General features: G+C 46.4%; 10 protein-coding genes across 10 annotated transcripts; 7 read left to right on the forward strand and 3 right to left on the reverse strand.

Annotated features, from left to right (window-relative positions):
- Positions 1-19,822: 19,822 nt before the first annotated feature.
- Positions 19,823-20,574, forward strand: SPBR_07789 (uncharacterized protein; the record flags this gene model as incomplete). The annotated part of the gene is made up of 2 exons (XM_040766043.1): positions 19,823-20,390; positions 20,489-20,574. The coding sequence occupies 2 exons, from the start codon at positions 19,823-19,825 to the stop codon at positions 20,572-20,574; spliced, it is 654 nt and encodes a 217-aa protein (XP_040617134.1).
- A 1,410-nt stretch (positions 20,575-21,984) lies between these two features.
- On the reverse strand, positions 21,985-23,385 carry SPBR_07250 (uncharacterized protein; the record flags this gene model as incomplete). Its single annotated transcript, XM_040765504.1, has 1 exon — positions 21,985-23,385. The coding sequence occupies one exon, from the start codon at positions 23,383-23,385 to the stop codon at positions 21,985-21,987; it is 1,401 nt and encodes a 466-aa protein (XP_040617135.1).
- Positions 23,386-26,141: 2,756 nt separating this feature from the next.
- On the reverse strand, positions 26,142-26,592 carry SPBR_07967 (uncharacterized protein; the record flags this gene model as incomplete). Its single annotated transcript, XM_040766219.1, has 2 exons — positions 26,142-26,308; positions 26,337-26,592. 2 exons carry the CDS (start codon positions 26,590-26,592, stop codon positions 26,142-26,144), a joined length of 423 nt encoding a protein of 140 aa, XP_040617136.1.
- Positions 26,593-28,196: 1,604 nt separating this feature from the next.
- Positions 28,197-32,753, forward strand: SPBR_06361 (uncharacterized protein; the record flags this gene model as incomplete). The annotated part of the gene is made up of 1 exon (XM_040764618.1): positions 28,197-32,753. The coding sequence occupies one exon, from the start codon at positions 28,197-28,199 to the stop codon at positions 32,751-32,753; it is 4,557 nt and encodes a 1,518-aa protein (XP_040617137.1).
- Positions 32,754-34,722: 1,969 nt separating this feature from the next.
- SPBR_07427 (uncharacterized protein) lies at positions 34,723-35,904 on the forward strand (the record flags this gene model as incomplete). The annotated part of the gene is made up of 1 exon (XM_040765681.1): positions 34,723-35,904. The coding sequence occupies one exon, from the start codon at positions 34,723-34,725 to the stop codon at positions 35,902-35,904; it is 1,182 nt and encodes a 393-aa protein (XP_040617138.1).
- A 202-nt stretch (positions 35,905-36,106) lies between these two features.
- Positions 36,107-36,928, forward strand: SPBR_07746 (uncharacterized protein; the record flags this gene model as incomplete). Its single annotated transcript, XM_040766000.1, has 1 exon — positions 36,107-36,928. One exon carries the CDS (start codon positions 36,107-36,109, stop codon positions 36,926-36,928), a length of 822 nt encoding a protein of 273 aa, XP_040617139.1.
- A 1,073-nt stretch (positions 36,929-38,001) lies between these two features.
- Positions 38,002-39,939, forward strand: SPBR_06911 (uncharacterized protein; the record flags this gene model as incomplete). The annotated part of the gene is made up of 3 exons (XM_040765167.1): positions 38,002-38,058; positions 38,112-39,786; positions 39,830-39,939. 3 exons carry the CDS (start codon positions 38,002-38,004, stop codon positions 39,937-39,939), a joined length of 1,842 nt encoding a protein of 613 aa, XP_040617140.1.
- A 12,265-nt stretch (positions 39,940-52,204) lies between these two features.
- On the forward strand, positions 52,205-53,416 carry SPBR_07399 (2-oxoisovalerate dehydrogenase E1 component, alpha subunit; the record flags this gene model as incomplete). The annotated part of the gene is made up of 2 exons (XM_040765653.1): positions 52,205-52,585; positions 52,643-53,416. 2 exons carry the CDS (start codon positions 52,205-52,207, stop codon positions 53,414-53,416), a joined length of 1,155 nt encoding a protein of 384 aa, XP_040617141.1.
- Positions 53,417-54,588: 1,172 nt separating this feature from the next.
- Positions 54,589-57,089, forward strand: SPBR_06661 (uncharacterized protein; the record flags this gene model as incomplete). The annotated part of the gene is made up of 4 exons (XM_040764917.1): positions 54,589-55,279; positions 55,847-55,953; positions 56,159-56,254; positions 56,601-57,089. The coding sequence occupies 4 exons, from the start codon at positions 54,589-54,591 to the stop codon at positions 57,087-57,089; spliced, it is 1,383 nt and encodes a 460-aa protein (XP_040617142.1).
- A 1,171-nt stretch (positions 57,090-58,260) lies between these two features.
- SPBR_08986 (uncharacterized protein) lies at positions 58,261-59,526 on the reverse strand (the record flags this gene model as incomplete). Its single annotated transcript, XM_040767112.1, has 8 exons — positions 58,261-58,367; positions 58,448-58,514; positions 58,620-58,664; positions 58,747-58,893; positions 59,026-59,121; positions 59,178-59,234; positions 59,297-59,350; positions 59,497-59,526. The coding sequence occupies 8 exons, from the start codon at positions 59,524-59,526 to the stop codon at positions 58,261-58,263; spliced, it is 603 nt and encodes a 200-aa protein (XP_040617143.1).
- Between the last annotated feature and the right edge of the window lie 2,349 nt (positions 59,527-61,875).

Raw genomic sequence — 61,875 nt, forward strand, 5'->3', positions numbered from 1 at the left:
CTGATTTTTTTACACCGGATTTACGAAAACGACCTCGGGTAAATACGTTAATTAATAACGTATTTAACGAAGAAGAGGTAAATAATAAAATATTAGCTTTTTTAATCGAAAATAATCTTTCGTTTAATATTTTAAATTCGAATTTATTTAAAGATTTATTATTATATTATAATAAGTAAGTTTTTAATTATTATTTTAATTATATTTTATAAGTAAACGTTAATTAACCTTAATAATAGGTCTGCTCTTATTATTAATAGGAGTAAAATTAAAACCGTATTAAATAATACGTATAATAACTAGTTAAAGGTTATTAATTCGAATATTAAGAAAAACGTTAAGGTTTATGGTCGTTTTTCTTTAACTTTCGATATTTGGACCGTAAATAACCAAATTTCGTATATAAGGTTAATTATTTCGTATATTAACCCTTATTTCGAATTAATTTACGAATTAATCGGTACGTTTTTTTTTTACTTTAAAATAATTATATATATTAAAGTATTAATAATTATATATAGGCTTTAAAGAATTAAATGTAATTTATACGGGGTAAAATATTTACGACGAAGTAATAAATTTAACTAGACAAAACGATTTATTACGTTTAAATGATATTTTTAGGTATTTATTTTTACTTTTTAATTGTTTTTATTCAAAATTAACATTTAGTAACTTTAATTTAGTATTATTAAAGATAATACGTCGAATAATAACACGTTTATATCGTTATTTACTTCCGAATTCGAGTTATTTACGGATTTAGAATTTAATAATAATATTAAATACGTTGCCCACGTTATTAATTTAGTTATTAAGGATATTTTATCAGACTATATTTTAAATTCGTTTAACGAGTCCTTTTTAACCGAATTAACTACGGATAATACGGTTTTTAATACGTTAAATCTTAGTACATTATATATATATATATATTTCCGTTTATAAGGTGTAATAATTTTTTTTCTTATTTTATTAACTTTATTATTTTAATAGTTTTAATTAGTCGTATTCGTCGAATTATTACGTTAATAAAATACGTACACGAAATTAAAAGTCATTTAAAACAAGGTATTAATATATATAAAACGAATGGTATTTTACCTTTAAGTTTTAATATTAATATTATACTTTACGGTATGTTTATATTTTTATTTTATTTATTTATTTTATTTATACCTTTTTTAAAATTTAAATAATTTTAAAAAATAATATTATTAATTTATTTAATAAATAACGTTACCCGATAGAATTCGACATTTTATATACTTAATACTCTATATAAATTAAAAGAGCCTTTAATTTACGTTAATAATAATACTATTAACGTAGAATTTAAAGGATTTTTTTAAAAGATAAAGAGTGGAGGGTTATAAAACATTTAATATAAATATTCGAAGTTTTTTTAAAACCCTTTATTAAATTACAAGGCGAGGTTTACACTACTTTACTTAAAGCCTTATTATATATTTATACGATTTATAATAAGTTACGTGAATTAATATTATACTTCGAAAATTTACAAGATGAAGAACCTGAATTAGTAAGTTTTATTATTATTATTATTTATTTATTACTATTTAATTATTAATTATTAATTATATAAAAATAAGAAGAGTACTTTTTAAGTTTTATTTCTACTATTAAAAGTGGTTTAAATAAACTTAATAAGTATTATCCTGAAAAATTAACGAATAATAATTTAAATGATTTTAAACCGTTTATTATTAGTATCCTTTTAGACCCACGGTTAAAAGGACGGCACTTTAAAAACGGTGGATTATTATTTTTTTATCCGTCTATTTTTACACACGTTTTAAATTTATTAAAAGACGAATATTTAAAGTAAGTTATTATTATAATTATTATTAATATTATTATTAACGTTTTAATTTAATAGACTTGAAGACGAATTAAATATACGCTTAAATAATTCGAATATTAACGAATCATTCGATGAATTAACCGAAAATAACGATAATTCACAAACATCGATTTTAACCGTCGAAAGTGACGATGAAAACGATAGTAATGACGAATTATATATTACCTAAACGGTTAAAAAAACCGAATATATTCAATATTTTAACGAAGAGTGTGAAATTAAAGACGTACGTTTATTTTATTATTTATTAATTATTATATATTATTATATTAATACGTTTATTAATTTTAGGTAAATCCGTTAACTTATTGGAAAATTAACTATGAAAAATATCCTCTTTTAAGTATTTTAACTAGACGTTATTTAACTATACCGGCTACTTCGGTTGTTATCGAGAGGGTATTTTCCGTTAGTAATAATATTAGTACGAAGAATCGTAATAGATTATTACCCGAGACGGTAAAAAAAATCATTTTATTAAAATATTGGAAGGTTATAAGTATTAACGATAATCGGTTAATTAATAAGGACTTAAACGAGAGTGAAGAGGATTAATTAGTTTAATTTTACTTTAAAATATAATTATATATATAGTTTATAAAATATTATTATTTTAAAAATTAAATTTTTAATTTAGTACGTATTAATTTAAATATATTAAAATTAATTTTTATTTTTTATACTAATTTTAATATATTAAAATTAGTATTACCCCGTATTAAAATTAATTTTAGTATACTAAAATTAGTACGAGCCTTTTACTAAAATTAATTTTAGTTATACTAAATTAAGTACCACGATTTTCGTTACTATTTTAGTTATACTAAAATTAATTTTAGTATATAAAAATCGAAATTAATTTTAGTATACTAAAATTAGTACGTACTAATACTAAAAACTACATACTAAAATTACAACCCTAATCGTACTCGATAAACCGAAGAGCCCGGATATTAACCTTATTTTATTAAGTATTATAAACTTAAAAGTGTTAAATATTAATATTTTAATAAAAACTTTATAACGTTTTACGTATAAAACCTTAAAAATCTATATTAAAACTTTAAAGAAATTCACGAAGATTATACGAAACGAGACAGTAATATATACGGTTGTAACACTCCCGATAGTCTTAAAGAAACACTTTTATAAAAACTATCCTTTTAATACGGAAGAGTATAAAAGTCGTAAAAAAGTCGTATTATCCGTCGAGTTAAAAGACTTTACGGATATCTTTAATATATTTAAAACGATAATTATTTACCGTTTAAATAAACTAATTATATTATAAATCTTTTATTAAATACGTAACCTTTATATAAAACGATTTACTCGTTATTTAAACGGGAATTATAAGAGTTACGACTTTATATCGAAGATAACTTATAAAACGAACGTATCCGTCCTTTTAAGTCGTTAACTAACGTACTTATATTATTTATATTAAAAAAGGACGGTATATTACAACTTTACGTCGATTATTATAAGTTAAATAAAGTTACCGTAAAAAACCGGTATACTCTTTTATTAATTTCTAAGATTTTAAATCGGATAAATAAGGTCTAGTTCTTCTTTAAACTTAATATTAAGGATATTTACTACCGTATCCGGATTAAAAAAGATAATAAGTAAAAGACCGTGTTTTATATATAATATAACCACTTTAAATATATAGTTCTTTTTTTCGACTTAATTAACACTTTTACTACTTTTTAATATTATATTTATATAATCTTATAAAGGTTAATTAATATTACTTATATAACGTATATAAATAACGTTTTAATATTCTTTTAATTCCGGGAGTAATACGTACGATATTTATATAAAGTGAAGACTTAAACGAGTCTAGTTATATATTAATTTATATAAGTGTAAATTTTTTATAAATAAGGTAGAATTCTTAAGATTTATCTTTATACGTTATAAAGTTAAAATAAACCCGGAGTAAATAGTTATTATTATAAAGTAGTTAAAACCGAAGTTTTATTATAATATATAAGTATTCTTAAGATTTTACAACTTTTATAAACGATTTATTCTCGTATATTTATAAATTATAACTCTATTTAATAACCTTTTAAAAGGTATATAAAATAAGAAAAAGTCGGAAATGGTTACGTTTTCGACTCGTAAATAAAAAACTTTTAACGAGTTTAAAATATATTTAAAAAAAACGTTATTATTAAAACACTTTAATTTTAAGTTATAAACCCGACTTAAAACGAACGTGTTAAAAAAGGGTGGTTCCGGGGTACTATTTTAACTAAACGAACAAGGTTGATATTATTTAATCGTTTTTTAATTAAGGAAATAAAAAGGATTAAAGTTAAACTATAATACTTTTAATTAAAAAATAATAGTAATCGTAAAAAGTTTTAAATATTAACGGTAATACTTAAATAAAAGTCGTTAAAAAGTCGAAGTTTTATTAAACTACGTTAATTTAAAGACGTTTATAAGTTAATAAAAGTTAAATAACCGATAAACTAAATAGTATATATTTTTAATACTATTTAATTTCGAGATTAAATATTAAACCGGGAAAAGAAACCCCGTCGATACGTCGTTACGTCGTTCGGACTATAAGTTTAATAACGAAGATTATAATTATAAGGACCTTTTACTTATATTATAGTAAAGGTTAACGGTAACGTAATAAGTATTAATCTTATAATAAAAGTACTAATAAGTTTATAGTTAAAACTAAAGAGAAAAGGTCGTGTCTTTATAGTAAGAGTTAAACGAGAAGTCTTTATAAGTTTAATAAATTTAAACTCGTCTTTAAAAAAACTAGACTCGAACGGGGAGTTCGAGAACCTCGTTATTAACTTACGATTTTTAACCGAAACCACTTATAATATAGTATATTTTAAAGACTTTAATATAGTTTATAATTATATAAATACGAAAAGGTTACGTTAATAAATCTTTTTACTTTATTATAAGACTTATTATTAACTTTATAAATTAACGATTCGGTTTATATAATAAAGTAAAACGTTACGTAAACGGGTAAGTTATAAGACACTCGATAAAGACTAAACTAAGACGGATTATTAAAGTACCGTTATTATATTTATATCCCGGTAAAAAGTTCGGTACGTTAAGAAATACTTAACCGATACTATAATAAACCTTTAACGGGTTACTTTAAAAGAGTTAAAATAAAAGAAATAATAAAAAGAAAATTCTATTAATTAAGTATAATTAAAGATATATATAAATTTATCGATTCGTATCCGATTTATTAACGAATCGTTACGAAAAGGTATAAATTATATAAAGAATTATAACCTTTACTAATCCCGTAAAGATTATAATAAAAGATTTTTATAAACTTTATTATAAGATTACCGGTTATTTATTATAAAAAAGAGTTAATAAATAGTATTTTAATAATAATCGACCGATATATAAAAATATATCGTTTCCTTCCCGTTTTAATCACTATTACGTCCGAAAGACTAGTACGAATAATATACGTTAAGATTAAAAACCGGTACGGAACACTTAAAAGAATCGTCTTTAATAAAAAATATATATTTATAAGTTAATTTTAATTAAAAATATATATAACGTTATTAATTCGTCGAAGACTTTTAATAATATACTATCTTTAAACCGATAAATAAATTAAACGTATAAACTAAACCTTAAAATATTATTTAAGGGTATTCTTTAACGACGAATAGTCGAATTAACCGTTACTTTTATAAAACGTAACGTTTACGGTTAATAATACTATTAACGTAACTATTAAGGTTACACCTTTTAATTATATTATACGATATAATTTAAATATATATATTAACGTTAAAGTCGACGTTTACGAAAAGGGGATATTAATTATTACGGATAAAATCGAGAAAATTTATACCTTTAAAAAAAAGATAAAGAATTATTAAAGAAAAACTTAAGAAACGTATAAAAAATACTATAATAAAAAACACTAACTAAAAGTTTTTAAAGTAAAAGATCTCGTCGTATTATTAACGTAAAATTTTAAATTATAAATAATTAAAAAGAAAATAACACCGAAATTTATTAAACCTTTTAAGGTTATTAAAGAAATTAACTTATAAGTATATAAACTAACGTTACTATAAATATATAACCGTATTTATAATATATTATCGGTCTTTTTATTAAAACCTTAAAAGTCCCGAAAAAGGAAGTCGGTAAAAAAAATACCGTTACTCGTACTTAAAAAGGATTAAAAGGAATAAAAGGTAAAAGTAGTTAAAAATAAAATAAAACGTAATAAAAAGGTTTATTACTTAGTAAAATAAGTAAGATAACTCGTAAAATATAACTAGTAAGTATTTAAAAAGGATATAAAATATATTAAAGAGACTATTTAAAATTACGAGAAAAAATACAGAAAAATTACTTTACGAAAAAGAAAGTAGATTTATAAAATTATTATTTAAATTCGGTTAACGACTTTACGGTAAAACGTAAGTACGGTGTGTGTTAAAAACGTTTACTTAATAAAAAAAGATTTAAATAACGACTTTATAACGATATATAAACGTTATACGTTAAAAACGTTTACTTAATTAAAAGAATATAAAAAACGACTCGGTACGTAAACGACTTAACTATGTACTCGTAACGTTCGACCCGGAAAAAAGAAATTACTAACACTTAATACGACTTAATAAGAATAAACGGACGATATATTATTATAATCGATTCGTAACCGAAGGTTACGAATTAAGTGACTAGGTTTATATAATAAGACGTGGTGTAGTTAGTCTTTAACCACACATTAACGCCACGTTAATAAAAAGCCTTTCTTTTTAAATAAGAGGACTCCCTTCTTCTTACCGGGAAGAAGGGGTAAGAATTAGTCTTTATTATAATATACACCTACCTTCGTCCTCGAAACTAATACTTTTTATTAACTAATCTATTATAAAGACCTATCTTATAATTACTTATAATATATAACGAAAACGTTTTAAAAAAAAAGGGTTAAAACGACGTTTACGACGTTTTACGTAAACGAAAAAAAGGCCCTTTTTAATTACGTTTTAACTAATTAAGTTAAAAAAGATACGACGATTCTTTAACCACTTTTAATATAAAAGATCCCCGGACCCGAGTCGTAAATAAAACCGTTCGGGATTCGACTTATTATTATTAGTAATAAAAAAGATACGGTCGTAAATAACCTACGACTTTATTACGATTCCTTTATAAACGGTCCGATTTACGACCTTATTAAAACTAGTAATTAACCGGTAAATCTTTTTATAATCTTATACGAGTATTATTAACCGGTATATAAATTCGTTTACGATATATAATAAAATTAAAAACGTTTCCTCGTCCGACTTTAACGAAAAGTCGATTACTTTAATAATAATACGAAGAGTAGTATAAACGTTTTTTATAAATAACGTAAAAACCTTTTTATAAGAATAATAACGAGTCTCGTATTATTAATATCTCGTCGTTACTTTACGTATATAACGTAAAGTTTAACAAGAATTTATACTTTAAAAGTTATTAATAACGATAAAAAGGTAAATAATATATACGTAAACTTAAAAGTTAATAACGAAATCCGACTCGAAGTCGTCGTTATTTTAATAAATCCTTAACGACTCGTCGTCGAATTTATTATTTATTACGTTACTATCCTCGTTTAAATATATATCGTTAAAGGTATTACGGTTCGACGTTTTACGAGTAAAACGTTAAAAAACCGTAAACGAGGTTTATATTATAAAAAACGTAAGAGTAATATCGTTAATAATACGTAAACGAGTTATAAAAGTAATAAAAGTCGTAACGGGTCGAAAACGAGTCGGGTTAAAAGGGTTCGTAACTACGTCGTAAAACGTAAGGTTATTAAACGATTAAAAACGATTAAAGTTTAAAAAAGTAACGACTTAAAAACGAGGTATAAAAAAAATAGTCTTAAAAGACGGAATAAACGAGACGGTAAATAAATTAAACGATAAACTCGAAAAAAACGAGTACGGTTAAAATTCTTTTACGAATAATAAACTTATTTATTAAATAAACCGTAATATATTAAACCAAGGTTAAAAAAGTTTAACGATTATTGAACGATTTATAAACGAATTAACACCGATACGTCGAACGACGATATAAATACGGACACGTTTTTTAACCTTCGATATTACGAGTTAACTAGTATAAAAAAAAGTAAACGAACGACGAAACGAGTTTACGGTACGTCGAATAAACGTACGGTTTAATACGGTCGATAAACGTTAAATAGTCGAGTCCGAATTATTTATATTATTATATAAGAACGAAGAGATAAAAAGGAAAGACTACGAAATTTTTATTATAATATCGTTTAAAGACTTATCCTCGTCGTATTTATAACGTTTAAGTATTTCGAAAGGTATAATAAAAAATAATTTAATTAAAAGTAACTTTTAAACGAATAAACTACGAAATATAAACGAGAAAAAACGACGTTATTAAAAACTCCGTTAACGATTTATAAATAAAAAGTAATCGACTTACTTAAAAAACGTTAAAAGAAAAAGGAAAAGAAAACGAGTTACGATTCTTTTATAAATAAAAAATAATTTACTTAAAAAACGTTTATTAAGTTAAAGACGAGTAAAAAGTAAAAAAGGTAAAAACGAGTTATAATAAAGGTTTAACCGAGTAATTAATTTTATACTTATATACGAAAAAAGAACGATAAAAGTAAATAACGTTTATAAAAAGATTAATATTTACGAATAAACGTTTTAAGTAAAAATAACCCGTAAATACTCGTCGTTATTTATTTATTATATAACTATTAATATACTTTATAAAAACGACGACGTTAAACGGTATTTAACTAAAAACGAAAATATTTATTTAAATATTAACGTTTAACGATAAATAATTTAAATATGTTTAATACTTTTAAATCTTATATTACGTTAATAATTAACGGACCGGACTATTATATAATATAAAAGATTATAAAGTAACTTATATACGAATTAACGGACTATCGTATTTAACTAAAGAATTAACTATAACTTCCGACACTTTTTACTTAAGTAAAAGTAAAAAGATTAAAAAAAGTTATAAAACGAATTAAAGTCTAGTTTATCGAAAAGGGAGGATAATTATTATAATCGATTCGTAATTAAAGGTTACGGATTAAGTGACTAAACTTACTTAATAAAACACGGTATAATTAATCTTTAACTATATATTAATACTACGTTAACGAAAAGCCTTTCTTTTTAAATAAAAGGACTCCCTTTTTCCTTTTAAGGAAGAAGGGGTAAGAATTAGTCTTTATTATAATATATATCTACCTTCGTCTTTAAAACTAATACTTTTTATTAACTAATTTATCGTAAAGACTTATTTTATAATTACTTATAATAAAAAATAAATATCGACGATATTTAAACCGTATCTTTATTTATCCTTTTCGTTTATTTCCTTTATTTTTTCTTTTAATTTTCTTTAACGGACTTATTATAAAATACCGTCCTTTTATACGTTATTACCGTTTATTTCTTATAAAGTTTTTTTATTTATTAGTAATATATTACGGTATTTACCGATAAAAAACGAAAATATTATTTTTTAATAAATATCACACGTAAACTCCTTTTATAAGAGTTTAATATTACACTAAGTCACGTACCGTTTAACTAAACTATATAACGGTTATATTAAACCTTTTCTCCGACCTTAAATTTATATAAATAGTTTACAGAATCAACAATCATTCATCATATATATTATCACATCACTTATTCAGGACCTACACCATAGTACGGCATCTTGAATCGTGATACTTGTAAGACCTTATTTTATGTTCCATTACCTGGTATCTCGAAGTTAGTGACGTCTACGTATTGTGCGTAACAGATTACGTCTACGATTGAGTGGGACTGACCTCTTTAAACCAGCGTCTACTGAAATAACATATCGCCGACGTGGGGAAGTTGGGGTGGTGTATGATTACCGCCCAATTACAGTTTCGGGTATGACTAAAACTGACAGTCTAAGTTTGGATTTACGTGGTGGAGAGGGGGGGGGGGGCGCAATTAAACAAGTCAGATGGTAAACTGGGCGGTTATGTGGGGTGTTAAAACAGTGCCACATGACACGAAGTAAACTTACACCGACAGAACCGAGTAAAACATTAATAACGAACATGAGGAAACCAATACTACCCGTGGGGGTTCCATACATTTGCCTCACGAGTTTCCAGAAAGCATTTTCAAAGATTGGATAAGAACTAGCATATGCTGGTCAGTGATGTTCTCCCAGTGTATACGTCCTAGATATAAATGATGTATGGATGCCGTGGGCAAGATTCAAACAACCTTGTCTGCGAGCGTTTTTAAGATCTGTTGTTACTCGCCTACACTCCCAGCATTGTGCAGCTTTGAAGTCTCTTGAAAATAATTCCACAGTCCAAGTCAATCCGACATATATCTTTGACTGAATCAGAACAAACCCCAGTTGCACAAAACCACAAAAAGTACCAATAGAGAGAGGACAATGGCACCTACTCAAACAACGGAGTGCACCACAGCCCGGTCATCTGACCGCGGAGCCGGCATACTTTCGAATTGCGAAGTCTGGGAGTACATTCGTGCGACAAGTCCCATTTTCCACGTCCTTCGCCCTGCCGTTGGACCGGTCCCGCCTGAGATCCGGTCTGAATACGACAAAACCACGGATGAGTCTACCCAAGGGTTTTGCCTTTGGCCAAATTCCATCGTCGACATAGAGCGCCGCATTGCATTCAATACGCATGTATATAAAGCGTGGATTCAGAACGGTGCTCATATATACGAAGGTGCAACGTTGGCTGGCATCTCGTTCGTCGAGGCCACAGGGTATTTTAAAATCGAAGGCCCCGCATCCGGGCCGTCCAGAAGCAACTATATTATCAGCAAAGACGACCTCCAGTGCATTTTGAGATCTCTGATCAGCGTAGCTCTGAGCGAGGCTGTCAAGCATCACCTGGTGGAAGGAGGGGATGAACGCCTGCATCTCCAACTAGCAGCGGACCAGAGCCACCACGAGAGTGGTATTAATAAATACCACTGTCCACCACACCCTGTACCGCGAGATACTATCGTGCGTGGTTCATGCACTTGCTCGCCACCTTCGGTCCTTGGCTTCGAGTCCGCACGTGTGTGCCTTCGTGCATTGTGGAGCGGTGATATGTCTGTAGAGGACGCATTTGGTGACATTCGGCTCCGTGTTTCAAAGATTCTTGGAATCAAGACCGCTCACCATGTCATCCTCCACCCATCTGGAACAGATGCTGAGCTTACTGCGTTGCTGGCTGGGGTCAATCAGGCACGTCAGCTCGGGTGTTCTGGGGTAGTAAACATAGTGGTTGGCGCCAAAGAGGTTGGCTCGAACACGGCTACGGCGGCCGGCGGCAAGCATTTCAGCAAACATTTTCCTGTCAGCTCCACCAACAACCCTGAGGACGAGGCAGCGCAAGGTGGTGATATGTTCTCGCCTGTGGCAGTCAGTGCAAATGACATCGAGAATGGAATCCGAGTGGTTGAAATTGCTGCCAGGTTGGAGGATGGGTCCATGGTACCGAACTTCGACGCCCTCGTGCTTCAAACAATGGAAAACGCCACTTCGTCTTGCAAGTCAAGCGGGGAATCAGGGCCCTTTTTTGTCCTCCATGTTGTGGATGGCTCAAAGCTTGGTTCTCACATCACAAGTCGGTCTTTACTTAAGAGGATCACTTGCCAATACGGGGACCGCGTACTGTTCGTGCTCGATGCGTGCCAGGCAAGAACGAGCACGGGGGAATTGGATTGGTACTTAGCGCGGAATGCGGTAGTGTTAATGACCGCAAGCAAGTTCTATGGAGCACCCGGATTCTGCGCCGCAGCGTTGGTACCGCATAAGATCGCCATGGCGGGCCTTTTCATCGACACAGAACCCAGGGAACCGGGGCGACCCGCAGTGGTGTCGCACAGCTTGGGCAAGTATATCACCAAGCTGGAGGTTCCGCGCGATCTCGAGGCCCTGCGAGCGTCTCTCCCCGCCGGACCAGAAAATGTCGGGCTATTGCTCCGGTGGTCCTGTGGTGTGTTCGAAATGGACCGGTTTGCAAAAGCTGGACAAAAAGGCCAACAAGTAATTGCTTGGTGGGTTGACGGTGTGAGAGCTGTAGTTCGTAGCAAGAGGCCACACGTGCTGCTGTTGCGGGATACCGGATGCGAGAAGGACGAAACCGTACCGTTTGCGGCTGCGGATACGTTTGTGGGTTGTGTTAACTCTATCGTCAGCTTCTGCGTCATTACTGGGGCGAGCAAAGGAGATGGAACTCCCGTGAAAGCGCCATTCACAATGAGTGTTGTAGATCTGCGACGGTTTCACAGGTGGCTGACAATTGACATGGAGGGCGTGTTGCCAGAGGCGGCAACCGATGACGAGCGCCGGACGGCAAGGCTGAGATGCTTCATTGGCCAGCCGGTGGACCTTGGCAAACTCGCTGTGCTTCGACTCGCTATCAGCGCATCGCTAGCGAGCGACCTAGCGGACGGTAGCCGGAGGCTTGATGAGGTGCTGGCAGATGATGGCAGAGTGCTGGATAAAATTTTGCTACTTAAAAAGTACTATGGAGAGTTTTGTGCTTGGGATGCAGGAGAACTTTAACGGAGGTAGGCACTCGTTGAGCCACAAAGTTTACATTATGGCTTGAATTGACGACTTCAAGTTAATCAGTTCGCCTTTGAGTTACCTTTTGAGCCTGGCCTACTCTGCCGTGCATGGTGACAACAAGCTGCGGGCCGTGGAGAACTGTTGTAGTCCAGAGAGCTCGCCTCAATTAAGAACCACAAACGGCTGGACGACCTGAGTGGTACGCTGAAAGGTCCAGTTCAATAGAGACACCGAGGCTGGCTAGCTTGGATAGAAAACAAAAATTATTTTGGAGATGTGTCCGGACGAGCAAGGCCGTTATCGCTCACATTGCCCGTTCTAGGCACAGATAGAAGCGCACGCTGGCGAGAATGCAGCCTTGAAGTTGGGTATACTTAATGTTGTGGAAGTAAGCATTATAAAGACACCAGCCACAATTCAAAGAGGAAGATGCTGGGCCTGACATTCTGATTCTGAGGAAGGCATTCCCCGCAGGTAGTTTGAATTAGCTGTCAGGCATACTTGGTGTATGTAGGCACACGTAGTAAATAGAAAAGAAAACCAGATACTTGATTGATCGGCTAAATAATCGAGTGAGACCCTATGGTCTTTGTTTGCTAAGCGATTTATATGCCACAGGGAAGATAATATAGCGTGAGTTACTCACGAGGTGGCGAGTGCGCTTTTCAAATTACTTTCATTTATGTAATTCGTACGGCCCTGGGCCCCTTGATTTATGTAGGACCCACGAGCCTAGCAGATCACGTGTTGAGTCCTAGGTGGTCCTGCCCCTGAGAGGTCTCGCCTGCCATTCCTGTAGAATGCCATGCACTAATTCCTACAATTTATCGTCCATTCACGCATCTTGATTTTGCTCGTCGTTTGCTTATCTCTTTAAGCGCCATCCAAGAATAATATACCGCTGGGTACCTGGTCTGGTCCAAACGTATAGTTTAGATCTAGGGTTGGGGTTTCCCATTAAGGGAGGTGTGTGACTAAATTCGTCTCTTAAATATGATAAGATATGTACGGGGTAAGTTTTCTTCCAGCCTGAGACAGAATGGATAGAGCTCTAAGCGTCGTTTTGTTTTGAAAGCGCTGTTGAATTTGCTAGTAGGCAAAGGAGCATGTTGAATATTTGTTAGTTGAAATGGACCACTGATTGGTGGCGACTATTGATTATGGCCTGCCTGCCACGCTGCGCACGGCGAAGTTACTTCTCACCTCCCCCCTTCCATTATTCAGTAGCCTGTGGGGCTCTTCATCCTGGCGCCGTCAACGAAGTAAGTACGGCACCGGCAAGACGCACCTACTGGACACTCGCACGCGCACGCGCAAAACGCTCCTTGACTCTCACCACAAAAACAACGACAAGCACGAGAAGAAGGACCCAGAAGTAACAAACTCAAAGGGTATCCTAGCCCTTCAGCTTGCTCATGTTGGCCCTCCGCGCCTCCCAGACCGCACCCAACCTTGATGCAAAAATTCATGCTTTGTTGCCCGCTTGCTTTCATTCCGTAACTGCATTGGCTTTTCTTGCGCCACCATCTCCTAAGTTCTGCATCCGACCCATACTTGTTGCTATCAATCGCACACCTGTTTCCTAGCGACCGCCGACCCCGACTGATCCGACATAACCATTTTCCTCCGCCCAACAAAGTGCTACTCTTGGGCTCCCGCTCACCACGACTGACAGCCCGTCTTCGAACCATCCACCGTCTACAATCCACAGCGTGTTCTTCGACGGTCCTTTTGTCCTGCATCCCAAAGAGGCCGTAACTTCACCTTATGATATCCTTGATTACACCCCCCCTGGTGACTGTTTCTGAAAGTGCACTCTTTGGCCTCGAGAGACCGTCGGCCAAGGCCCCGTTTCTGGCCTACGTACCACGTCTCTCGATGATGGTATGTTTTTGACACTATGCATCGAGTTTGCTACAGTGTGCTTGTGACATGATAGTCACTCTTCGTCGAGTCCCGCGCTGCGCTGTGGTTGTGTTCAACGTGCCACACTCATGCTAACTAAGCCTATTAGAGCTCATCTCGCCTTCACGACACCGGCGATAGCTTTCCAAATCGGCGTGGCCATGGTAGCCAGCTGTCGATTTCAGACCCGAGCCACCACGTCACTGAGGCTATTGGAACACTGTATGGCGATAACGACGATGATGGCCATGATACCCGGCGGGATAGCCGCCCTCTTAGCTTTGTGGCGTCCCCACACGGCGGGGAACAATTGCACAAGCCTCTCTTGTATGAAATACCACACCGGCTCCCGACGTTGGAAGGAACCAACGTCACAGTCGAACATCGAATGACGTCTCGCGTTACTGCCGATACGAAGCCCACCATAGACATTCCCACATCAAATGGACATAATGGCGGGCCCGAAAAGTCACAAACACTCCCCACTGGCAAATATAGCGAGACGAGCAGTTCACCTTTGGAGCCTTTACTCCTTACAATGCAACCGTCATCGCCGCTCTCCCCCACACACTCTCTCCGAGATGTACAGAACGATGCTCAAAATGGCTCGCGATTTCCCCTCACCAATATCGATAACCCCAACGACATTGCACAGGAGCTCAGTAACTTGCAGGCTTTGCGCCGCATGTCCATGGATGTCGGAAACTCGGCAGACCCCGACCTTGTTCCTTTCCAGGGGCTGTCTTTGATGGCCATGCCATCTATAGCACCATCCGGAGAAGACGATGAGGGGGACATATCGAGGCTGTTATGGGTTCCAGCAAAAGTCCATCCGGAATTGGCTCCAGACCAGTTCAAAAGTTTCTTGGAGAAACGCGTTCAGTCTATCAAAAGACGATCAGGAGACTCACAACTTGCTACTGACGGCCAGCAGCCAAGAGCGGATGGTGGTGGGCTAGGACGAAATAAGTCTATGCTTTCTCGACAAGTTGAGAGCAAAAGCACCGAGACGAACTGGGGCGGAGCTGGCAATGACCAAAACGGTGCCGGAGACTGGCGTCCGAGGAGAAAGACCTCTGAAACTAGCGCCATTCAAAGTGGCCCCGAACTCAACCTCAATGACCTATTGAATGACTCTACTAAGATCGTTCAGAGATTGGCATTGGATTCTCAAAGGCAGACAGGTAGTTTGGATATGTCTAGTCTTGACGATAAACCAATACTGCCTGTTGCATCAATGGGCTTACGACGGTCTACTCGAACGACGTATCGCAAAGGCGGTAGCTTACGTTCCGGTGACCGGGTCCCGCTCTCCAGGCGATCTGCCGGAGCTCGCCAACCTCGAAGAAATACTGATAGTGACGAAGGAAGGTCTGCCAGCCATGCACCGGTTTCGGAACCAGTCCCCCCCGCCGGCCTTGATCTGCAACACGCCAGCTCTGAACCTTCGGCACCCGAAAACTTTTCACATCCCGTTCGGCCTGTTATGCGACAGCATCAGCTTGTCTCCCAAGATGGCGATGGATCCGTGGAAGGTATCTCGGATCAGCCACCAGCCACAAGAAACACTCCTAGAAAAACGTCGACTACTACGTTACCGGAATTTGATACTACACCTCCAATGTTAGCTACGGAGTTTGTTGCTGAAGGAGGACCAATTGAGTCTCATGAGTCCCAGCCAGCACCGCAAGTGCTCCCCACCGCATATGATGCTAAGGTCTTCCCATACCGATCGTCGTCTCAAAGCAGTTTGAATCACGGGCCAGCACAGCCAAGTATAATGTTTGATGCACCGCAATCGCAGTCTGATATCGGTTTACAGCAAGAACAAAACCGACCACAGCAGTCTCGGCAGCACCCTCCGCCAAAGTCCATTAAGAGCCCGTCTTTCGGTAGACCTTCCTATCAGAGTTCCGACACCTCTTCATCTTCCGGACCCAATACCACGGCAGGCCAGGCATTGAATGGCATGGTTAACCTTCCATTCGCCGTTCCCGGACATAGCTCCTCGCGGACTGACGGTCTATCAGTTATCCCAACTCTTCCGGTTGACGACAGAAAGGCAGATAAAAAACTGCGAGACAAGGAGGAGACTGAGGGCGGGAAGTCGACAGGTTGGAAGTGGTTCAAGAGCGACGAGAGAGAGAGGAAAAAGAAGGGGAAAGACAAAGAACGAGATCGAGAGAAAGAAGATCAGGCCAAAAAAATGCGCTCAAAAGCTGACCGGCCTCAGTCGGAGAAAACGCATGATGGCGCTCGATTGGACGTGCTCCAGAGCTCCATTGACAGCTCCGGCACTAAAGAGCGAGAAAGTTTACTTCTGGACCGAGACGGTCTCGGCGGAAAGTCACACGAAGACAAGGTTGATTCTGGTATTCGAAAAACTACCGAGACCAAGAAGGAAAAAGACGGGTTTTTTGGGTCCATTTTCGGGGGATCCCGGCGAAAAGAAAGCAAAGACGGCGGCAGCAACAAGGGGAAGCAAAGGGTCACATCGCCAGACCCCGTCCTGCGACTTCTCCGCCCGGATATTGACTATCCGTACACAAGATTTCCAATCGTCGAGGAACGTGCCATATACCGGATGGCGCATATTAAGTTGGCCAATCCGCGCCGCGATCTGCGGAGCCAGGTATTATTGTCAAACTTCATGTATGCGTACCTCGCGAAAGTGCAAGCGATGCACCCCCAACTCAATGTCCCTACTTCCCCCCACCAGAAACGGCAAGAAGAACGAAAACGCCAGGGACAAGAGTTACAACAGCAACAATACATGGAGCAGCATATATCGATGCAGCAAGGCCACCATTCGCAAGATAGTGGTGACCAGTATGTTTTCGAGTATAGCACGGTAAATTGCATCGCCCCCTGCCAAAAGTCGCTTTTCATGAATATTTTATAACATGGGATACTAACACGCTGTGTAGTCAAGTAGTCAGTATGGTGACACTGGACAGCGTATCGGTGACGACAGATCTATGAACTACGTCGACGACGCCCAGATATTCGAATACGACCATGACGGCTCCCAGAGTGACAATTCTATTGCGGGCATCCCACCTCAGGAACATTTACAGCAGCAACCACACCGACGTCACCAAGATGGTGGTGGCCAGGATTACGAACGCCATTCTGTAAACAGGAAGGTGCGTGGTTATTACGATTATGGCCACGCAGATGATGGTCACCATAGCGAAAGCGATATGTGGGGATGAGCAAGGAGCGACTCTGGGTTGCGTCTCTGCGGTCGTTTCGAGGTGTTTGTAGAGGTTTATTATTATGAGATTATGAGAGAATCAAATTAATTATCACTCACGATATAACAGCTCTGAACCAATATATCGTCTGCTTTTGTCGTGTTGGGCTGCCCGAGAATTTCGATTTCATGAAACAGAAAGGTGTATGTATGCTACTGAGTTGGCATGCCTCGTCGGTTCCAGAACGATGCCGTAGGCACCTCATGTCATATCGCCCATAATATGGTTCGTTTTAGTTTGACAACTGTCACAAGATTCTGTACTATTTCAAAGCATTTGCTCTCTGCCGAAGTGTGTTCTCCTCTACAACACCAAGTTTCACATTCTTATGCAAAATAGGTTTGATAGCTAGCACTACGAGAAGTGTGGTCAATGGCGACTCTGCACCCGCTAAGGCAACTCATATGTGACGTCGAAACAGATACATAACGAATGTTTTGTTGTATTCATATTTCATGGTACCTTAAGATGTCGAAGTTTCATCTACTCATACTGTGTGATATCTGGCTCTTAGTAAACAAGCTAGTCCTAATCTAGAAAGGCACTACTTTTATCCTGGCACGTTTCCCCTAATTGGCCTCTGGACTGGTAACACCCTGCACAGCAAAATGAAATTGCGGTAGAAATACTCCGTACCAGACGGCTTACCGACGAAGAGAGCTTTCTTTTAACTTTCCGTCCATTCATACTGCACGCATCTCCCCGCAAAGGACAATCGGAATCGACAATTGACATCGAACATCTACTATCGCTTGCTACGACGTTGATATATCAGCTGCATTCTCGTTCTGCCATTACTTTGTTTGCTATTTTGCCCGTTTTCGCCACCTCTCGAGCAAGTTTCAAAGCTACCAGGTAGAATATCAAACAAGAAAACAGAAGAAGGGTGCCATACAACGAAGGCCACATCCCCGCGGCCCTTCGTCGTCGATTGTTTTCTTTGGTTGTTTTGTTTCGCCGTAAGAAGGCTGGGAAAGAACTGCAACTGCAGCTTTTTGCGTCCCGTCCTCATCTGGCTTACGCATTTATCCGACATCACCACTACACCTCCAACTACACGGGACTTGCCATGGCTTCCGTAAGTTTGTTTTTGCCTGAGCTCATGTTTACTGCTTACACCAATCTCCAGGGCTGTTATCGTTTTACATGTTTTCTCTGGGGGCCACCATGGTGCTTGCTCTGTGGCGAGTAAAACTTGTCGCCTCTTCAAGACTTGTATCGACACGGGTGCTAATATTTACTTCATTGATTTAGCAAGCCCGCTCTTCTTTGCTAGGCCAAGGAGGCGCCAGCGCCGGTTCCGCGTATTTGCCAAACGGCGCTGTGTCCTCCACCTCCCTGGGTACTGAAGCGCGACCGCTGCTGCCCAACCAAGGGCGCGTTGTACAGACTGGTCCCATCCGAGTTCTCTGTATTGCAGACGTTCGAGGTATGTTTACTGAATGCACGATATTCACTCAATAGTCTGAATATGCTAGAAAGTGCTAACCTGGGCTTTACATTAGGAAACTTGAGATCGTTGAACGATCTTGCCAAGCAAGCACGTGCTGATTATATCATACATACCGGTGATTTCGGATTTTATGATGACACGTCGCTGGAGAGAATTGCCGAAAAGTAAGTAGCTTAGACTCTGAATCGCTGTTTCTCTAAGTCGCTGGTTCGATCTTGGTTGCCTGTCATCTAGTTGTTTGTTGCAGTGCTGACATCAAACCTGTCTAGAACCCTCAAACACGTTGCCCAATATTCGCCGCTCATTTCCGAGCCTATCAAAAAAGCTATTGCACAGCCTGGCACTGGCTCGTCCGTGAAATCTCGATTCCCACCCCGCGAGCTTCCATTGTCCGAACTGTCCCTCCTGCTAAATGGCGATTTGAAACTGGACGTACCAGTGTACACTGTTTGGGGAGCTTGTGAGGATGTCCGAGTTCTCGAAAAATTTCGCTCCCGTGAATACAAGGTTAATAACCTTCATATCATTGACGAAGCTCAATCGATGCTTCTCGAGATCGGGGGCGTGAAGCTCCGCCTCTTGGGCCTTGGTGGTGCTGTTGTCATGCATAAGCTTTTCGACAACGGCGAAGGCCGTACGACAATTGCTGGTGGCCAAGGCACAATGTGGACGACACTGCTTCAGATGGGTGAGCTCGTGGACACCGCCAATCGTGTTTACGATCCGACTGAGACTCGTATTTTCGTTACGCACGCATCGCCCGCACGCGAAGGCATTTTGAATCAGTTGTCGGTGACTTTAAAGGCTGATTTTTCTATTTCGGCCGGCCTCCATTTCCGCTATGGTAGTTCATACAACGAATTCAGCGTTAATCCGACTCTCGATCATTACCGCGGCAAGCTTGCAGCGAGCAAAGCCTCATTCAACGATGTCTGGGAAACGGTCAAAAACGAGGTAGAGCCGGCTATCCAGCAAAACGAAGCACAGCAAAACCTGCTGAAGAATGCCCTTGGTATCGTGGAAAAGATGCCGACAACGGCAGCCGGCGGCAATCCGTTCGGCGGATCTGCTGCAGGCCCACCTGCCCTTGGACAGGTTGACGAAAGCGCATTCAAAAACATGTGGAATTTTAACCTCGCGGATGCTGCGTTTGGCTACCTTGCCCTGGAAATACAAGACGGGCGCATTGGTACGGAGATGCGCGCCCAAGGCTTCAACTTCTCCCATCGCGGTATGAAGCAGCAGGCGAACTCTTCCCAGCAGGCTCAGGCACCCGCAACATCCACTGCCTCACCTCAGCCTTCGAGTGTGCTCCCACCCCCTCCCCAGGATCAGCAATCGTCTATTTCGATGTCGCAAAAGCTACCGGCTTCGCAAACGCAACAGCAGGTCCCAGTGTCTATATCCCACTCTAGCAAAACTGCAACCACCTCCGTTTTAGGCTCTACGAAGCCCCCGGTGCCCCAGCTTTCTACACCTGCTCTTAAGGACAACGAAAAGCATACATCTTCTGGGGCATCAAACGGTAATGTGTTAGGCTCAGAACCGACGCAATCGCCCGTACCAAGAGCTCCGTCTACAGACGTGATTGGGCTTTTTATTATGAATGCGCAGTCTGACGACCAGACCAGGGAGCTTTTTGCGAGTGAGGATCTGCAAAAGATAGTGAAGATTGAAAAATATGGGCAGACGAACAAAGTCGTCCATTTTAAGACCATGGGGGATCGAGATGATGCGATGGACCGATTGCCAGAGGAAGCAAAACATCGCACCACCGAGGATCGTTCGAAGCCTCTGGTCAAGATCTTTATCCCAAGGGAGTCAAATAAATCTTTCGGTCGTGACCGTGGTAGTGCTGGCACCTGGGGAAGCAGCAACAGAGGCGGTTCCCACACTGGCGGTTCTGGGCAGAGTGGCTACCGCAGTGCTGGCGGAGGCACAGGTACGGCGAGTGATAGTGAAGGAGCCGGCCGCCGTGGTGGAAGCGGCCGAGGTGGGCGGGGAGCTGGGCGCAGTGGAGAAGGCCGTGGTCCGCGAGGCCGCGGAGGCCCAAGGGCTGCGGTGAAGGGTGACGGAGGCAATGGGTCTTCAACTGCCACCCCGCCGGCACCTTCTGATGCCTAACACAGATGTTGTGCGTTGTTTTTTGCTCTGTTTATTCGTTTATTTGCCAGTCGTCATGTGTGTATTTGCGTGTTGCCTTGTAGCTAGTTGCTTTGCTTAAATAGCAACACCGCCTCGTTTACTAGTGGGCAGCTTCGCCATATGTCGGTTATATTATACGTTCGTCTTGTAGGTCGAAAAACACTCTGGTGGACTCTTATAAAGGTACCAACTTGGTAATTGAATTCAAACATGTGTGAGTATATTATTACTCGTGGGATAGGGATAAAACATAGAGAAGCAACTGATATGTACAAGGTTGTCCATAATACCAGCTAATGTAAAATATCATATACATGGCTATGTGAAGCTGCTCTCTACACAAACACAGCTGAGCAGACACTCCCTCGGCAATAAAACAGAGCTCTCCGTCGAAAGAGTCAACCATGTTAAACGTGTAAAACTGACACTAATATCACAACTTTCACATTACGAATTAGCATCAACTCTTGTATGCCTCGGTCGAACATGTACATAGTAAAAATGACCGAGCTAGCAAAAGAACCCGAATAGAAGACGAACCGTACAAAAATAAGTTAAATAAAAGCAGAAAGAAATGAATATGGTCGCAAAAGACCGACACAAGACCTAAATCACACTCAATTAAGTCCATAGGCCACCATCACTATGCGTCGAATCGCCCGACGAGTTCGTCGACTTCCTTAAGCGCCAATGCATACATAATACCCCAAGTCAATGTTGGTGCACGCCGAGTTCACACTCGGGTTCCAATTGGCCCATTGCGCCGCCGTGATGCCTGCCGCCGCCTCAATGGAGGCGCACGTGTCACCCGAGGCGACTAGGTGGTATTTGGTGCACGTCGATATGGTCCCTGGCTGAAGCGGAGAAGGCGTCGAAGACACAGCACCACCGCCTCCTGCAATGCACAGGTAGTAGCCAACTTGAATGTTGGTGCAATCGGCGTTAACGCCCGAGTTCCAGGCGGCGAACTGTGACGACGAAATTCCAGCAGCAGTCTCAATGGCCGAGCAGCTGTCACCGGCTACCACGAAGTGGTAGGCCGTGCAGTTATCGAAGGTGCCGGGTTGGAGGGGGGATGGGATAGCCGAGACAACGCCGCCGCCACCGCCAACACACAAGTAGTAGCCGACATCAATGTTGGTGCAATCGGCGTTAACGCCCGAGTTCCAGGCGGCGAACTGTGCCGACGAAATGGCAGATGCAGTCTCAATGGCCGAGCAACTGTCACCGGCTACCACGAGGTGGTAGGCCGTGCAGTTGTCAAACGTGCCTGGCTGGAGAGGAGAGGGCACAGTTGACGCGGTGGACGTCTTGGATGTTGAAGAAGTCGTCTTAGACGAGGTGGTCGCCTTGGACGTAGTGGATATGGACAACGAGCTAGGTTGTACCGTCGTAGTTCCTCCCGGCACACCGACACAGACGTAGTAGCCGGTCAACAGGCCCAGACAGTTGCTTTGCAAGGCCGGGTTCCACGTCAAAAAGTCTGCGGCCGACACGCCATACGATGACTCGATCTTTGAGCACGAGTCTCCCTTAACCACATGGTGGAAGTTGTTACAGTCGGCTGCTAGCCCAGCCTGCGTCGGAGCGGGTTTGCTACCGGTAATCGACGAGGTAGACGAGGACGTCGTTGACGTTTTGGTCGTGGTAGTTTTCGACGTAGTCGTGGGGTACGTCGAAAACGAAATGTCCAGGCTCGACGGCCCACCTGTCCCTGTCGGCAGCGTATAGCTGACCGAGGTCGTAGAGCGGTTCGGGCCGACGGTTCCCGACGTGGACGGGCCGCTGACAGTGCCCAGGACGCAATATGGCGTGTCTGGCATCAACATAGGACATGTCACCGTGGGGTTGAGAACCATAAACTGGTCTACCGTTAAACCCCACTCACTGGTGAATTCGATGCACGTTGCGTTGTCGTCCGCTGTGACCCGAAACTCGCAGTTTATGGTGCGAGCAGTGATCTGGTGGCCGACAAAGGGTGCGGTGACCTCGGCGGCCGCGGGGGGGGCAGCAACGGCTATGGTCAAAGCCGGAGTGACGGCCAGCAGAACGGCCGCCAAAAAGGACGAGAAGCGGCCCATAGTGAGATGTTAAACTTGTGAAAAAAGGAGATATTGGTAAACGAGTGTAATTGGGGTGTGACTGCAAGAATGGCGCCCGAATGAAAGACTGAAAGTAAAAGCGTTTCCATGAGATTTTTGTAGGCACTTTTACATCTGGCTGGTGCTCAGATCCAACACGATCCCCAGCCCCAGTTGAAGACAAATGGGTCCTGGGTTTATACAGGTTACAAACACAGTCGGTTGATTCAGGCCGAACCCGTAGGGTTAGCCCGATATGGCCACCGGAAACTCTCAGAGTGCGACGCTGGCGAGTATGCGGCTTTCATGATTTAGTACGACTTTTCAACTCGGAGTTTGTATCGAAGGATGCCGGAATAAAATTAACCAAAAAGTATAAGAATAGGCCAGCCGAAACAGGGACGAACGGAAAGCAATCACCACAGCCAGTCGTGCTATCTCCATGGCCAACGTGGTCAACACCCCCGAGCCATGGTATAGATTGCAATATTTTTGCTTTCCCAACTCCGTACGGAAGTAACTTGATTACAACGACCAAACCAGGTCAATTGGATCAACCTTGTTCAGCCTCTGCTCTACGCTGTAAGCTGGCCAAAAAGAACTGCTTGCCATATTCGATGACACACTCCGCGGACAGTTCTACTTTTCTTTTCTTTTCCTTTTCCTTATAGATTTCCTTGGTTATTGCCCTTGCCAGACTCACCTGCCTCTTCATTTCGCAGGTCGGAGATCCATGGTATTCTGTCCATCCAAGGCAGAATCACGATAAAGGGCTAGACACACAGTTAAAAGAAAGAAAGAAAGGGATTGCATGTGGGGGTAACGCAATGTACACACACGGGATCGATGCCCTACTTCGGCTACGACGGCCCACACGTTGTAGGCAAAGGCAGGTGTTGCTGCAGGGAGGTCGGCGTAACAGTATCAAGGATAAGAATAAGAACACAAGTGGCTCGTCGTGATAACGCAACGTTACGTAGAGGTATGCAGGTACATTGTTGACCGTATCAGATGACTGCCACTGAAGTACGAAATCAGATAACGGATCGTCGCATCTACCTTCCTTACAGAGCATATAACATAGAAATGGGCCTGCGGAATATCACTAAAGGAGGAACAAGAGGATTCAGATCCCAGTGTCGGTTTGAATGCGAAATTGAACAAAGGATGCGGGCCACTGCGCGGACATGACCGACGGCGAAAAGGGTCCAGTGTTGAAGTGGACAGTGGACAATGGACAGCGGACAGACGACGTGGGAGCCGACCTTAAGGTACTTTTCTCCTTCTCCGACAATGCACGCTATGCGCCACATTTGCGCCGGTCCCAACGGCCGAAACACCCAAAAATTGCCCGGAAATTCTGCGCGGGCCGAAGCGCTGGGGACCCTTACGGACAAAAGGCCTTAGCAGTCTTGGGAGTCCTGTATTTCTGTATCCTCGGTACTGACCTTGGGTAGTCTCGCTCCCTGGCAAGTCTTGGAAGTCATCGAAGTCTTGGAAGGCGCTGGCCGTCGGGCCATGGAGATGCTTGTTCCCACCACGAGATTTGGGTTTGGAGCAAGGTTTCGTGACTGACAATGGACCTTTTAACGGTCTCATCGACGCAGTTCCGTAAGCGCCGATTCAGGACGATGTGCGGGTGCCCCACTGCAACGTACATGTACTAAACCGATCTGCACGCCATTCCCGCAGGATCTGCCGGTTACGGGACAGAAAAGGGGGGAAATTTGTAGAAAAAAAAAAGGCCAAAAAGGAGTAAATAACACACGTGGTGAGGCTTGCTCACTATATTGGATTATCAGGGTCTAGATTGTGCCCTCCCGGTCAGGGGCTTTTGTCATGGGTCCTCGGATCTTGTTGCGGTACGTTGCACAATACATCTCCGTACGAAATTAACCACCTGTTTCCCCGCGCTTGGGCCGGTAGGGGCTGCGGGACGACGAAAGTGGTATTGTCCGGCAGAGCCATATCCGTTTTTGGCAATTTATTCGTCCTTTACCGAGCCCTCGTTTCCAGATTCAGCCCCCCATTAACAAATTATGACTGTTTTGTGATATTTGTACCATACCATTATGTGCTGCGCGCGTCTTGTCATGTCACCCCCGGCCAGCAAGCGCTTGTCGCTGCGCCGCGGCTACCGCCTCTTTAGTCTTACCGCTTTTGGTACCACCACCATTGTTTGGTTTCTCTGAGTTCCCGTCGCATTCTTGATTAGTCCACTTGACTGTGTTTGTTCCGTTTCTCCCTTGACAGGGCCTCATTTGTATTCTGTACCTTTCTTTATTTGAACTGCAAACGCGCCTGCTCTCATTATTATCTCTTATCATCATTCTACTGGTACAGCCGTAATGCAGTACTCCACTGTATACATCGAACACCTTTGCTCATCATTGTTGTTTCACTGCTACAATGTCCCTTCTCAGGGCCGCTCTCTGCCTCATCGGGGCATGGGCCGCCGCTGTCGATATGACGTTCCCGCAGACGGTTGAGATCGACCTTTCCCTCGCAACAAGGCGTATGCACCATCCACTGTTTTCCCTGTCGTCTTTGCGATCCAGAACCCGGCCCTCGCACCGTCGCTCGACCCGAGTTTCCAGTTTTGGCTTTGGCAGAAAATCACCCATAACAACTCGCCTCCACTGGCCGACATTGACCTGAGCAGTGTAAACTTTACTAGTGTCTCAGATCCCTTTTTTTAACACTAATGCTGTCAATATTAACACCAATAACGACGGCGCCGACGCATCGACGCAGTATCACTTAGTTTGGACTTTAGGCGCCGGCAACTGCTCGGCCAACACTCCGGGTGAACCAAGGCTTTGTCCTTTATCGGCGCTTCCGAGTCCCATGATGCTATTTTCAAGATTGCCAAAGAAGGCGGCATTGTGCCCTCCATCATTGAACCCGAAGCCGATACAAACAGCTGCAAATACTTACCGCACGTTGCTTACAACCCTGAACGCTGACGGTGCCCGACCCCAGCGCACAATGGGTTGGGCACGCATCATGTGCCGAGTTCTCCGACACCACGCCGACGCCCGTCTCGGTCAACCCATGCGCCGCCACGGCCGACGCGTCGGTGGCAGCGAGCATCATGTCTCGCATAACGTCATCGGTTTGTGCTCTGGCGACACCGGCCATCAGCTGTCCGGCTACAAGGTCGGGAGCGGCCCGCGGGCTCGGTGTGTCGTTGACCGTGTTTGGCATAATGACCACTGCCTGGTTTTTGCAGGCGCTTACTAGGGTTCTGTAGGATGTCTGTTATCACAACTCTACTAACATGTACGATTTACATATTATACACCGTATATATTAGTTTGGCAGAAGAATGCAAGCAGCAGCAACCAGGACTGATCCACTGTAGGAAATATAACGGGGCTCTCTTGTTCAATGTATTTTAACAATAGTTTCATTTATAGCGAATACGTGCGATACGATGGAGCCAAGCTGTTTTTTAAGAACAAGAACAAGAGAACGTCGAAGAGAAAAGACAAAATTTCATGCCGCGGCCACGTGATACGTCGTATGGTCAAAACTACGACCTAGAACCTACGGAAGTGAACTCATCTACAATGGCCACGGTATGCACTCGTCCGTCGCAGATGGAGAAAAACTACGGACACATTCGCTCTAAATCCTTCGTTCGTGCATCGTCGAGTGGCTCTCTAACAGCAACCTAACAAACATACCCCACGTGCCTGACTGTTAGGCCAATGTGGCCCATGACTTGCGACTTGGGACGTCGGTGACGAGGTGTCGTAGGATTGGCATCCAGGCCGTTGTCTGTTTGAGTTCCGCGAACGTCGTACACTCTGGTCGCTTTCAACTCGTCGATATACATAAGGCACATGTATTTTAAGGATTTTAAGGTTAATTTCTGCAATCCCACCCTGTAAGACACGGCTGTGGACTAAAAATCCTCTGCTACCCTGAGCCTTGGCGTTCTTTCCTTCACCCCTTATGATCGGCGCGATGGACCCCTGGCTCGGGGGATCGATCCTCCAAGGCTATGGGGCGCGCAGCTGAGTAAAAGCCATTTCTATGGTATTTTAGATGCACATGTGTCGGTGCTCTCTTGGGAATGGCCGAAAGTCGGTTGAGACAAGAAGGAAGAGTCCCAGTCATCTGTCTGTGTAGATTTCGGCATCTTGTAGGTGGGCGGGCCCCTCGAGTGCAGTTTGCTATTCGCTAATGACGCTAATGAATATGGAACTCAAGAAACTCCATACACACCAGACCCGACCCAACGTCCGTTCAACCTGCCATACGACGAACAATCTGCAGGCCACGGCGGATGGTACTTAACACCGAGGGCAGAAATATGACCAAGGAGAGTACTAAGTTCCGACGGGACGGCGTGGTAGCTGTTGTTTTTTATTTATTTATTTTTATAAAAATGACACAGAATGAGAATGGAGCATCGTCACACCGTATTGCCGCTGTAGCCGTCGTGCAAGCACAATGAACTTTTGGAAGTTGCCTGCAGACGGCCATTGCGAGACCGTGTCGCGGTCTGTCGTCAAAAAGGCACGCCCATCCGCCTTGCCTGACTCTCGACATGAAGTAGGGAACCATATCCCAAGGCTCTATCTCGTCTCTGTTGCTCTCCCCTCCCTATTGTCCTTCTTTTTTGTCTCGCCGTTTGCCTCTGAACGAGGCAAGCGCAGTCCCTTCTTTTCCCCCGAGTGTCCTCTGCTCATTTCTCTCATTACTTCCAAGTCGATTTGACTCCTTCGTTCATTCCCTGTCACATGTTGATAGTTGGTTTTCCTTTATTGATCTTTCCACTTATTTTTGGCCACCACTCCACGATGTTGCCTACCTGGGTGACATCCGCGGCGGCAGCCGGTTTCATACTCTTGTCATCTGGCATCATTGGCGGTGCCGATGCGTCCCACTCTGGACTGCGCATGCCCGCCTCGCCTAAGTACAAAAGCCGCAGCGGCAACTGCCCGACGTCGTGCGCCCTTGTCGGGCCCGACCCCGCTAACTGGCCCGTCTACAAGAACACGGCACAGCTAGACAAGTGCACAGAGACCATTTTCTACCACATGTCACTCTCTGACAATGTTGATGACAGTACATTGTCTCACCGCATCTACGCTTGTGCCTCGTACGGTTCTTTCAAGGCGACCGGTGCAGCGTCTTCGACTATGCGTGTGAAGCAGACGCTCGACAACGCCACGTTCACGGTGGGCCACTGGGATGAGATTACGCCGGCCGGTGCCGACTTGCGCGATTTGTCTAAGCAGGTCCGCCGTTTCTTGACCTCGGGCTTTATGGCCACCCCCGGCAACAGCTCCTCGTCGTATGCCACAGCGGGCAACCAGCCTCAGGTCCTGTTTGCGCAGACCAGTGGCGGCACCGTCGGTCTCTACGTCGGCAAGGCTATCCAAAGCCTATCATCCGTTACGGGCGCCCTCAAGTCGCTCGAACAGTCACTAACCGCTACGAACGAGACCACCGGCACAGTGGCGCTTGAGCTGTGTGGCACACACTACGATGCCGACCACATTATTGGCTTTATGGCCACCAGCAATACTTCTTTTGTGCCGGTCCAACAGGTTCTCCAGTCGTGGTCTAAGGCATCCTGTATCGACTACAACTCGACGCAAACGTTCATCAGCCCTGTCTCATTTACAACACCGTTGGCTATTCCTACCACGAACTCTACGAGTACATCCAACGGCACCGTGGTGGCGCGCGATTTGCACGGCCACAGCCACCACCATAGCCGCTCGCCCCATGCGCATACCTTCCTGACGCCCCGTGCCGACTGCACAACCGTTCAGGTTGTGTACGGTGACACATGTGGCACACTAGCCACCAAGTGCGGGATCTCGGCTGCCGACTTTACCAAGTACAACCCCAGCTCAACACTATGTTCAAAGCTAGCACCTGGCCAGCACGTTTGTTGCTCGTCCGGTACGCTGCCCTCGTTTGCGCCTAAGCCTAACAGCGACGGCTCATGTTATAGTTATACCGTTGTGGCCAACGATAACTGTGCTGACCTGGCGGCCGCTTACGACCTGACCAACGATTTAATTGAGAGTTTCAATAACGAGACCTGGGGCTGGCAGGGCTGCGGTAATGTGCTCCTTGGTGCCGTTATTTGCCTGAGTAGGGGCTCGCCTCCGATGCCTGCTGCTATCGCTAACGCCGAGTGCGGTCCCCAAAAGCCTGGTACGGTGGTGGGTCCCGGCGGCACTTACAACCTGTCTGGTCTTAACCCTTGCCCGCTTAACGCCTGCTGTGACATATGGGGCGAGTGTGGTATCACTGAGGAGTTTTGCGTTGACACGTCTCTGGGCCCCCCGGGTACGGCAAAGAAAGGCACCAACGGTTGTATTTCTAATTGTGGTACCGACGTGATTTCAGGCGACGCGCCCATTAGTCCTATTAACCTAGCCTACTTCGAAGGTTACGGTATGGACCGCCCCTGCCTGTATCAGGATATTTCGCAGTTGAGCACGGCCTATACCCACGTCCATTTTGCCTTTGCCACGCTTGATCCTTCTACTTATGCCGTCTCCGTCGGCTCCGCCGCGAGTACCTACGAGTTCGATCGTTTTACGCGTCTTGGTAATAGCTTCCACCGTGTGTTAACCGTCGGAGGCTGGAGCTTTTCTACGGATCCTAGTACTTACAGTATTTTCCGTAACGGCGTTACGGCCGTTAACCGCGTGGCTATGGCGACAGCTATTGCCAACTTCGTTAAGGACAACGAATTAGATGGTATTGATATCGACTGGGAATATCCTGGTGCACCGGATATCCCTGGAATCCCCGCTGCTAGTACCGACGATGGCGCCAACTACTTGGCCTTTTTAGTGGTCTTGAAGAACCTACTACCGGGTAAGACCGTTAGTATCGCCGCTCCTTCGTCTTACTGGTACCTTAAGGGCTTCCCTATTAAGAAGATTAGCGAGGTTGTCGACTATATTGTCTACATGACCTATGATCTACACGGCCAGTGGGACAGTGGTAACTCTTACTCGCAAGAAGGATGTCCTACCGGCAACTGCCTCCGGTCGCACGTTAACTTGACCGAGACCATGACATCGTTGGCCATGATTACCAAGGCTGGTGTGCCGTCGGGCAAGGTTGTCGTCGGTGTCACTAGCTACGGCCGTTCGTTTGGCATGACCGACCCTGGCTGTTACACCCCCGAGTGTACTTTTGGTGGAGGTGCGGCCGGCTCCACGGCCACTCAGGGCCCTTGCACGGGCACTGGAGGCTACTTGGCTGACGCAGAGATTACGGATATTATGGAAGGCACCAATAGTACCAGCAATGAGAAGCGCCGTCGCCGCCGTGACTCTACAGCGCTGTCAAGTCGTGTTAACCAGTACTATTACGACAAAGACAGTGACAGTCAAATCCTGGTGTTTGACGACAACCAGTGGGTTTCGTTTATGACGGCCGACATCTTAGCTTCACGCACTGCGAAATATAAGAGCCTGGGGTTGGGCGGCACTACCAATTGGGCCAGTGACCTGCAGACATTCAACGAGGTACCAGGCAATATGCCCAACTGGGACGCATTTATACTGGCCGTCAAGACCGGTCTCGACCCGATGTCCGAACTGTCCGTTGATCCTACGCAAATATCGGGCAACTGGACCAAGCTGAGCTGCACGGACCCGGCCGTCGTTGACGTGCGAAACCTGACATCCGAGGAGCGCTGGGACCGATTGGGCTGCACGGACGCCTGGAACGACGTTATTAACGTATGGAAGACAACCGACATTAACAACGGCATGTACCTCAGTGCGTCAATTTCGGCGTCTATCAACGGCCCCGAAAACTCGAACTGCGGCTCGCTCGCTGCCACAAGCAACTGCGACCGTATTCTGTTGTGCAAGGACGTTGAGAATACCCAAGGCTCAGGCCCCGCAGCGTACGAGATCTGGAACTCGCTCGTTTACGTCCACGAGATATACGAGACGTTCCACAGCACCATTATTCAGGCGGCCGCGCTGTCACTAAATCCGGCATTGGACCATTTTGAGAACACTTTTGCGCCCGTGACGCCGCCCGACACCGAATGGCTCGATCTTCTGCTGGCATTTGTGAACTTGGCTGGAACCATTGTGGTGTCGAGCTTTTTCAATAGTATTCTGAAAGCACTTCCGTTCTTCAAAGCTAACGGTGTCCAATACGACAACTACAAGGACGCCGGCAAGGCCCTGGTCAGCTTCGGCGTGTCGGTTACAGGCACCTATGTGAGCGGTAGCCAGAGTTCGTGGACGCCGGCCTCGCAGACGTCCTTCTCTAACTACCTCGGCCAGTTCGTCGACATTTGGGCCAACTCCACTGAGCAGCAACTATCAAACATCTTTAGCGGCCAGCCTAACACGCTGCCGATCCTGGCTAGTCTTATCGACAAGGGCCAGATGATTGAGGGCGCCACCGGCTCCGACAGTGCGGCTGATACAAAACCTGACGTCGGTATATCGGACGCCACTACCACTTCTGTGGAGGCGAGTATTAAACGATCCTTCTATGCTTTTGCCATTCCTGCCGTGTGGCGCGCCTCGGGAACAGGTGCTTTCATTCTGGACACGGGCGCCGACTGCAGCGACTTGAATGTGGCCCACCAATACGTTGATCCGTCCATCCAGAAGCAGGCCATGGGTTGCATCGACAACCACCTTTACTTTTTGGTCTTCCCTGATGGTAAATCCCCTGACTCCTGTAATCTTGAGGACTGTCGGGACGATGGCTTTTCCCTGCCAGCCGGAGTCGACATGCTCGATGGCTCGTCGTGGGGCGGCGTGACGGTAGCTGATATCGTTAACGGGTCCCTCCGCACGTATATAGCAAACGGTCACAAGAACGGCGGCTACAGCGCTGACCCCTCGGACACGTCCACTATGAATAGCCTGTATGACCAGGACATTACCACGCCCGGTTACATCAGCCTTCCAGTCTGCTCGGGCCAGACTGCTTTCCGGACCTGGCAAGTGCACAGTGACCGCTCGCTCGATAACTGGCCCTGCTACTTAACGCCACAGAGGGGCGCCTGCGAGTCGTCGAGTTTCATCGACCAGACCTCAGACGCGTCGCCCTCGGTCGACGACTGCATGCACCTTGTCAACAACATTATCGGCACAGACGGTGAATGGTACAAAGATACGGCTGGTTTAGCGCAGCACTGGGTGGCGGGGTATGGAAGCTGCAATTTCGGAATCCAGGCCACCGATCTACACGGCAACATCAACTTCCATATTACGGCGCAGGACATTGTGGATATTATCACCGACTCCGTGAAGCTCTTTGGCGGTAGCGGCAAGGTGGGCGCGAAGGGCTATATGGACTGCGACGGCAACGTCAACTCGCAGGATGTGCTATGGGGCCTATACTAAGTGGTGGCAGTAGATGGTGACTGTTGTTGAGTTTTTGATGGGGTAGGGAGACGGCCTCTATACGAATAAGAAGTTGAATTGTGGGCGCCGTCTGAATCTTGTGATCTTTCCTTTCATTATCTTCTTACAGGTATATATTTAGTCTTCTTGGCATAATTGTCTTTCGTTTGTCTATGCCGATGAATCGCATGTTTTCGTTTACCCATTTTGAAAGCAGTCGTTTGAACCGATTAGTTATTCGACCCGAGAGGTTCATTTCCCTGCCTAATGTGTTTTTGTTTAACATATAGTTTTACCTAGCCACACGTCGTTTTCTCTAACTTTTGTGGTGGCCACACATCCTAGCCCAACCTCTAGGAACAAGCACGTACCCCATGATAATTTTGCATTATGGGCGTGAAGACAGTGAGGATACGCATTTACAGGTCGACAAAGCGGCCGAGAGCGCCTACCGCCAACAATTGCCTGCCCATCAAACGGCACCAGCCAGCACTACGGTACTTTAGACCTGCCATCTGAGGGCTCTCTATTTTGCCAGTTAGTCTAGCGGTCTAGTTCCTATACATATAAGTGGATTATTGACGCATGACTTTATGCGCTGCATCGTTTCTAGCGGTAGCCGAGCAGTAAGAGTCACATGGAATTCCAGCGGCCAGCCTTCCAGTGAATGCGGTGACGGCCCGTCTGGCAACGGCCCGGCGACAGCCCGATCAGGTGAGGGCACCGCGAGCTCCTAGGCGACGTTGGAGTCGGTGCCATGTGTTTCGTGAGTCTCGTCCGACCTATGGACTCGGTGCCATGGAGGCTGGATGAGCTTGAAAGGGGTACCTTCTAATCCCGGCCCACGGTCGACACTTTCTGTGACTGGATCAGCTTGCTCGTCGCGGACCGTATGACAACGTTGGGAGTTACTTGATACAACACATCTTATTCCGGTGTGACTTACATTTAAGGCCGGTGTAAGGTGCGCGGTGATTAAGCCGTATGTTGGAAGACGGAACATCTTACTTGTAGTCACTGTTTTTCCTTTTTATATATTTATTTTCGGAGATGTTCAACTCATATGATAAATTGATACCCGATGCTAAGTCTACAGAGCACTGTGTTGCTTGTATCTTACATCTACGGAATGAGGACATATATGTAAAACGAAAGCACGTGAGTAAGCACGGGGTAAAGGTGGACAAAGAGATCGGTTTGGCTCTTCCAGTGAATCCTTCGTAACGGGAGACAAGGCATCTTTGCGGAGTACTGCCCCTATTTTATTAAGTGAGACTAATCGAGCCCCATTGTAGCTCACAACTGGATTTAGTTGCTCGCTAGAATGCTTCAGCTGGAGAGCTGTATTACTCTGCGCCCCGTGTCGCATGGTGATTACATCCTACGGTGTATGCATCTCGGCCTCTTTTACCAAAATTAAAAGGACATAAAAGCCTTTCATTTAATGTTGTTTGTGGCGAGACTATTTAGAAGCCGGCGCTTTTAAGTTGAGGAGTATTACGTCGTATTTCTCTGTATTTACAGAATGATTACAACAACAGAGAGTGTACGGCTGCTTTCAGCCGTACATGCGCTGCCTCCACGAGGCTTGCAATGCGCGCCCAAGCTGGGAAAGAGCTCCTTGACTGTGCTCAGCAATGGCTTCACGCACACTTCGTCTCGTTCGCCATCCCAGAGATTGCGCGACATTTTTCGTACTCTGTAGTATCTGTCTCCCTTAACTCTTCCCTATCATTTTTTTTCTTGTTATCCTTTTTACCTAGGCCCCCGTAACTTTTTCCCTTACTCTGTCAATCCTCCTCCTCTGGCACTCTTTTGCCTCTCCTTGCATTCCGACACTCTGTCCTCGCTACGTATACTTACGAGACACACCGCGACCCATCTTCGAGCCTCCCTTTATCGTCCGCACCTTTCTACGCCGCGCATGCACTTATTGGCTGGTGCTAGGCCGTCATAGGAAAGGGTCGTCATGTCCAGTAATCAGGCCGGCGGCAGCGGCAGCGACTCCAGCAGTAGCACAAATGGAAACGGCAATAGCAATGGTGGTTCAGACACGATCATCGCCATCGTGGCCCTGGTGGTGTCTGTTATCGCCCTGATCGGGACAGGATTACAGGTCGTTCAACAATACATGGCCTCGGCGGCTGGCTACTCCAACTGCGATGCCGCTGTGATCGGGCCCTGGCACACAACGAAGAAGCGGCGGTTTCGCTTAAGCGAAATGCGCTTCCAGGTTCTATTCGAGACGCCTGTATTCTTCGTCTGCCCGGCCGACAACAAGAGAGGGCCTATCAACGGAGCGCCGGTGTGGTTTGTTAAAGGTGACCCTGAAAGCATTGTCGTTACACGCTCTTTGCCGTTGGACGGCCCCGGCACGAACAACAGCGCAGACAAGCCGCCCCAGCAAGCAGACGGGAAGCAAAATGAAACAACTGACCACGCCAGCCAAGCAACCTCATCGATGCCCAAGATTGCACATGTGTTGCAAGACAAGCGCGGAGTCCACACAGCTGACAACGAGATGTCGACGTGGGTGCGCCTTCTGCAGGAGCTTCATCGCATGGAGCGCGACTCGCAGCACTGGCAGAAGACGCAAGTGGAGCTGAATCCACCACATAGCGCGTGCTCCTTTGAGGAGCACAAACTCTGCGTGGCCCTTCAGTCAAAAAAGCGTTCCTGGGACACTATGCCGTCTAGCATAAGCAGGCCGTATGCTGCGTCGACTATTTGCCACCTCATCGAGATGGCAGCCATGCTGGGCATATACTGGAAGGAGTTCGACCGGTCTGCTGGTCGGTACCGGGCAGAAGGCAACGGCTATGTCCTCACGGGCAACCACATGGCAGATTTGGGGATTGTGTTTACCTTTCAGATATGCGGCAAGAGCCGATTCAAAGAAAATCGCATCATCCCTGCAGATGAGGTCAAGGAGCTCGCGTTTGGCCTCGTGCCGACTATTTTCCGCAGGAAAGAGGACCTTCGCCGACTTGCGTTCACGTCCGACGATACGCGCAGTCTGGAGACTCTCTTGCTCGGCAACCGCAATGAGCTTGCAGAGACACTAGCATCGATTGGCTGCAACACAAACACATCGAACAGTCTCCGCGATGAAACGAAGAAGCATGGCCACCTATTTCCTCGTAAGTCATAGTTACCCAACATATCGACAAATAGCGATATGGGCGCACCGAGCTCCCAGACAAAACCCCTCACGTTTGAGAAGTATACCTGACAGGCTTCCAGTCGCTTTCGAAATTACAGGCATGCTGGGGCGGACGCTTCATATCAAGAAAAGTCTTTTCCGTTTTTTACCAAACCCGACATTTTATCACTGGGACCGGAAATATTTTAGCATGCAGAAGCTCCTACAGGAATACCGATCCGAGATTGGCCGCCTAGGAGCGAACGAGCTGCAGATCAAGGAGCTGCAGACGCTGGCAAACTTGACTGTCGACCTGCTTCTACGCAAGCCTGAACGCGACAAGGCCGGACGGGTCAAAAGGGCCTTGGAGGACGCCATCGACCGCCCGCTAATGACTGTCCTGCATGAGAACCTCGATAAATGCGACTTATATTTGAAGAGAAAGGGCCGGAAAGCTGTTGAGATTGTCCTACGCGAGCACGTCCAGGAACTCCTACACATGGTTAACAACGAGGGCGACTATGGTCCAGGTCGTGAAGAGGTAGGTACGGCAGGAACCGGGGTAGGACTCGGCACGTCCGAGGCTACCAGAACTGGGGAATCCAGTCCACCAGGTACGGGGAGTGATGCGGACAAATTTGGAACCCCTTTGCGCTTCGACGACGTGATGACGGCCTCGCCAGAAGTTCGCCAAAGAACATTGATGAGGATATATTTTTCACGTTTGCAACCGCGCGTGGTGCAGTTGGCCGAAACTGCATGGCTACAGCAGGACGATGTCCACAGTGATGACAACAATCTTAACATTGTCCATGCCGATAAATTTGATGCCGAAAACATCGATACCGATGTAGGTGGCGACGATGTCGACGGCAACGGCAACGTATTTCGTCGACTGGAGGCGGCAAGCGTGTGGTGTACGCTGGTGTTCCGGATGCTATGCTGGCTACTGTTGCACGACTTCAGCAAGATGGATGTGCAGATTTCTAAGAGCGAGCTTTTGGGCAACCGCCTTCCGGTGTACATTTGGTGATGAACTGTACAGACTCGCTTAGAACCAAAGCTGCCTGCGAACACGTCCTATGCTGGGACGGGCGCTTGCGTGCGCTTGGAGGGAGAGGCGTGGTACGGCTGTCACGACATACATATGTAGATGTGATGGGGAAGCGTATATACATATGCTGCATGGGATAAGGTTCCGTCGGCATTCCCACCTGCAGTGATGCTGTGCATCAGCAAGCGGTATGCTATTTGGGGGAGTAGGGAGGGGAAGATGGATCTGCCATTCTGTCACTTCAGCAAGATATCTAATGAGGTGCCAGTACGTTAAACGGGCAATATAGATAAGACACGCAAAGGATGGGTGATATGTCGCCCCTGCGGCCACACATTGATTTAAACATAACACGGCAGCGCGCTGTGCTCGTAAAGGCGGACGAACAGAAGTTTGCTGCTCTTTGAGTACCAGGTGTTTTGTCATATAGACTGTCGACATCCGGAGTAACCAAAAAGAATACTGCGTCATCGTCGCCAGCAGAGTCACCTCTCTTCTTCTCCAGACCGACTTCCAGAATTGTCGGGTAGGCCTTGGCTATGATGTGGTCGTTTTTTGCCGTATTCCATCTACTCCGTTCACAAGGAGGCCATATAATCCATCGTCTACTTGTCTTGCTCGAGTCAATCCCCTCAGGTTGCTACATCCAGGTAGCCGGATTCGCAAAATTCTTCGTTTGCCCTAGACTTTGGCTGGAGTGGGTGAATTGGGCGGCCTCAGCTGGAATATGGTCCTTGGAGCCCAACCAAAACTCCACCGCCCAACACATGTCGGTGAGGGTGGGGGATGGTTTGCGTATGGACCAAATGTGATATGACCTGATGCATGAATCAATACGTAATACGATCCTGCTTCCGCTAATCACGGACGGACTGACCTCTTCTCCTGTGCATCGACCACTATGTTACCGAGCTTCTGCATACACATACTTTCTTCAAATTCACGACCTCGCGCAACGGTGAATGAAGTCGCGTTCCTTCCTAGAGAACCCGCCCGACCGTGCCTTTACGCTTTTCCATCTGTTCTCCGTCGTATTGCGCACTACCTTCATAATGCCGTTTGAACAGACGATAACGATCATCAACAATTCCGGAAAAATCATCAGCACTGTAAGTCCCTGTTTCGCGCCTTTTTGTCCCGGCGCTTCCTATGTCTCCAGCAGCCTCCCTTGTACCTGTGTCGGGTTGCTCAGTACGTGCGACTATGGGGCAAACATCTAGTTGGCATTTTCAAGGAAGCACGGTCGGCCTACAAGGAAAAGAAAGAGACCCTTCGACAAGAACGACATTCTGGTATCCGCCGCGCGCGGACGTTTGACCTTTCCCGCAGCGAAGGCTACCACGGCCCTCTCTGCGAGGTTGAGGAATATGACGATGCACACCACTATGATCAACGCGAAGGCTATTATCACAACCATCGTTCTCTGGGACAAGCTGCACCGCCGCTTTATCTTGAGGACGGAGGTCATAGCCGCCGCCTTTCCCTGGATGGTGGTGACCGCCGCTCACATTATTCATTGAACAATCGCCAGCCGCGCCGATCGCAGCGTAGTTCTACTGGTAGCGGCACTTCGGTGAATGGAGCGAGGAGCAGCTTTCGGCCCCACCAACCGCCGTTGACTGCACACAACCTGCGTGACCTCTCTCAAGCTTGCGATGGACATTCGCAAGCATCAGATTCCCGTCGCAATAGCCATGGCTTGTACGCCAAGACGAGCGCTCACAATCTGGTACCCTTGCGCTCTGCTCTAAACGATATACCTCCGATGAGCGTGACCCATACGGCTGCGCTGCCGCAAGGAAGGAGTAACTCCCCGGCTGTCGCTCTCTCGTCACCGCGCGCCTCGATATTGGTTCACCGACCACGATCGGACTCCGCACTGAGCCGTCTACCCAAGGACAGTGGAAACGTGCCGCCGCCGAAACTTATTGATACGAACCTAGCATACGGCAATATACCGCCTGATTTGGAGTCGCGCATCGACTTGGACCCTGAAGCCTTTATTGTGGATAAGGCTGACGAGTTGAAAGAATCTTATGCCACGACACTGGTCGACCGCATTGAGACGCTCTTGAATGAGGCACAATGCATTCACCACACAGCTGCGTCCATCATCCGCCATCTACAAGACAAGCCCGAGGCCGCTGCCGCGGTCGCTTTAACTCTGGCAGAACTTTCAGCGCTGCTAACGAGACTGAGCCCTGCCTATCTAGGAGTGGTCAAGGGCGGAAGCCCGGCCGTCTTCGCTCTTCTGGCCAGCCCCCAGTTCCTCATTGGTACCAGCATTGTTGTGGGGGCCACGGTTATTCTGTTTGGCGGCTGGAAGATTGTCAAGCGCATTTCCGAAGTGCGAGCTGCGCGTGAGGAGGGAAGGCAAACGTTTGCGACGGGCGATCAAAGTGGCGGGTTTCCGCAGCAGCATGCTCCGGGGATCGATTCAGAAATAGTGCTTGGCACCGCCGAAGAGCCGCTTTCAGCCTTACAATCGTCCTCGCGTGGCTATGAAGAAGCACTCGTGCTGGAGGAAGAACTGTGCACTATTGAGACATGGCGCCGTGGAATCGAGCCAATACTTGATGGAGGATCCGGTATCAAGCCGTGGGAAGCCAGTGAGGTTGACCTTGAGCTAATCAGTCCGAAGGCGATGCGCTCGTGTATTGGCGATGATGACCAACGTACTCTGAAGAGCGCTCGAACCGCCAAATCTCTCGGACACATGTCGACACGAAATACACGCTACTACCACCGCCACCGCCAAACACATCACCAGAACAGTATTCGAAGCAGCGAACAGGTCACAGGAACTGATGACTCTCCGGACAAGCGGCAAAGCCGTAGTAAGAACCGTCGGCGTGATGAAATTCGTAACCCCCCCTGCAGTTCTCGCACTCGCCACGGTGACGAAAAAAGCAGTGAGTCGGCGAGATCTACGACAAGCCGCAGCAACCGGCACAGTGGGCGCTCACGCACGGATGGTCGCCGAGTATTAGACAATAGTCCGAGTGGCCCGGCATCTGATACCGGCACCGTGCAAAGCAGGGAGAGAGGAAATCAAAATACAGGGAGCAACATGTTCAAACAGCTTTTTAAAAGGAAGAAGGACAAGGACAACAAATAATGCTAGGAGTCTATCATGTCCATTCTGGCGTGATGCTCGGCATGTCTGGTGAGAGCACGTTAACTGTTGCCTTCGCTGGGGCTTATACTGACCGCTTCCAAACTGATAAAATTTGTCAGTGGTGGTGGCGATGCTATGTAACTCTAATTGAATCATGAGGCGTTTGCGGAACTAGTCCAAAAAGAAAATATTTCTAAACGTATAATAATTAAGCTGTTATTTTGAGTAGTGTATTTGTACAGTTAGATCAGCTAGCAGCGTGCCCATGGGTTTCACTATCCCGTTTTTTGCGGGCTTATTCCTTTCCTGAGTCCTCTGACTCCTCGATGACAATAGGTGGTGCCTGACGTACTTCCTCATAGAGGCTGTCAGGTAAGGTGTCCTGCGTTACATCGATTGCATACATGCCAGCAGTTTGCATCGACGTCTGCTTCCGCTGTTTATTTGACAACTTTTCCAACTTGCTAACTGGTCTCGGTAGTGTACTCCCCTTAATGTAAGAATCGGGGCCCGATGCGGTAGTGGCAGTTGTTGCTTGAGAGGACCATGTTGAGCTTGGGGTGTTTGGTGGCATTATACGGTTCTTGGCCGGAGACCCGTCTCGGATCATAGCAATATGACAGCCACGTGTCGTTCGACGCCTGTAGGTTTGAAAGGCGTCGGGTGCTCTTGGCCGGCTCTGGTCGCTCGAGGGACGACCCTCTTGTTGTGTTTCAGCTATATCACTTGAGAGCTGCGCTTCAACTTCCTGGGATATGGACATTTCATCACATTTGCCACGGGCCTCGTTGCTTTCACAACTATTCCCTCCACTTTCAACGCCTGGCCTGGCAGTCTCCTCGAAAATAGCACAACGCAGGTTGCCCAGGAGAGATCCAACTATAGCTGGAGACAAGTAGTCGTACCGTCGAGGGGGTCCTGCCCATCCATTTTTTCGCATCACGTCAAGGGACACAGGGTTGTTCAATTGGTACACCTGGACAAATTTGTATGCAAACTTGGCCACTAGCTTCCCGGCATTGAACTCGGCATTGCCAACACCGCTATCGTTGTTGATACCGCCGGGTTGCTTGAATCCAGCTGCAACTACAGCCATGTATTGTAGCTCGCAAACTGGTCGGGTGGCATACATCCAAAAGCGACTGACTGTGTGAGGGATCTTGAAATTTCGAAACTCGTGATCTTTGGCTCCCATGACGATCTTCCGGATTTGCTCAGGGTGAATGGAGATGATGATGTCGGACCGGTCAGTTTGGGGCCCCAAGGAGCGAATTGTTTCTAGTGGAATCCGTTGACTCTCCAAAGCCTGGCTATATTGCTGGTCATCTACTGGCAGGTTCGAATCTAGGCGGCTGGTGGATGACATTGTGGATCGGTCCGTGGCCGTGAGCGAGCTTGACGTCTCACAGTTTGGCCAAGTTTGAGTCGCTTCCGTTTCGACGCCTCTTCGAAATAATGTGGCAGCACCAGCAGCGCGCCTTGATTTTGGGACAGATATGGGCTTCGCTGCTACCGTATCTGGCGGTGGAGGGTGAGCGACCAGCGGCGAGCCCAAAAACCGTATACCACAATGGTCACCAAACTGGCCACCGAGCCGGGCGTTCGGCCGCGGTCTTGGGACCGACCGTTTCATTGGGATGCAGGGGCCAGACAAACGGCATCCTTCTTCGTCGCTATCAGAAATCTCTCCTAAAGTACTTGCAACTGCTCTGCCTCCCTCTATTGAGTATCGATTTGGAGCGAAAATCAAACAGGGTGCAGTTACAGGAAGAGGTTGGAAGACATCCTCGATACCCATGGACATATTGCGTTTGTCGGGCTGTAGATGTTCAGATTTTTCTGTCATTTCCACTAAGGTAATAGCCTGTTGTGCCACTCCGTTGTAAATGCGAAGATCTGGCTTGAAGGGCGAGTCTGGCAACGCCCTCCTACGTCGTTTAGAAACGTTACTTGCTCTTACGTCGTTAGACACCAAATCCCGTTTTGGTCCTGATGGAGTAGGACTAGTCGAGTTTTGCCGGATTCGAGAAATGGGAGAGGAGGCTTGGGAGTCCATGTGCCCCCCAGGAGGCCACACTGGAGTAAACGGGCTGGGCTGGGACGATGGGATCTCTGTTCGCGTTGCCTTAGGTGTGAATAACAACGAATTTGAGATTGCGTTTGTAACATTTGCGTTTGGCTTAGAGGGCGTCATCTCAATGACTTTCAATTGTTGCCGTGGAGATAGTAATGCCTGTCTTGACTTCGCGCCGGGTGGAAGCAGAGGGCAAGTATCATCGTCGTCGGAATCTTGGATCGTAGTATGGATTTCGCAATCGTAGACGTCGTCATCAACATCGGAGGCTAGGACTGTATTTTTAGAGATGAGTTGGGTTAACGTCTGGGTATGGTAAGAAGTGTTCGCCAGTGCCCTGTCGGTAGATTTTTGCAGTATCTGTCGTTGTTTATTCTGCTTGCGGCCGGAGCTGTCTCGACTTGTGTTCTCCTCCTCTGCGCTGCCCGAACTGCTTGACTGGTCATCACGACAGGCCGTCAATTTCAGCTCTTGTCCGAATAGTTTGGTTTTGCGCAGACTTGGTGAAGACGATACGACACATTCGATTTGCGTTAGCGTCCGCTGCTTTTGTGTGAGTGAAGACTCGTGCCGGCCATATTTCCTCACGACTTTCCGTCGGAAGGGAAAACGGAGCTGGTGTGGCGATCGGTTCGAGCGGTAGACGCAGGAAACTCTCTTGTCCTGCGTTGGCACAGGCCCCAAGACATTGGAGCTCATCGTTGACGGCAGTATACACAGGATGGTCGTTGATCATGTCGTCGCCGGAAATTTTAAGAGTTCGACCTCACACATTATCGTCGCTCGCTCCAATTACGTATAGACAACAAACGAGTATTTATTGTGTTCCTCGAGAAATAAAACTATTCGTCCTTTTGGTGGGGCCAATACGCGCTTTCATCATAGGCGCGTCGCGTTAAAAGGCCCCTCCAGATGGGTCCGACTTAACACTAAAACGGGGGGTTTCGTTATTCTCCCGAGTAAGGCTAGCTCAGAGTACGGCGTACGTATAATACTGACATAGGTCTCCAACTTTCCACATCTTCACAATTTTAACCTTTGCTTTATATTCACATGAATGGTAAATATTTTACCAGAGGCCCTCATCCCTTGGAAACAAAAGATACTATATCCTCCTATTTTGATAAGATGATGACGGTGACAGGTCACCCCACCGCCACAGACACCAATGACCTGTTTCCAAGCAAACAGCTAAATCCTGCGTTTTTGTCGGCCTGTAGTATCACGAGAGGTGGAAAGCACCCTGTCCCTCCTTGATGGCTGTGAAAAGTTGCTTTCGGAGAACATCGATGCTGGTATAGTCAGGAAGTTTGAGATAATTAACACAAGTCATCACACTTGGGAGGTAATCGTCCGACGAGTATGGGGCCTCACTGGGCTTGCAAACCACTGTGAACATAGGCGTCAAGCTGCGGAATCCTGTTACACGTAAACTTCCATGTCAGTGATGCATTGTACCACAGTTATCTAACAAAAACCCTTGCGTAAAGAAATTGTGGAAACACCCACCACCTATGGGGAGCCTCGGACTCCCTGTTGCAAATTGCAGGAAATCGCGCCTTTCGATTAGCGACATTTCGCTCATGACTTGGAGAAGATTTTTGACGTTCCGGCTATCCATGTTGAAGCCGTGGTCGGCTTTAATAGAATCCGAAAGGGCTATTTTTGAGTAGAAATACGGTTAACTGCAAGTTCTGTGTTGATGGCAGCGTTGACCAACAGCATCGAGTAATTAACTTACTTTCAAGGGACCAATCTTCGTCCACGTGGCCGAAAAGTGACACAAGCTCGTCAGGTGTGAATGCACTCAGGGCAGAATACGGAAACACTTCCGAAAAGCCCCTGCGAAAAGCGTCCACTTGCAATCGCACGCCTCCTTCTAAGGTCATCGCCACAACCTTGTCAACATATGTATCAACATTACTCATGGTAACGCTGATATGGCAGCCTCCCGGAATCAGCTCAATATCTGGGTAGCCGGGCAAGGTGAAATCAAGGGAAAGGTCGTCGATGCGGGTGTCGTCAATAGTGATGGCCTGAATGCCAGCCGCCTTTTCAGTAGCTGACAGATCAACACCCTCTTCAATAACCTTCTTAGCATTCGCAAACTTCTTGATGAGTAAAAGCGACCGAGCCAACGTCGGGTCAACAACTTTTACAGCACCAAGAGATGGCCGCCACCCCTGGGATCCGTTTCCTATGCGGAAGAAGATAGGGTTGAAGTTGATATCAATGATGCGTGAGTCAAGCATAGACCTGGCCACAAACCTGCCAAGTGCTTTGAAAAGGCTCATCAAGCGCTGACCGTTCGTACCCTCTGCATCTTTTGCAGAAATAGGACGTGGGAAGAGTCCGTTCGGGCCCGAAACAAACTCAGAGTCCCCAAGATCATTGTCCCGCCAAAGCCTAAGTTTCTTCTTAGAAAATTCCCTCGACACAGTAGAATAAAATTCGAGAGTTGGCCCCAGCCCAGTGCCCACTTCTTCGAAATATTCAACTTCAAGTATGCTCTGCGAGGTCCCATAAAGCTCCATGACTTTCACTGCCGATTCGAGTATCTTCGACCTGGAAATCCTAACCTTTTGCCTTTGGAGGCGTCCCAGAAAAGGGCGATCCTCACGGCGAACGCCGCGTGACTCGTCTTGCACCTGTGCATTCTGCCATCGTGCCATAGAGCGGGCGTATCCAAACGAGGTAGACTGCAAAAAGAGGTGACGAGTCTCAAAGGGAAACAAGAACGGGTACATCCTTGCTAGATCCTCACTCCAGTTAGGCAGGCAGTTGCTGGCTACAATGAGTGGCTCTTCGAGTTGGCGGTTCAGCTTTGCTGTAAGTTTCGTATTGACGAACTGCAGCAATGGCTCAGCGTTTGGCTTGGAGGGCTCTTTGCTTGAAACCAATATATCATCAATATTGGCGTTCAAATCATGCAGGTTTCTAAGAAGTCGGAGAATCGACGTGGTGATGGCAACGTTTTTGAGAGCGCCCACTGACGCACTGTTGCCGAAGCCGTCTTGAGTAGCTGAACCAGTTGATTCACTAAGGCTGCTTCCAAAACTTCTGTTATCAACGCCCGGGAAACCAAATGCAGAAGGTTCCTGGGGTTGGGGACCTGGTATGCGACGATAGCGCACCGTATGGATCGTGGACCAAACAGACCGACTCGGTTGTTCGTCACTGACAGCAGTAGAATTGAGAACCGCCCTATACACCGTACTGTCCGAAGACACAGTTCTCCCGTCCAGGCTGAACTCAAAGTGCCAGTCTTGGGAAGTGGACTGCAATGCCGATTTATGTGAGGATGATGGCAAGGTACTTGACTTTGCAAGTTCAGGAGATATACCGTGCAAGGCGGTTGTCAAAACACTAGAACTGGTGCTCGCGTCCTTCGCTGAGCCTTGTGATGGTTTAAGTAAGCGAGTACCAGCTGCCTGCCTTGTGATTTTCCCACCAGCCTCAAACTCCAGATTCACCGCAGACGAACTGCGGTCTTCGCTGCTTTTCATATCCCCGTCAAGTCCACTCTCTATGGTCTCCATGGCATTTGTCACCGGGAGATCCAGTTCTCGATGCTCTGAAATTCGCCTCTCACCATTACACTCCAAATCCTTGGCAAGTGCATTGCCCTCGATTTGTGGACGTACTGGCTCGCCAAAGTTGGATGAGTTGGTATGGTGGCGAGATGATCGACGGAGGCCGGGTTTGCTTTCGGGATCAAACCCTACACCAGATGGAACTGATAGAGGGTTAGAATTTTGGCGAGTGCTGGACTTCGTTTTGCCAGCGTCGCGTTGCGACTGGGAGCGTGTCATTGGAGAGGTCTGGTGAGCATTTTGAGCATGGCGTGAGACATGCAAAGTTGAGCTCTCTTGAGTCCCAGACCCATTAGTGAGACCTTCAGGTATCATAGGGGTCTTGGAACCTAAATTTGAATCTTGCGTCACGAGGCGCGCTGCCAAGGCAGTCTCCGTATGTTCAACGCCCGCATCAGCCATGGCAGCAAGAGCTCTAGAAAGTCCGTCCCGTCTTAAGAAGCGAGATCGCTCGGTCAAGCTAATTCTGGGCCGCAGGTAGTCTTCCAGAATTTTGAACGTCGCGATAGCATGAATCGAAACCATGATGTTTCGGAAAGCACGCGGTACTCCGGCGTCATCGTCTGCCACCAAGCGCAGCCGGATTTGCTTTGCTAACATTGATGCAGCACTAGTATGATTTCCATCGAATGCGTTGTCGTGTACCGTGATAACTTCAAAATGTTCAGATCTGCTGAGAAGGTCTTGTAATTTATGGACAAGAATGCTGAACGGTGTAATCGGCATCTCCGTTACATGCGTTCTGGTGCGAGATCTAACAGGGCGGCTAGTAAAGCACTCGAGGAATGCTGCTTGGGCTGCATTGGCGAGGTGCTCGTCTCGATTTCCAAAAACTTTGTCAAGAACATTGACCAATCCGGACCCTAGCAGTTCTGCACTCGTCGCACTGTCAAAGACGTTTGAGTCAAAGTAAGTTGCCAGCCTTGTGAAAAGTTTGGAACCTTCATCGGCGGAGACTGCAGGTTTTCCTTCCAAGTATAATGTTGATATGTCGTCCGCCAATGACGAGAGACTAGTTAGTGTCTGCGTCGCTTTTGTTCGCATGGAATCTTCATTCCTTTCGATTTCATGCCTGGCAAGGAAGTCCCTAGCAAAATCACGTATTTGGGCTTGCGAAGGAGTGTTCTCCAAACGTCGCCGTCGTGGGGGAGCTTCATCAGACACCATGGAATTTCCAGAGCTTGCCGATGAGCCTTCCACTTCGTCATCGTGACTTCCGTCACGACTGCCGCGTCCTCTAGGTTGGGCATCCATGCCTTCCTCACCATTCCGGAGTTCTTCCTCTTCGTCGCCCATTTCATCGTCAACTCGGTCGACACTAGCACCATCTTCGTTGGCATAGTGCTGGGACAAGACTTGTCCAATAACGGCTTCATCAATGTCCTCGTTGCTGTCTTCGTCCTCTAACTCTAAGCCTGCGTAGCTAGAAAGTCCATTGGAATTGTCGCTGGCATAAGCGTAGTTCCGCCCACGATAAGTTCGCTCCTCATGGTCTGGATTCGAAATGAGGTCGACATTGTCTCCTTGTTTGTGATTGTAAATCCCTGTGGGCGATTGGTGGCCAGTATTGTGAACGGTGGAATGAATGGCATCCAGAGCTGGGTAATCATGCGCGAGCGGCGATAACTCGTGGTCACCATTTGCCGGGAGACCTGCAATCTTTTCGATCTCGCTAATTACACCCTCGCGATATAGCTGATATCTATATATATCGCCAAGGCGGCTTAAGAGCAATTCAGTAGCCTGCAACGCGTAGCTAACTAAAGAGGTGTGGTCTTGTTGAGACAGAATAGAGGCCAGAAATGAGGCAAAGGGAACAGCTTCAAGCGCTTCCAAAATGATAACCTTGTCGAAATTGGAAAGGATTCTTATCTGCGCCGCCAAGACCCTCATTCGAATCTCCAAATTCACAGTGCTCGAGTAGGCATCTATCAAAGTAGGCAAAAGAATGAGGGTAAATCGCCGGACCTCTGCTTGGCAATCTCTCAAAAATCTGAGCCTCAGCCTGTTTGATTCGGGAATTAAAGAGGAAAAGTTCACCTCGTTTGTTCCTAGGCTGCTTTGGGTCTGCGTATGCCCGCTCCTCATGCCGACATTTACAGAGTCAACTGGAACAGCAGCGGTTTCTTTCGGTAGTAGGTTGCAGACAACATTGAGAGTCTCGATAATTTGTTCTTTTGGCCGATGGATCAAAGCTTGCATAACAAGAACACTGTCCAATTTGGCAGCAATGTCGTCAACTCCTGCAGGGGGCGACACGCCGGTTAGGCTCTGGTAAAGCGTTTCGACAACGTTCATTTTGAAGAGTTCGGCTGCAAGGAGTGGGCTGTCGTCGGCGGTAATTGCCAGGACACGTAAAAACTGTGTGTGGAGGCTTGGTCCAATGAAGTGGTTGGTCGAGCTAGGTAAGAGTAACCTTAAAATGGCCTTCAGAAGGTCAACACCCACCAGCTCTTCAAGTTTAGTTGGGTATTGTTTGAAACACTCAACAATGCGAGACACACACAGTGCCGCTTGCTCGACAACTCGCTGGTCGTTGCTGTAGAGAACATTCAACAAAATAGGCATAACATCGCGAACCTCCGGAAACGAGTCCTCAGGGATATTTCGACAGCAGTTCGCAGCCGTCGTCACGGCAGTCCGTTGCGTGCTGGTAGCAAAAAATTCCAAGTAAGAGAGACATGCAGTTAGGCCGCCTTCTCGAACAATCTGGGAAGGGTATTCAACAGAGATTTTCTCAAGGGTGCTAAGAGCCTGTTCAGCAAGGTCGATGAAAGATATCTCAAGAAGCTTTTGGCACAGGACAGGGACGGCTCCGCCATACACCACGTTGGCTGCGCTTGCGGGTATCGCTTCCATTAGGTTCGCAAGACACCGACACGCTAGCAGCATCATTTCAGGGTTTTCTTCCCCCGTGATGTCGTTTGGCTGCATGAGAGCGACAAGGTCCCGCACGTAGGGGTCGGGTGAGAAATTGCCGATCAAGTTATCTTCGTTGGATACAAGCAAGATCTCTGATAAATCTTGCAAGGCAATCAGTTGAACAGACGGATCCGCTTCCCGCCGAAGATTGTTCAAAATCTCCCTCAAACGGCCACTGATACCCGACATTGACAACATGCCGCCCAACATAGACAAAGCAACAGGCAAACCGGAGCCTCGATGCGGCGTAGCAAACCTGGCTTGGAAAGATTCATCCAGTTCTCCTTCAAAATATCGGTGCGCTTCATCGTCACCGTGGTCTTCGTCGTCGTCATCGATGTCATCATTGTCCCCCTCGCTATTGTCTTGGCCAGTGTTTTCCCGGTCTTCGCCCTCGTTGATGTCTCTGTCTCTGTCTCTGTCTCTGTCTTCGTCAATCTCGGTCCGACTATACGGCGTGTGGCCTGCGTCGATACTCGGGTCATCAGCGCCGGACATAGCAACGTCGGGTTCATCGGCCTCCCCTGTAAGTCTCGTGGGGTGAAAATGCGAGTTGGATGGTTGTATTTCGGCCATTCTCACATCTTATTTTTGAGGTCAGCCACTAATACATCTGATTGCGCAAAACTCATGTCAAATAATGGAAGTTCGTCTTGGGACTACTTGCACCGGTCTTTTGTAAACCGTTAACAGTTAACATACCTGTGGGATTCGCACCACTGTGGACAGACGACACGCCAAGCCCATCGTGGGCATCTGAATGGTCCGTGGCCGATCTATATCAGGGGTGGGATAAGTTTATGAAAAATCAAGGGAGAGGCCAAAAGGTTCAGGCTCTTACCTAGAAGAAGGCATCCTGGATGTTATGTTTCCCTTCTGACTTCGTGTTGAAGCGGCCGAAGGAAGCAAATGTTCCGAGAAAGAATTTTGAGGTCGTGGTTGTGTCTTCCTTTGCCGTTTGGCTCTATGCGAAGACAATGTTCCGCCGATGTAGTCTCCAAAGTCCGGTCGAGCAACAGCTATTTCCTGGGAATTTCTTTTTCCGTGAGCTTGCCGAAAAGAGTCCAGCGTCAGTTGTGCGGATGAATGTCGAGAATGAAATGGAGCAAGTGTCGATTGATCTGCTGTAGAGGAAACTGTACCCGTCAATGGGCGTACGGGGTCAATAGATTGTGCGAGTGGCGGATCGATCTGGCGAGCAGAAGCACGGGTTATTCTAGATATTACGCGTGGATTAGATACTAGAGTTAGATACTGAAATTATTGTGAAGTTGATCAAACAAACGAATCGTCCTTCAATAAAGAGCGATATTAAGTAAAATCGGGCAGACTTGCATACCTCAAAGGTGGCGTTTTTGTTCCACGGAGTAAAATCGATCGCTCAAGCGCATGCGGCGTCACCGTCAATGCGGTGGAGCGTATGGGCACAGAAGACTGTGTGCTGTTGTCGAGCGTTCCCAAGATGGCCGCAGCTTGGGGGATCGGTGTGCGGGTGGTGATTGAATATGGAGCTGGGGACAAAGAACCTTCGGTAGGGTCGTTACCGAGAACCGATCTAGAGCGCGGCTTTGCTGAAGAACTTAGGTCTGCCATGGGTTACGCCATGGGGCTCTTCGTACTCAAGTCGATATTCGTCTGTCGGCACTGAGGGGCTGGAGTGTTCGCCAGCTGTCACAGCACAGCTACGAGCTCAGAATGCCAGCCTTACTCTCAGTGGCGATGATTAAATTCAGTTACCGCACCACGAGCGCGCATGCAAGCATGATTCGGTTTGTCCGATGAACGTAGGCGGTTGTCGCGGATACGGTTTGGGCATTTGCGATAACACTTCGTGAACGTTTGAACAACCGTCACCCAACGAATATTCGAAATTGCAAAGCGCCTCTCTAAAAGGAAGCAAAAGGTGGAAATGAGTGTGGAGATGAGACGATGGATTAATGTGGATGAAAAAGAAAAGCGTCATGTAATGTTAACGCAGTGGATGTTGTCGTGGCAAACGAGTGAATAAACTTGAGCAAAGAGTTGCAATGCACTCGTTGCGTTGTCGGCGTTTAGAAGCCTAACGAAAGGCGACAGGCGGTTAATGCATCTAACGAGGTCTTGATGTGGGGGATAGCGGGGCCTCAGACTCTGTTGGTAAAACAACTTGCTTATGTCATGGAAAGTGCAGAGTATCCTTCGCTAGGCTCCCAATGGTGCACACATAATGTGCAAATAAAACATCTAACATAATCGTTTTCATAGCCAGAAGCATCGCGAAAAACATTAAAAGAGGCAAAAAAACACTGCAAAATCGCTGTATAAATTATATGCCACGTAATTCCCTACTACAACAGCTACCACTTCTCCTACATATTCTGTAGCCTTGCACCTACTCGCTCTGTGCTTGCTGTTACGGCATACAGCTCCGCGCGAGCCGTTGTTTCGAGGGCCGCGAAGCTCGTACAAAACGAGACATCCGAGCACGCGGTGCACGGGCCGCCGATGTACGTGAGGTCCGTGTACGCGCCGGTACCCTTCTGCGCCGCTCTCAGATTCCGCCCAAGTAATGTTCGCGATGTATTTTTGTTGGCGATGTTTTTGAAAAAGATGAAAAAAGGTACTAAAACGATTACGTCAGATATGCGTGTAAACCAATCAAAGCCATTGTTCATTTTATGTAAGACTTTTCTTATTCGCACACCCCATTGGGAGCCTGCCACATGGTGGAGTAATGGTCGCGGTTCTTACCACCGACTGGTTACAGCCAGACAAACCCAACTTCCGGTTTGTACGATGTAGTCTTGCTTCTAGGGAGTGACGATAGTACGGACTGACGGAGTAATGCTGGAAAGAATACCCATGCCAACCAAGTCCACTCCGATCTGGAGCTACTCCGGCTTCCCCGCCATTGTTAAGCCGCTAAATGCTTCTAATATCCCCTACGGGACTACAAAAATGGTTCAGGTATAACTTTTGGTGTAATTACTCCATAGGCACCGAATTAGACAATTAGGAGGGGCCTTTTTGGCAACGCTAAACTGGCAAAGAGGCTGGGCGGTTTTCATCGGCTCAGGCGTCGGTATTACGGCCAAATCATCATGCCGCACTCGGGAAAAGACCACCTCCCATAAAAATAACGACTTCACCAACTTATCCCAACGATTCCTCGTTTTGAGCCCTTTTCGCGACCTTACAGTTTTGCTATTAACATCACTGTGTCTTCCTTTTCTCTTCTGTCGCTTCCATCCTTGTCATTCGCACAATTCTGGTGCTGGAACATCATTCCAAGGCTCAACATGAAAAGAGCACTTTCATCCAGGGGACTGTGTTTGGTTTCCCTTATGCAATGGGGTCCTTCCGCACCCATCGTCACCCCATCGGCCCTCTTTTCGAGACCGCGCTGCGTTCTTCAGCATAGAAAAATACCTCACGTTGCATACGTAGCTAGAAGAAATTCTGGCAACCTCTCTCAGACACCCGACTCGAACTTTGTCTCCTTTCCCGGAGCCGTCAAAAGTGTGTTCACCAATGCCTTGAAATTCGAAATTCCATCCGAATACCCAGCGATGCCGACGTACCGTGTCCTTGATCAGCACGGCGTTGTTGTTGATCCGACGTTCGAACCCGACTTGAACGATGAAGAGGTTGTGAAGCTATATCGTGATATGCTAACGATCTCCATCATGGACGTTATCATGTTCGACGCCCAGAGGCAAGGTCGCATCAGCTTTTACATCGTGTCCTCTGGTGAAGAAGCTACTTGTGTGGGATCTGCATCTGCCCTGTCTCCCGAGGATGTGATATTCTGCCAGTATCGAGAACAGGGTGTTTTCCAACAACGAGGATTCACGATGAAGGAATTCATGAGTCAATTATTCGCAAACAGGCACGATTCGGGGAAGGGCAGAAACATGCCCGTGCACTATGGCAGCAGTCGTCTGAACATTGTAAGCAGTGGTCAACGAGCCCATCCGTCGATTTTTCATCTTATTAATCATGTACAGCATTCCATATCGTCCCCACTTGGTACGCAACTGCCGCATGCTTCGGGTGCAGCCTACGCATTAAAAATCCAACGGCTACAAAATCCTACGGCTGATCCTCGGATCGTAGCCGTCTACTTTGGCGAGGGAGCCGCCAGTGAAGGTGACTTCCACGCCGCACTCAATATCGCCGCCACTCGCTCGTGCCCAGTTGTCTTTATATGCCGCAATAATGGATACTCGATATCCACTCCAGCTCTTGAGCAATATCGCGGAGATGGTATCTCCAGTCGCGGTCTCGGATATGGCATCGACACCGTGCGGGTGGACGGAAATGACCTTTGGGCTGTGCGTTCGGCCATGGCGCAAGCCCGCAAGATGGCACTCCAGGACGGTGGAAAACCGGTGTTGCTAGAATGCCTATCATACCGAGTCGGCCACCACAGCACGTCGGATGATTCGTTTGCGTATCGAGCCAAGGTGGAGGTTGAGGACTGGAAACGCAGAGACAACCCGATATCGCGTCTCCGAAAGTGGATGGAAGCCAGAGGGTGCTGGGATGATGGCAAGGAGAAGGATGCTCGCGAGACAATTCGGAAAGACATACTGAAGACGTTCAACGAGGCAGAGCGTGAGAAAAAACCACCCATCCGCGCTCTGTTCGAGGATGTCTACGAGGAACTGACCCCCGACCTCCATGCTCAAATGAAGCAGCTCAAGAACCACCTTGACAAATATCCAGAAGAATATGACGTCGGAGACTACGAGGGTGGCAAGAGCAGTCTGGAATCTTAAGCCTTTCAGACCGTATACTACCACCCCCGAGCGGCGCATCAACCACTTGAGTATGAAAAGACACCACTTGGTCAAGCTTGTCTCTCCTTCGTGTTTAATGGCATTTCCAAGTTTCCTGCACCATTATTCATATAGCCCTCACTGGCCTGCCAGTGTTTGCAACAACGAGGCCTTAAATGTGTGGACTTGCCGCGCGCCCCGGGCCAAAGCAATAGTATTTTGATACCGAATGAAAGGAAATCGCAGAACAGTATCTAGTTGGTACGAGGCAATCAATAATGCTCTGCAAAATCGCCCATGACTGTGAGCAGCGTGTAAGGTAATAACCCATAGTATGCCAACGTTAAAGCACATGCCCTCGAGTGTCAGCTTCAGGCCGGCCATGGTAGTGTTGCTCACATCTAAAATTGCCTGTTTCACCATACAAATATGGAAGTAATTACGACGCATATCCATCCAATTTATTTAAAAAGTGCAGCTCAACACTCTAAAAGATATCCATGTGCGGAAATATAAAAAGGACTGTGGCGGAAACAATTCTCTTTCTCAAAGTTTATTTTCTTGGCGGGTAATAAAGCATAACGAAGAAACAGAGGTTTGGCTAATGGAGGGCGCGGGGTGTTAGAACTACAAATCAAATCTGTACACTATTCGCAGCAACGTGTGGCTGTGACTGCACAGCCACAGCGAAAGTATTCGACCTAATGAAAAGCGAACGTGGTTTTCGAATGTTTCAACTCCACGAATCGTCCAAGCGCTGAAACTGCAACGAGAGTAAAAACAGCACAATGACATTTCGACGGTCACACCTTCTGCAGCCCTTCCGCGCGCCACTCTCCAGGGATCCGTGTCGTCCTGCCGCTCTACCTCGGGATCGGTTGTCTTGGATTGTCCCTACGAAGTCTCCGATCACAACCTTGCAAAACAATTTCTCGCCAACACGACGCCTCCATGGCAATGTCCACAGCAAAGCCTCCCAAGGATCTGCACCGACAAAACAAAAACAACACACTTTGGTTTCGAGACGGTAACGGAGCTAGAGAAAACAGAACGGGTTGCATCGGTCTTCACAAGCGTGGCCGAGTCGTATGATCACATGAATGACTTGATGTCCTTTGGTTGGCATCGTGTTTGGAAGTTCGTTTTGCAAGACCAATTCACCTTCCCATGGCATGGCCTTGCCTACTAACATGGGGGCTCGCAGAGACCACTTCGTTACGTCACTTAATCCTGGCTTTGTAGCTAAACCGGATACGTCTCCTCAGCGAATTCTCGATGTGGCTGGTGGTACCGGCGATATCGCCTTTCGAATGCTCAAGCAGGCACATGTCATCAATCAGAATCCAGAAACGCGCGTCACAATCTCAGACATCAACCCATCTATGTTAGCTGTTGGTCGCCAACGTGCTGAATCCCAGCTACCGGTAGGCCAGCTCGCGTCGCTAAATTTTCTTGAGGCCGATGCAACCAGTTTCCGCCAGCCAGACGGCACCATTACCGTGGAGTCGTCAACTATTGATCTTTACACGGTCGCATTCGGCATTCGAAACTTTACCGATATACCAGCCGCGCTTCGCGAGGCGTACCGTGTGCTTCGCCCGGGTGGTGTATTTGCCTGTCTCGAATTTAGCAAAATTGCTTCCACCAACAGAAACCCGGCGGCATCCTTGTTTGACGCTGCGTATAAACGCTGGTCATTTAGTGCCATACCTATGATTGGCCAAATTGTTGCTAATGATCGTGACTCATACCAATACCTGGTAGAGAGCATCGAGCGTTTCCCGAGCCAAGACGAGTTCAGAGATATGATTATCGATGCCGGCTTTCTTGTCGGTGGCTGCGGTTATGAAAATCTCACCGGAGGTATAGCCGCGATACATAAAGGGATGAAACCTCTAGATACTTGAGGACAGGCCATTTTTCCTTTTCACCCACCGTTTTTGTGTGGACTGAGTAGCGTGGCTATCTCTGTACGATATTTTTTTTAATAATTTATATCATGTAAAGGCGCGTATGCATTACTCTTCTATATCGTTGCTTCAACGCTCTTGGCAGTCACTTCTCACCGTCGAACGGTCACCGAGACTGAGAGTGGTTTCGCCTAACTGGTTCAGTTAACTTATTAATAGTCAACGTGTAAAGGAAAAAAAGAAGGGAACACCTTAGGTCACCTGAGGCTTGGCAGGCATTCACCTACTGACCTCTAACCTGTCGACCACGAGATATTATGTATTAGATAGATACATTTTACTTTGTTCATGTTGAATAATCCATACGTATGGCGATTTCTGCCGGAAGTAGGCACTGTCGTACTCCGTAGAGTAAATATCCCACTCTGTGCCCACATTTTCCTAACACGCCATCAGTCAAGTCTTTTCTTTAAGTCATTCCTGATAACAACCTTTCCTGACGTCGCCGTGTCCCGACTAGAGATCGCCGCCAAAGCCGAACTGGCGCTTGTGCTACCAAGCCTGGTACTAGCAAACCACCTTCACATCACTGGCGTCTTGCCGGACCTTATCGCTGGTTCCAAGCCGGTAAGACCTTGAACGATGGTGCGTCAGTCGTCCGGGTTGATTTTGCCTGTGGAAAGGTAGTGTCGGATGGTGATATTTGCGCTGCTTTTGTTGCCGCTGCGGTTGAGAAGAACACACGGGTATAATTAAAACCTCACCTTTTCTTTCTTACATATGAAACCCTTCCTTTTCCTTTCTTGCGTGTGCTATATTAACGTCTGGTTAGGTTGGAGAGTGGGTAGTCAAGTCCGCGAATTTTGCTAGCAAGGACCGCAAAGAATCGAGGGCCATCCGATTGCTCTTGAGTCGCGCCTCATGCTGCGTACGTTTGTCGTCGGCCATATGCTATCCCTCGCTGGCCTGGCGATATGGTCTGCTCTTCGGTCCAACCTTGTGGGCTAATCCCCTCATGCCGCAAAACGGGCCGTCATGTCCACCGCTGGTACAACTTTGTTCTGGCTTCCACGCCCTGGCTGGCACCGCTCATCGAGGAGCTTAACGCCCCGGCCATTAAAGAGGGTGCAGGGGAACGTGCTGCCGCATCGGATGCCGGGGCCGGCTATAACATTGACCTTCCGCGTTATACGGCCGTCGTTCTGTAGGATGCGGTATGTTGCGCTGTGACTGGTATAGACGATGCAGGTCTCGAGCCCTTGACACTCCCCCAGTACATCAAGAAGCCCGAGCTTGGCTCCAAGACTGTGCTTCTGAGCCTCATAGTTCTTCTCGAGCAGGTCGACGCGCAGTCCTTTGCCGTGTGCGAAGAGATTGCGCTGATTAACTGGGGCAACGCGATCCAAGAGATCGAAAATGGGCCTGGCGGCCAAACCATCAAGACGCTGAAACTGCAGTTTACCCTAACAAGCGACGTGAAGAAAACCGAGAAGGTCACTTGGCTGGCAGACACGAACGAGAATTTGGTTCTCGTTGACTTGGTCTTGTTTGATTACTTCATTACAAAAGACAAGCTGGAGAAGTCTGATGACCTCCGGAATTGCCTCACCGATGTCACCGAGTTCAGACAGCAGGCGTTTGCTGATTACAATTGTTACAACGTTAAGCTCCTAAAGAGGAGCGCCCTTATTCAGTTCTTCAGTTCGAGCACAAGGGCTACTACAGACTGGATGCTGTTCTTCGAGATGGACAAGAGCGAATAGTGGAACTGGAACGCGATTCAGTCTTTTATTTGGGTTTGGGTTGGGTTTTGGGGAGGGGGTAGACTACAGGATAGCATCGCGGGAATTGTAGTATCTATGGCCGTCTGTGACAGAAGTACTCTACCCCCGTCCATATAAAGGGAGTTCCACATGGATCCTTACTATTCACATTGAGTCAACCACAACACAACGTGTTTTTGTCGCGGACGGGAGTGGACTTGGTGCCTTACTTTGATACTTAAAGCCACACTGCTTACCTCGCTTTCCCTTACCCAAAAATTTGGATGTGCGAATTGCAGGAGCTGAAAGCCAGCAGACGTGATGGAAACCTGCTTCTAGCAGGCGGTTAATGCTCCCTGTGGCCGCATTCCTGGCTACCACCGGCGTGTGTTAAGGCAAGAAACGCCATGGTGCTTATCAGTAGGCATGTCAAAAAAGCAAATTCAGGTGTGCCGACCGAGAGAGGCAATATCTGAAACCATAAACTCGACAACCGCCAACACTTTACTATATGTTTTGGATCCTGCCGGGCCTGCTTGTCCGTGCCGATTAAGCTCTACCGGACGTTCTCTGTCAAATTTGTGTGGGATTTAAAGGACTGAGTGTCGTTTCAGAGTCCCATTTCGAGAGAGACCGTATGGATGCTGCGTTTATCCCGGGATACGGTGGTTATGGGCTATTGGTCACCACGACACAGCCCATGTGTATATGGTACAAACGATAAATTGGAGCGGCAATTACCCCAACTTAACAGACGAGGAAAGGAGAAAAACGCAGGACTGCAACTGACATAACCAACCCTCTCCTCTGAGTGACATGCGCCAGCTTGCGCATCATGGGACTGTTGTCGAGCCTCGGTCACAAGGAAACGTTATTTAATAACCCGACGGTAAGAAAAAAAAAAGTGATAAAATTAAACGAGAGACGCGAAAAGTGAACAAAACCAAGATCAAAACAATAAAAGCCAAGGCCTGGGCCAGACAAAAACGAGCCAAAGTATCTTAATTGTGGTGACAAAAAGAATACGGTAACAGAAAAAAGAGAGAAACAAATAAAGTAATGCGAGCAACAATTTACTAGCACCAAGAAATAGTGCTGCGGCAAGCCAGGGGTTTCGTCAGCTTTCACGTAAATATATTCTACCACAATGTTTCTTTTCACTGAAGACCATCTAGCAGGGGCAGGAGTCCCGGTCGTTTTCAATGTGAATGTTGATCGGATCCTGGTATTCACCAGGAAACTCTTCGGACTCCTGCTGCAATGCGTTTTTGGCAATCACTGCAAGATACGAGGTCAGTATTTTACATCCCTATTTACTTTACTCTCCAATAAAGTAAATCATCGGCGTGTCTACTTACCCTCAAATGCCTGCTCGACATTGATGGCTTCTTTGGCACTAGTCTCAAAATACGGGATATCGTGTGCCTGACAAAATGTCATTGCACGCTTAGTCGAAATCTGGTACAGACCAACAGTTAGTATAACCCTGCCTGAGAGGTCCTAATCGACACAAAAGAGGATTGTGCGTACCACTCGCTTGCTCTCTTCAACATCAATCTTGTTTCCAAGCACAACCTAAAGGCACTTTGTTAGCTGTGTCTGATAAAATAAAGAGACACTAGCACGGTCAGGAGGTGCACTTCTTATATCCACGTACAAATGGAAAGTTATCGGGGTCGCGGGGTGATGCCTGAACTAGGAACTCATCCCGCCAGCCTTCAATGGCCTCGAAGCTTTTGGCATTGTTCACGTCAAAAACGAGAACGCAACAGTCGGCGCCGCGGTAGAAAGCCACGCCCAAAGACTGGAACCGTTCTTGCCCAGCAGTATCCCAAAGCTAATAGAGAGAAAGAGGCAAAAAAAATCAGTATTAAAGCTAAAAATTGCAGCGAAAATTGCTTTCCAGTGAGGGCGGGCTTAGAAGCATGAGTCTTACCTGCATTGTCACTTGTTGGTCATTGACAGGAACTTCGCGCGTGAGAAAATCAGCGCCAATAGTTGCCTTGTAGCTTGCACTAAACTTCTTGTTGACCTGAAGACCGACCGAGCAGTTAGCCTCTCGTTTTCTCATGTCATGTCCGGTCCCACCTCCTCCGGCACGAAAAAGCTCGCCCGTGTCCAGAGTAGCTTGGCCAGTCTCGATACCTAGATCTTGTAGCTAGATACCGTCTCTTTTTCATACTGTTGAGATGGGGCCCGTTGCTCACATATTGGTTCATCAAGCTGGTTTTGCCAACGCCGCTGTCACCGAGAATTATGATCTAGAAAGAACCAAAATGTCAACCACAAATACAATCAGCGCATTGTATCTATGTGTATACGAGAATGATGTATGGGGCTCGAGGAGAAGGGTGTTGTTCCAGTAAAATAAAATAAAATAAGAAGTGACGGAGGTTCACGTGCATACCTTGAGGAGAACCTTCTTTCTCGAGGCCATAGTTTCGTTGGGTGTGTAGGGACATGCACAGACAAGCAAAAAAGTTTATCGAAAAGACACCAAAGCTTCCTATAAAGTAGGCGAGAAAGTTGCGTAAGCGGTTCGGGCGCAAGAGCGCAAATATGTTGAGGGCTCCTTAGAGATAACAAGGCGGGCTGGCGAAGGGTAGCGGCTTCGGCGGGGTTAAGTTCGGAAAGGAGTTGGTGGCTTGATTTCTCGGTCGACTGCAAGTAGAATGTTTGTTGATACTGGCAATCGTAGCCTATAGGGGCTGTATTAGGTGGGAGATGGCTGCCTGGAGGAGACGATATGAGGCTTCGTGGCGGAGGTGAGCTCTCGACACGACAATGTTGTGGTTTGAAGCGGGTGACAATCGGCATGCTTAGTCGGCAACAGAATCCATCAGTTCATGGCGAGCTCTCCAGCCAATCAGAATCTCGTGTGCTCGTCTCATGTCCGGAACTCCCAACTAATTTCACTTAGCCTTATCAATATCTGATACATGCATAATATACTAGTAATATGTAGCAAACCGGTTGGGAACCGGTGCAATCATTTTTCCTCTCGCTACGTTGTACAACGTAATTGCAGAGTAATACATCATACTTCGTTCTTTATAATGTCAGTTTCTTACCGTATGGAATAGTCAACAAACACGGGGTCAGATATCCGGCTATCCATGTGCATTATCTATCACGTCACCATGCCTCTCTGGAAAAAGTTTTGGCTTCCATTCCAGTAAAAAAGGGCAGAAATGGAAGAAGGCCACGACATCGTTGACCGGGTGCACCGTCTGAGCGACCTCGAGCTTGCTATGCTTCTGTCGCTTATCAGCCATGAGCACTGTGTCATTGGCACACCGGAAACTGCTATGGATAGCCTCGTGGATGAACTTCGTTTAGTACGTGAAAACCAGAGGCTTTGGTTGGCAACCGTGGTTTTAACTGACCGATTCACTCTGTAGATATCCCGACGCATTTTTGGACTGCACTGTACTGTGGTTGACTGCCAAAGTGGCACAACACTTGAAGAATTTATCACGCCCCTACTTTTATCGACCACGTTGTCTTCCTTCAAAAATTACAGCGACATCGGTAACACCGGTCGTACCAGCCATATCAATGGCACATCAGCCCACCAGCATAACGGAGGTAGCTCGGCCGATTTCACCCGTTTGTTTCCGATGGCACCACGGCTTCCTGAACCATCTAGTCGGCGGGCATCACAGTCAGTTACCAGCAACCTGGCTGCACCAGACATAAGCACTTCTGCAAGTGCCACAACCGCGACTACTCCAGCTGGTACCTCATCTATAGCTGATGTTCTGATTGCCAAGAATTTAAATATGGCACCTGAGGCCGTCCAGATTCAAACACTGGAGCTGTTGCGTACTCGTCGCATTTTCGCAGCCACAGCTATGCAAGCAGCACCTCGCCCATTTCTGCTTGTCGCCGTTGTTGCAGCAAATCGCGGGTTCCGTTGGGGTGGGGCTGACGACGTTGCCAAAAAACACACCAGTAAAAAAGACACGGCACCCAAAGTTGCACCTTATATGACAGCCCATTTAAACGACTTCTTCTCCATGGGCCACTGGCATGACCCAGATCATGGATATCCTAATCTCGAAGAGCAGGGGCCAGATGCGAACAGCAAACCGCGCGGCGAGGAAAATTCGGATAGTGAGAGTCTTGTCAAACAAAGCGTTTCTAGCAGGGCGCAGCGCGGAAGGGGCAAGACTGCTATTCTCTCGAGCCTTGGCCTGACCCCTGGGATGTCCGACGCGCCAATGACTTACCCAGCCTTTTCCGATGCCGATATTGACCACCTTACCACCTTGAGTAAACACGTCCGTGTTGACACTGAAGTGCTCCGCTACCAGTTAAACGTGGTGGCCTTTTTGCGTATGCACCGTGCGGTAGTTGTCATGGGCCCAAGTATAAGTGGACTTAGTTGCGTTTCGCCTCGTGCCACAAAACAGTTTGAAAATCTGGCCCGGTGCCTTGCGCCGCTCCACCGGCTTGATTATATATCCCCTGCCCTGGTTTCTTTGGCGGCCCGGAAGACATATCTTCACCGGATTCGGACCATTAGCGTCGGTCACAGCAGTTCACGCCACCCAATGCATGAACGAAGCATGCAGTGGGGCAGCGAGAGGGCAGTCGTCAAAACAATATTGGAAGAGATGAGCCCTGAAGATGTGATTGACGATGTTCTTGGTTCAGTCGTTCCGCCATTATAACCTTAGACTTTGCACTTGTGCGCAACTTTGTTCATGTTAACAAATTTCAATACAATCGCATCAGTTAGTGGGTACCTTCCATAAATGTAAACCACACAAGAACGTTCCTA

This window comes from Sporothrix brasiliensis, assembly GCF_000820605.1.
Source record: "Sporothrix brasiliensis 5110 chromosome Unknown Cont20, whole genome shotgun sequence".
NCBI lineage: Eukaryota > Fungi > Ascomycota > Sordariomycetes > Ophiostomatales > Ophiostomataceae > Sporothrix > Sporothrix brasiliensis.